The sequence below is a fragment of the Vipera berus genome (genome assembly GCF_964194415.1).
Source record: "Vipera berus genome assembly, chromosome: 6".
In the NCBI taxonomy this organism is placed as follows: domain Eukaryota; kingdom Metazoa; phylum Chordata; class Lepidosauria; order Squamata; family Viperidae; genus Vipera; species Vipera berus.
Window position 1 is genome coordinate 79,755,158 of NC_138208.1, and position 72,089 is coordinate 79,827,246.

Consider the following 72,089-nt stretch of genomic DNA (forward strand, 5'->3'; position numbering starts at 1 on the left):
CATTTTTCATCTGCTTCAGTCTTTTGGAAGGTAAAATTAGATAACAAAATAATTATTTCCTCTGTTAACATCTCTGCAATGAAATCAAACATTTTTCTCAATGTAATATGTCTAATTTAGCTGATGCTAGAAAAAAATATCTTTTGTACAGACTCTTGAAAACTATTTTGAATCTAACCTTCTATTACAACTAAACCACTTTAAATTAAACAATTCTTAAGAATCAAATGTTCTTAATTTGGACTTTACTTTTACTCTTTGGACTGTTGTGTGTTTTGAAAAATAGATTATTTAGAATCTAGTTATGTTGCACTTCAGTCTTTAAATAATTAATCTAGTATATACATAACAATATATGATGTTTTCCATGGTGAGGTTAACATCAATAACAACATTTATTAAAAAGGCTAAAATAATTTCTGGTGGTATTATCTGTACATTAAAATTTTGTTTAGTCACAATCTTTCACTTTTCACATTCTGGAAAAGCAGTGGTCATGTATCCTAGCAAAAGATGTTACATATGTGCATAAGTGTAGTCAGTAGCATATGCCATTTTAAAAATATCAGCCATGCAAAGAAAGAAAAATAAGTCCAAAATTTTTTTATTACATCCAGAAATGCCAACTTTGCAACCAATATTTCTCATCCATAACTATGGCACCCTAAGGATACCTGCATACATGCAAATGCTTCTCTGGGATCAGTAACACAGCAGGGGTTGCTTTTTCCTTCCAGTAATAGATTGCTGGGAAATACAAAACATGGCCTTAAGAATTCCAATGTTTGTTACAAAATTTTCTGGATGTGGTTGGAAAGAGGCCTAGAAATGCCAGCACAAATACATCACACTTGCTGAACCTGCACACGGAACTAATTATAATCTTCAATTATATGTGATATGCTATCAAGGAAAACGTATAGATATAGCCAGCACACGTTTAGGGAACCTTTATTTTTCATACACTGTTCAAATTTTGTTTTAATTCCATGGTAATACACAATCAAATGTAATGTCTTTTTTTTTAATCCCAAAGCATCTGTTCATTAAATACAGTATAACAAAGTTTTGGATGATGGAATTATTTTTTATCTAAGGATAACTAATGATAACATCTCTTAAATCTGTTATTTTGTTTTATTTTTGCACAAAAAATGTATAATTATCATTTGCATTCATTTACAAATGGAATATGTTGTTAAAATGTATTGGTGTTGAAATAATTAGTGCACACATATACCTAAAACCAGTTTATTGCATTTGGCAACTGTACTAAAAAAAAATCTCGTTGTCAACCAATATAATTCATTTAATTTGAAATCAAGTGAAAAATTGATTTAAATTATTTTATTAAAACAAATTAATGGCAATTCTTTTATAAGAAGTTGCCTCAAACAAAATGAGTTTGACATGCCTGCTCTAGATAGTTGAATGCTCCAAAATAAATTCTAGACCAGGCCTGTACATGCAGCCTACCAAGTACCCTTGGACAGAGCACAGACTTTTTTTTTTAAAAAAAAAGTAATAAAATCACCACCACTGCCCTGAAAGTCATGTTGCCTAGTGCCTCCATGGCTTACCATGACCACAAGCTCCAACACTGTAGATGCTCCTCTAGTCACCAAATCATTGATTAGCCCACCAGCATTCCTTTGCAGACCACAAAGGTTTTTAATTTATCAGTGTGGGCCTTTCCCTTCTACAAGTTACACAGACCTCTTCTAGATTTTCCTCTTGCCTTTCCGAGTTAACTCCTTGGTCTGTCATTGAGCAAGAATTGACTTTGTAGGGAAGCACATTATCATTTGATGTATATTTAACATATGTTCTACCTTTATTTACTGATTATATAATATTTGTATGCAATTTGTATGCACCTGGCGAAGTTTGGGGCAACTTACAATATTTTTAAAATCATAAGATTAAAACATAAAAGCAGGGCTTTTTTTCTCATAGAACGCTCAGAATGGAATTCCGGCACCCTTTTTTGCACAAAAAGAAAAAAGCTTTTGCACAAGCTATGCTACTCCCTCTATTGGCTTTCAAAAGCCTATTGGCTTTTGAAAGCCAATAGGAATTGCTGCCAAAAGACCTGGCAGGCAAATGTTGCACCGGCAAGTTGTCTGCAGCGAAGGCGATTTGGCAGGAACTTTGCATCCCAAGTACACTATCTCAACTAGGAAAGTAAAAGAGGACAAGGAGTGGGAAGTGGGTTCTGCGGAGTCCATGTGCACTCCTTCCTTGTGCTCCTCTGTGTCAGCCAGGCTGGTGGCCTACCTGGTGCTGGACCTGTGCCACCGTTGCCTTGCCCTGCGTGCCTAAGTGGCCGCCCTGCATCACCTGGCCCGCACCGCCTCCGCTGCCTGCCCCGCACAGCCCCGCCATATATTGCAGGCCCCGCTGCTCCCACAGCACCAGCCGCGCCATCTGCAGCCCTGGGGGGCAGCCCACCACCAACACCCCTTGCACCCGTGACCGCAGCAATGCTCCCCCCGCCCCCCCGCCTCCTGCGGCCACCAAGATGAGAGTTCCGGCACCTTTTTTTTTTAGAAAAAAAACACTGGTCATAGGTCACTTTTTCCGGTGCTGTTGTAACTTCGAATTGTCACTAAATGAACTTGTTGTTAAGTCGAGGACTCCCTGTATAAGACTGAATGCTATTTGCAATTATTGCTAAATCTGTGCTTCTAGCTCAGCATTTGTACGGCCCTTCCAAACAGGCCAGTTTTGTAGCAGCACACAGTGTTTCTTTCAAGGGGGAACAGAGTTAATATCCCTAGCGGCTACTAATATCTAGCACAGGCCCATAAAATCATTAGGAGCAATGCTACACAGCAGCAGAAAATCTTTGCCGAAAGAGTCAGCCTGGTAACTATTCGAGAAAGGACGACACATTCCTGCAAGCTAGCAGAAAAGTTCAGGGTGAAAAGAATCTACGGCGGGGTGGTGGGGGTGTGAGGGTGGAAAGACAGATACTTGCACTTTTAAGCTATCTCTGCCTTTGCTGGCTAAGCAGATTTTGATTATTATCATGACTCTCAATTGGCTACAGAGGTTGCTGGGCCCTGGAAGGAGGAGGAGGAGGAGACTAGGAGAGTACAGTGGATTAATATATTCCAGGTTAATAGCTGTCTGAGATAAATCTTCCAACCTTTCTGCCTTTTCTGTGTCTCCTGCTCTTTAGCCCTCTGTTTAGGGAGGAGCTGTTTTATGGTGTCTCTGAGTCTCCGGGTGTCTATAAGTAAGGCTGTATACGCAGATGTGGATGTGCACGCAAGTGTGTAATGAGAATCTATGAGATCAGTGAACCACCACGGGGTAGTGGCTGGTGAGCTGGGCTTGCAAGAGAGAAACTAAAGAGCTGGTTGCGTAAATGTGTCCAAGCAAGCCAAACAGTTGCAAAACTTAAGGCCGTTGGAGGAATGGTGGACACAAAACACCCGAGAGCACAAATTTGTTAAATTTTAGGATCGCAGGCTAAAAAGTATCCACTCTGACATCATCTGTTTGATTTTATAGTGGCTAGGAAATCAATAAGCATGGTAAAAATGAAGTGTTTGCTCTTTTTTTTAAAAAAACTGTAAAACTGTAATTTCACTCTTTGAAGAAATGGGATGTTAGAGAAACTTTAGGAAAGTTTCACCTGTTGGAAATGGCAGAGGGATACAGGTCGTCCTTGATGTACAATCAGAATGGAGCCTGCCCATCATGGTTGTAAGTTGTGACAGTCATAAACTGAGTCACTCACGTAACCGACTTATTTTTATTACCTTTTTTTTGCAATGGTCATTAAGCCAACACCGCAGTCATCAAGCTAACCAACAGTGCAATATGGAGCTCTTTTACCAAAACACTGATGTAAATACCAGTTTGGGGCAAAATCCACTGAAAATCAAGGTCAGGTGATGGCCAGTTGCTGAGCATCTGACTTGCGGTCATGTGACTACAGGGAGGGGCCAGCTGTCGGAGCTTCAGAATTGGATCATAAGTACCAGAGGGAGATCTGTTGCAACTTTAAACAGTCACTGGTCATAAGTTGAAAACTTCCTTTATTTATTTATGAATATGAAGGTAACCCCACAAAGCACAGCAATGTTATCTATTTCTGCTATAAGAACACTGATTCCCAGAATTCTCTGGGATGGCCAAATTTGTTTTGGATTTCTGGGAGTTGAAGTCCATATATCTGGAGAACATCGAAGCTGTCAAAGGCTGTATAACAGACTGACGAGCAACGTAGCTAAATTTCTGTAAGAAACCCCAGAGCTTAGGGTACTAACGCTGTAACAGCGCTACAACTAGCAATATGAGAATGATGTTTAATTAAGATTGCAGGTTGACAGGGTGACAGATAACACAGGAATCGCTTGATCACAGGCAAATTGTCTGAAATTCTTTGTTCTCACAAGCAGATGCGTGGCGATCTCGATAATGCTATCAGCAGAAAACAGGTTTTTTTTGCAAGGAGCAATGCCCATTAAAATCCAATTAGAAAGACCCAGTCATAATCTTTGATAAATGGTTTTGATTAGTCATGCTGATTGCTTAATTAATGGGTTTAGCTAGCCGTGGGTGGGTGGGGTGGTGGTGGTGGAAAATGGTGACAAAAGAGCAGAGGGCCCCTCCATTTTTATCTTTCAGCAAGATCTGCAAAGAGACAGCTGTAGCAATAGATTATGACTGAATGATGTTTTGCAGTGTGGAACATGACTTAAATCCAGGGAATTGTGGCTAGGCATGAAATTCACATGGGGCTACTGGGATATAACAGCCTTCCCAATCTGGTGCCTTTAAACTCCCGGAAGTTTCAGCCAGAATAAGCTGCAATGAATTTCTATTTAAACTGAATTTATAAATTAAATGAGAGTTTCTAAAATCAAACAGATGAAAGCTAATAGATGCATTTTTTTCCTGCAAAGCCACATCAGTTTCTGTTTTTCTTTTTGGAAATCATGAACTTGGAGGCAAGGTCGATTGATCTGCTGTAGGTGTGAACAGAGATGTCCTATGGAAAGCAGACAGCTAAGAAGAGGTGGTCCTTTTCACTATTTAACACTATTCCAAAGGCATCTTTACCTGTAGATGCCGCAGCCCTGCCTAACCTCATTGTAGTGTCCCCCAAATAGTGCAGGATATTGAAGTTTAAGTTTAAGTTTATTGAATTTATATACCGCCCTTTTCCCGTAGGACTCAGGGTGGTTTACAAGGTATTTAAAAACGTCAGTACAATACAAAAGTTAAAAACAATTAAAAATAATTAAATTTGATCCCTGAAAAATATAAAACCCCAATTAAAAACTCTCAGCCTGGGCCGGAAAGCTCAAAGAGCCAGGTCTTCAGGTCCCGGCAGAATGAACGAAGGTCGGGGGCAGTCCTAAGCTCCACGGGCAGCTGGTTCCAAAGGGCAGGCGCACCCACTGAGAAGGCCCTCCCCCTGGGTGTTATCCACCGGCAGTCTTTTACCGGCGGCACCCTGAGAAGGCCCTCCCTGTGGGAGCGCACAGGACGAAGGGAACTTGATGCTGGCAGCAGGTGTTCCCTCACATAACCCGGACCCAAGCCATTTAGGGCTTTATAGGTCATCACCAGCACCTTGAATCTCACCCGGAGGGCGACCGGAAGCCAATGCAGCTCGCAGAGTAGAGGTGTTACATGGGAGTATCGGGAAACCCCCATCACAACTCGCGCGGCCGCATTCTGCACCAGCTGAAGCCTCCGAGTGGTCCTCAAGGGCAGCCCCATGTAGAGAGCGTTGCAGTGGTCTAACCGGGAGGTCACGAGCGCATGGGTGACTGTGCGTAGGGCATCTCGGTCCAGATAGGGTCGCAACTGGCGCACCAGGCGAACCTGCGCAAAAGCCCCTCTGGTCACGGCTCCTATATGATTTTCAAAATTGAGCTGTGAATCCAGGAGGACGCCCAAGTTGCGAGCCCTATCAGCGGGGGGTAACACCTCACCCCCCCATCGTTAACGATGGAATAAATTGGTTAACCCAAGATGCCGGTATGCACAGCCACTCAGTCTTGGCGGGACTGAGATGAAGCCTGTTTCTCCCCATCCAGACCCGGACTGCCTCCAGGCAACGGGACATCACGGCGAGGGCATCACTGGGTTGGTTCGGGGTGGAGAAAAAAAGTTGGGTATCATCAGCGTACTGATGATACCCCACCCCGAAACCACGAATGATCTCGCCCAGCGGCTTCATGTAGATGTTGAACAGGAGGGGCAAGAGAACCGACCCCTGGGGAACTCCACAAACGAGAGGCCTCGGGGCGGATCTCTGCCCTCCTGTCAACACCGACTGCGAGCGGCCCAGGAGATAGGAGGAGAACCACCGCAAACAGTGCGTCCCACTCCCAACCCCCTGAGAAGTGGCTTTTGTTCCTTATTTGTCAGTTTCACACACATCTTTCCCAATAAAAAACTTATTTGTCCGTTAGTCACTTTTACTCTACAGGCCTCCCCTGCTCTTCTCTGGAGCCAACTATGCTGTCTTTTGGTATATTTCACATTATTTTAATTTGGGAGATGTCCAAATAGGGTGTTGGAGAACAGACACACAAACTAGGCTGGGGAATTCTGGGAGTTGAAGTCCACACATCTTCGAGTTGCCAAAGATGAGAACATTAATCTAGGACAGGGGTAGGCAACCTTGGCTCTTTTATGACTCGTGGACTTCAACTCCCAGAATTCCTGAGCCCGCGATTGCTGGCTCAGGAATTCTGGGAGTTGAAGTCCACGAGTCATAAAAGAGCCAAGGTTGCCTACCCCTGATCTAGGAGAACAACGTCTTAAAAACCTGTTTTGTGTCTTAACCGGGTTTATATAATGTAGCATTCTTTTTTCCCCATTAAAACCAAGAAGCTCTATTCTTGTCCAGCCTTCAGGAATGGGGTTCCTGAGAGATTCCATTCATTTAGCAATAATTAATTCCATTCCATTCATTTAGCAATAAGACCTTGGTGGAGCAGTGGGCTAATGCCTCCTTAAGTAACACCAGCTGCCTGCAATTAGTGCAGGTTCGAGTCCCACCAGGCTCAAGGTTGACTCAGCCTTCCATCCTTCCGAGGTAGGTAAAATGAGGACCCAGATTGTTGGGGGCAATTAAGCTGACTTTGTAATAATGCCGCTTGGGCCCCCCCCGAAAGCCCTAATAAACAGGCATATACATAGAATGAAGGCTACTGCTAAGCTTGTAAGCCGCCCTGAGTCTTCGGAGAAGGGCGGGATATAAATGGAATTAAAAAATAATAATAATTTGAAATTAACAGTGGCACTGAAAAAAGTGATTTACGACCTGCCCTCACAATTACGACCATAGGAGCATCCCTCCCCGATCACAACTGGCAACTGGCATGTAGTTATGATGGTTGCAGCATCCCAGGGTCACATGATTGCCATGTGTGACTTTTGCAGCACAGTTTCCGACAAGCAAAGTCAACGGGGTAAGCTGGGTTGGCTTAATGACCGTGTGACTCGTTTAGCAACAGTGGTGATCTGCAAACCTGGCAAAAAAGATTGTAAAATCAGGCATGACTTAATAATTTGTTGCTTAACAACAAAAATCCTGCTGGTTATGGTCGTAAGTCGAGGTTTGCCTGTGAATATACCTTAAATTGCCTTGTGCCTTGAATTTATGGCACAAAAGTTTCCGACTACAGGTAATCCTCAACTTACAACCACAACTGAGCCCAAAATTTCTGTGGCTAAGTGAGACATTTGTGAAGTGAATTTTGCCTCATTTTACGACCTTTCTTGCCACAGTGGTTAAGTGAATCACTGCAGTTGTTAGGAAGATGGTTGTTAAGTGAATCTGGCTTCTCCGCTGACTTTGCTTAAAGAAAGTTGCAAGAGCAGATCACATGATCCTGGGATGCTGCAACTGTCATAAATATGAGTCAGTTGCCCACCATCTGAATTTTGATCAACTGACCATGGGGTTGCTGCAATGGTCGTGTGAAAAACGGTCTTAAGCAGTGGTGGGATTCAAATATGTGAACAACCAGTTCTCTGTGTGGATGCTGCTTCCGGAAGTTAATTCTGGGCCTGAGCAATAAAAAACTGGCTACCGGTTCTGCCAAAGTGGTGCGAACTGGCTGAATCCCACCACTGGTCATAAGTCACTTTTTTCAGTGCCGTTGTAACTTTGAACAGTCACTAAATGAACTGTTGTAAGTCAAGGACTACCTGTACACAAATACCACAACTGAAGCCTTATAAGTAAACATATTCGTAAGGAAAACAAGATAGCAGGAATTTATGCATTTCCCTTGTAGCTGCACAGTGGATAGAGCTGAGCACAGATCCAAAGGGCAAAATATAATTTGAAGCACAGGTGGGAGTGATTGTTACACCTGCCAGGAGCATCTTAAACCAAATGGATCTTTTCCTGAAGTTATGAAGCCAAGGGATCCCAGAAGATTAAGCAATGGGGATAGAATGTGATCCACCCGAGATCTCACCAGATTGTTACACAGCTTCCTGGACAGTAAACTCTAAATTGTTTTTATATTTTGCACCAGGCCTTTCGGGCAGTTGATTTAAGAAGTTTTCATTGACATTTTTCCTTCCTGTAAACCTTCACCCATTAATGTGGTTCAAGTGGAAATATTGAAAAGGGAGTAGTAGTGCACTACAAAGGATATAAAACATTATTAATTTACAGGGTTTGAAAGTCATGTCACGGCCTGCTCTAAGAAAGTGAGCCAAAGTAGATTGAAGAATTTTAAAAGTGGGTGAGGCAAGAATACTATTACACATGGTGGGGTAAGTAATATGTAGGCAAACTAATCTCTGCTCTTATTTAAATAATCTGTCCTGTTATACCATGGTGTCATTGAGAGATAGTAGCATACAGGTAGGAGTTTAATATTTAGAAACTACCTGTTAAATGAACACAGTTGTTGTGTTTTATTAAAGTGGATTTAAAATTTAAATATCTGAACCCTGCTTTATATGAATCTCCCTTCTCTGAGATCTTGACTTAACCCATCCCTCGTTTAAAACTCGACAAACATAGGGGTCTTAAAAAATATAGAGCCTTGGTGGAGCAGTGGGCTAATGCCTCCTTAAGTAACACCAGCTGCCTGCAATTAGTGCAGGTTCGCATCCCACCAGGCTCAAGGTTGACTCAGCCTTCCATCCTTCCGAGGTAGGTAAAATGAGGACCCAGATTGTTGGGGGCAATTAAGCTGACTTTGTAATAATGCCGCTTGGGGTGTGTGTGAAAGCTCTAATAAGCAGGCATATACATAGAATGAAGGCTACTGCTAAGCTTGTAAACCGCCCTGAGTCTTCGGAGAAGGGTGGGATATAAATGGAATTAAAATAAAATAAAAAATAAAAAAATTATCATTATCCTTCCATTGTTTTCCAATGAACTGCTCACCTGGGGCACACGCATTTTATTTATTTGTCAAACAACAATTACAATTTCAAACGAACAAAAGCTAAAATGTGACAGGGATGATAGGCTGGTTAATGCACTTACCACTAACTCCAAGGTACTCTTTTCAAAAGGCAACTGGATATTCTTGGATTGTTTTCTTTGAAAACGTTTCACGAAACGTTTTTCAAATGAAAACAAGGTCCAGGTGCCTTTTGAAAAGAAAAAAAAACACCACCTTTGGGACAACCATGACCAGGATGATTGAGAATCTCCACAGGCACATAAACAACCGTGCCAGATGCCCTTTTGCAACATTGAAAACGACTAATTCACCACCAAGAAATTTACCTTCCAGCTCAATCAGAGCTCCTCACTCCTTGTTAGGCTTACAGAGGCTCTCTCTGCACACTAAGGTACACTTTCAGGGGTCTTCAAACTCGGCCCTTTTATGACTTGTGGACTTCAATTCCCAGAATTCCTCAGCCAGGCAGTCTGGCTGAGGAATTCTGGGAGTTGAAGTCCACAAGTCATAAAAGGGCCAAGTTTGAAGAGCCCTGCTTTAAGCCAGCATAACTGAAAATAAACCGAGTCACGACACGACAAGCTCCCCAGAGAGCTTTCAGAAGTTGCGGGCGCTCCGTCACTGAAGAGATTGGACAGCCACTTGTCTCAAAAATTGCACAGGGTCTCCCGCTTGAGCAGAGGGCTGGACTAGAAGGCCTCCCAAAGATCCACTTCCAGCTCTATTCTGCTTAAGGCAGGGGTCTTCAAACTCGGCCCTTTTATGACTTGTGGACTTCAATTCCCAGAATTCCTCAGCCAGGCAGTCTGGCTGAGGAATTCTGGGAGTTGAAGTCCACAAGTCATAAAAGGGCCAAGTTTGAAGAGCCCTGCTTTAAGCCAGCATAACTGAAAATAAACCGAGTCACGACACGACAAGCTCCCCAGAGAGCTTTCAGAAGTTGCGGGCGCTCCGTCACTGAAGAGATTGGACAGCCACTTGTCTCAAAAATTGCACAGGGTCTCCCGCTTGAGCAGAGGGCTGGACTAGAAGGCCTCCCAAAGATCCACTTCCAGCTCTATTCTGCTTAAGGCAGGGGTCTTCAAACTCGGCCCTTTTATGACTCATGGACTTCAACTCCCAGAATTCCTCAGCCAGCGTAGCTGGCTGAGGAATTCTGGGAGTTGAAGTCCATGAGTCATAAAAGGGCCGAGTTTGAAGACCCCTTGGAGCCTTAAGGACACAAGTTAGGTTGCAGGGCCTAGTGGGCGGCGGCAAAGCCCCAAGGCAACGCCTGTCTCAAACAGCGTTACGTGTTGCGTGCGAGTGGCTGAGAAAGCGCAAGTCAGTAAAGTTGCAACACAAAAGCCGAGAGGGAGGAGCGAACTTTCCCGCTGCCCCGGGCTGAGCAAAAAAGTGCGCTTGGCGGGCGGAACGGCTCTCGGCAACTCGCGGTCGGCAGAAGCAGAGAGGTGCAAAGAGCAGAAGCAGCCCGGCTTAGGTCGGTAGGCAGAACGTGTCTCTTTGGGCGCGGACTCGAGTGGATCAGTGGGTGGGTGGGTGGGTGAAGGGCGCGCGCGCGCGACTGGAAAACAGGCGCGCTTTTGCAGGCGCCAGGTTCCTTTTGCCCGCTACGCTCCGAAGGAGGAAAAGCGTTTTTGCAAAAGTTGCGCCCGCTTCTCAGCTTGTTTGGTGCGAAATCCTAGATGGGAGGGCGGTTGGTGTTTGTGTGTGTGCGCGCGCGCGCGAGTAAAAGAGAGAGTTGCGTGAAAGCCGGGCGGTGTTCTCCTTAGAGATCAGCGGAGAGTGCACCTCTCTCCACGCCTCCCATCTGGGACTGTGGGAAACCTGCTCACCTGCAGGTTTAGAGACGCGCACCCATCTGCAGGGCTTTTTGCAAATGCGGAAGGAGCTCTGTTTTCTATAGAAGAGGCTTCTCTGGAGCTCGCAGCTGAACTTGTGAAGGCCTCTGGTGCACTGCGAGCTTGCTTGCAGACGTTTCATTGTCCCGACTAGGTCGCATCATCCGGGCTAATGAGCTTGGGAGCAAAGCCCACACTCCCTCACACTGGTGATGTGACCTAGTCGGGGAATGAAACGTCTGCAACCAAGCAACCAAGCTGGGAGAGCACCAAGGACTCCAGGCCTCTACTTCACTGCCTGAATCCCTGATCTGTTGCCTCATTACGGGGGGAACGGGAATTCTCAGAAGGGCTGTTCAGAAGGGCTGTGCAGAAAGGCGTGGGGGTTGCACACCATTCATCTCACTGGTGGATTTCAGTACCCTGTTGCACAGCTTGGTCGTAGTTCAAAGTGTAACTCAATTGTTGTTAGTTGCGAAGTCGTTTCCGACCCATTGCAACCCCATGGACAACGTTCCTCCAGGCCTTCCTGTCCTGTACCATCTTCTGGAGTCCATTTAGGCTCACGCCTAGTGACTCCGTCCAGCCACCTCCTTCTCTGTCGTACCCTTCTTCTCTTGCCCTCAACCTTTCCCAGCATTAGGCTCTTCTCCAGTGAGTCCTTTCTTCTCATTAGGTGGCCAAAGTATTTGAGTTTCAACTTCAGGATCTGGCCTTCTAAAGAGCAGTCAGGGTTGATCTCCTCTAGGACTGACCGGTTTGATCGCTTTGCAGTCCAAGGGACTCGCAGGAGTCTTCTCCAGCACCATAGTTCAAAGGCCTCAATTCTTTGGCGCTCAGCCTTTCTTATAGTCCAACTTCACTCAATTACTAGATGGTAAATCTGGTATGATTGCAAAATGCAATGGCATTTGTACAGAGATTAAGCAACCAACTTACGTTAAAAGCCAAGTGTAGATTTCATTTAAAAAGAAAAATCTTCATCAGGGTCCAATCCAAGCCGGGAATAAACAAAATGGAGACTGCTTTAGGAAAGAAGGTTCTTGTTTATTGAGTTGCAGAACCAGACAGACATATGGCTCTGGGGCAGCTAATCACATGGAGCTGGGAGTGGTGGGTTTTTATACCCTTTTGGGCTTTTGTGTTGAGTTCCTGTGGCATGAACTTTGACCTGAGCTTTTGAGTGTGTCCTTTTGGTATTCTGATGGTAGTGGGTTAATCCTATTATGTTCTAAAGGTCATGTCCTGCTTTCCCTGAGGCTGGGGCTGATGGCTATGTCCTGTGTCAAATTTTTGGGTGAGAGGTTGCAGTTCTAATTCTGTCACTTTGCTATTTTTTAGCTATCAACTCTTTCTGCAAGGGATTTCAAAAAACCCTGTCTAGAATTGGCTTCTGCAGGTACTATTTGCTCATGAATGGGGCTGAATGGGATGATCAGATCTGTATTTCTACAGATCTGGCCTGCTTAGTTTCTGTTTGTGGCCATTAAGAAAACCTGGGCCTGCTTTCCTGCCTTAAGATCCTTTGGAGAAATGTAATATTCCGCCTTTTTAATACCCCCCAAAATATTTCCTTCTCTGGGGGGAGGGGGGGCGGTGCTGACTTCCCACACTAGACAGTAAATCTGGTATGATTGCAAAATGCAGTGGCATTTGTACAGAGATTAAGTAACCAACTTACTTTGATTTGAGGCCAAGCATCATTTAGTGCCGGTGGAAAGCAAGCCAAGTCCTCACCTGCCTGCCAAACTGGTTCAGTCTTAGCTGGTGGGTCACAGTTGCTCTGTCCTTGAGCATAGGGTGAGGGTCAAGGGAGTGGGAGTTCATATTTGCACAAGATGTTAATTAAGTTTTCCGCACAGAGTGAAGTTCATCTGCAAGATGCAACTGAGATACAGATTTCATCACCTGTGGGAATTCAGCTTCAGTGTTAGCTGAGCCAGGAAAAAGGCTGAGGAAGAGGCAAAAAGGATTTAAGATGTGTTACCAACTTTAGGGAGGAGAAAATGATTACAGGCTGCAGTAGCTATCTTAACATCACATACCGTAGTAGTTTTGTGCTAGATAGTTTTCCAGCCAAAAAGGGCAGGAGTATATTTCTGTTTGGACATTGGGTTGGTTCAGTTTTAAGTGTTTACATGCAAGTCATATTCTAAAGTTTAGGGACAAACTGAGATCAGTGGAAAATATTGGTTTCAACTACCAGAGGAGTGTAAATCCAGAAAAAAAAATACAGTGCTCATTTATTTATTTGATTTTCTCCCACCTGTATTATTTTTATAAATACAGATAGTCCTCAACTTATAACCATTCATTTAGTGACCACTTGAAGTTACAACGGCAGTGAGAAAAGTGAGTTATATTCGTTTTTCACACTTACCAGCCTTGCTGCATTCCCCTTGGTTACATGAGATCCCCTTTTGTGACCTTCTGACAAGCGAAATCAATGGGGAAGCCAGATTCACTTAACAACCGTGTTCCTAAACAGTTGCAGTGAGTCACTTAACTATGGCAAGAAAGTTCATAAAATGGGACAAAACTCGCTTAACAAATGTCTCATGTAGCAACAGAAAGTTTGGGCTCAATTGTGGTCCTAAGTTGAGGACTTCCTGTAGTTGGCCCCCATGGCACAACTTTGCTTTTCCAACCAAACTTTTTTAATTGCTGCAGCAACAATTTAGAAAAGCTGTACAGTGAGGCCTAGCTTATCAAAGGCCCCAAATCTACCACAGAGAAGAAGAAATTAACGCAGGAGTTTACAGCAAAGTAAAGATGAAAATAGTATCTTTAGCCAGGTCTGGTTGAAGTGAAGTTGATTTTCATAAGTGCTATTCAGTCAGCCCTGACTACAGGTATATTACAGATACTGTGTTTCCCCGTAAATAAGACGGGGTCTTATTTATTTATTTGCCTCCAAAAGAGGCACCAGGTATTTTTGGAGTAGGCCTTACCTTTGGCACCTACAGCCCCACCCAGCCAGTCCACTTCTTCTGGGGCCAAAGTTCTGCAGCTGCATTCAGGCCTCTATTTTGCAGTCAGGCCTTTCCAGAAGGCCTAAGGAGCCGAGTACTGATTTATGAATTCAATCCATAGCTTGGTGCTCAACTGCTGAGGTTTTGCAGAATTGAGCTATCTTGTCTGCACAGGCCTTCTGGAAAGCTCTGTGACTGAGAAATGCAGGCCTGGCTGCAGAAGAGGCCTCAGAAGAAGAGGTGGGCAGGCAAGGAGAGGACTGGCTGCAAGGTAAGTGGGAGCAGGGCGGATGGGGCACCTCCATACCCCCATCCTAGCTTGATTTTTAGGTGTGTGCCTCGCCCCAAAACTAGGGCTTATTTTTTGGGTAGGGCTTATATTAGGCCCACCCTCCAAAATCAAGCTAGGGTTATTGTTGGTGTAGGCCTTACTTTCGGGGAAACACGGTAGTTCTCGACTTATGACCACAATTGGGGCCAGAATTTCCATTGCTAAGCAAGGCGGTTGTTAAGCAAGTTGCACCATTTTGGAAGCCAGCTGGGAAGGTTGCAGATGGTGATCAAATGACTCTAGAGATGCTGCAGTTTTCATAAATACACGCCATTTGCGAAGCACCAAAAATTTGATCATGTGACCATGAGGATGCTGCAATGGTTGTAAAAGTGAGGACTGTTCAGAAGATACATTTTTCAATGCCATTTTAACTTCAAACAAAAGGTTGTAAGTCAAGGACTAATTGCATTTAGTCTCTCCCCTACCTCCACCAGGATATGCCAGATGAGAAAAAATATAGTTTTGCTCAGTTGCAATATTCAACCTTTAGCAAACAGGAAAAAATATTTAGAATGGGTCAGTCTGTAGTGGATGCAGTATTGCACGGTGTTGTTCTCCTACAGTGTCTTGTCTGCCTGTAGATGCAATTGCTTGTGACCCAGTGGAGGTTTGAATAGCGACATCTGAGCCAACAGTTAAAACTTGGCCTGCATAGAATACAAGTCCATGTATCTAGTCCTCTTGAGGCAAGAACTCCAGAATGCAAGCTTGAGTGCAAGAACTCCAGAATGCAAGCTCCCTCTGTGAGCTCCAGAAATTGACTGGGGGATGAGTGGGAGATGCTTCTTTCTCATTTGGAAAAAAAAATAGAATGACTAGAAACAAAGCAAAAAAAAACCCATCAAAGTCACCTTGTAGGGGAGATGGGAGGTGCAAAAAATTAGTAATAAAATAAGTAAATGAAATATTTTGATGTGGAAATTGGCTTGTTAAGTAATAGCATGCAAAGGGGTTGCACATCCTTTTGATTCAGCACAAATAATCGCTGCAAATGTATTTTTTGTTGTTTATTTGCATCTGTATGTTCAGGGTTGAGTGGTCTCTTCATTCATTTAGTCATGCCGCTTAATGTTGATCAAGCTTGTGCAAAATCTGCATTTTCTATGGTGGTGGGATTCAGGAGCTGGGTGAGAGACCGGTGTTTGAAGCAGGGCTCAACCATGCAAGCTGGCGGGATGACTTAGGCCAGGGGTGTCAAACTCAATTTCATTGAGGGCCGCATCAACATTGCGGTTGCCCTCAGGGGGCCGAGTGGGTATGGCCAGGGTGGGCGCGGCCTACTGGGTGGGCGTGGCTGGAGTGCGTATGGCCTACTGGGTGGGCATGGCCAGCTCTACATCATTTGCATCAAGGGTGCCTATGGGGGCCTGGGCAGGAGTGGGACAGATCTGAGGGTCTCTGGCAGGAGGAGGGTCTCTGGGCCAGGGCCAAGGCAGAGGGGGCCGTTCCCTCACTGTTTCCAGGATGGCTTCGCGGGCCACATGAAACCACTTCGCGGGCCGGATCTGGCCCCCGGGCCTTGTGTTTGACATGTCTGACTTAGGCCCAATCTTTTACTCTCCTTATAAGCACATCCTGATCATACTTTGAGCTGTTGGGAGAAAGGTGGGTTAATGTCAGACCCCAAGCCAAGAATGACGTGTGGTGATTTTTCCAAGCTGAGTTCTTTTTATTGTTTCACATCTACAGACCAAATGTTGTCAGAATAAGCTCTGAATAACAGAATAATAGAGTTGGTAGGGACTTTGGAGGTCTTCTAGCCCAGGCTCCTGTTCAGGAAGGGGACCCTAAGAATTTGAGCAATTGGCTATCCAGTCTCTTTTTAAAAGTGTTGGGGGGGGAATCAAATCATTCTCCAAAGCACCAGAGGGCAGGACAAGAAACAAGGGTTGGAAACTGACCAAAGAGGGAAGCAACCTGGAATTAAAGAGAAACTTCCTAACAGTGAGGACAATTAACCAGTGGAACAGCTTACCTCCAGAAATCGTGAGCGCTCCATCAACTGGAGTTTTTTTTTTATTTTTTTTATTGAAAAGTTTTAACATACATTTTATCTTTAACAATCCCCCCTCCCCCTCCCGTACCCATCCCTCCCTACCCCTCCCCCCCCCCCCCCCGACTTCCCAGAGCTAAGTACAGGGTATAAAAACAAAAAAACAATCATGAACATCCATATGCTAACAACCATAAACTCTAAAATCTGTCACTCTCTAGCTCATATAGGATAACTACAAACACTATTACTATTAAATATAAAAAAAAAGAAAAAAGAGAAAAAAAGGAAGACTTATTCAAATGCTACATGAAACTTTTTAGTCCCATATTTGTTCTGGATATACTCAATCCATTTTCTCCACTCCATAATATAACGTTCTTGCGAGTGATCTTTCAAATAAGCTGAGATCTTTGCCATCTCTGCCAGGTCAGAAACCTTTAAAGTCCATTCTTCTATAGTCGGCAGTTCCTCCTTCTTCCAATATTGACCTATTAAGAGTCTTGCTGCCGTAATTAAATTCAACATCAGCTTAGTGTCCACAACCGTAGCATCTGTAATTATACCTAACAAAAAAAGTTGCGGACAAAACTTTATCCTTTGCTTGAAAATCTTCTGCATATTCCACCAAATTTTTATCCAAAAGGCCTTAACCTTTTTACAAGTCCACCATATGTGAAAATATGTTGCATCTTCATTGCCACACCTCCAGCACTTGGGCTGATAATTCGGATACATACTTGCAAGGTTTTTAGGATCTAGATGCCATCTATAAAACATTTTATAAAAGTTCTCTCTTAAGTTTTGAGCTTGTGTAAATTTTACGTTCCTCACCCAAATCTTTTCCCACGTATCCATTGTGATAACTTCTTGGATGTTTTGGGCCCATTTTATCATACAATCTTTAACAAGCTCTGTTTCTGAATCAATTTCTATCAATGCAAGATATATCCGTTTGATATGTGCTGGACCCTGATTTCTAATTTGCTTTATCAGATTTTCATCAGTCATTGTAAAACCAGTTTTCTGATCTTCTTTCCACCTGGCCCGTAGCTGAATATATTGAAACCAAGTTTGAACAATCTTCTCATCTCGCAAGAGACTGTACGGTTTCAGACACCAGACATTTCTTTCCAGACTTAAAATCTCCTTATACGTAGTCACATCATGTTTAAAACCAACATTTATATTTTCTATTGCGTGTTTTGGGATTGCCCACAATGGTATCTTACAATCTAACTTATGTCTATACTTCTTCCAAACTCTCAACAATGCCTGTCTTAAAATATGCGCTTTAAACACATTATCTACCTTTTTATCATACAACAAATATGCATGCCAGCCAAACAACAAGTCGTGGCCCTCAAGATTTAATAATCTCTCTTGTGTCAAATTAATCCAATCACTTATTCCTGCTAGCGCAGCAGCTTCATAATATAATTTAAAATTGGGCATTTTAAGACCACCTCTTTCACGAGTATCCTGCATAATCTTAAGTTTAACTCGTGGCCTTTTCCCTGCCCAAACAAATTTGTTGATACCTCGCTGCCATTCCTCCAGATTAGAATCTTTCTTAAGAACCGGTATCATTTGAAATAAGAATAAAAATTTAGGCAGGACATTCATTTTCACTGCTGCGATTCGCCCCAACAAAGACAATTGCATTTTTTCCCAGCTCTCCATTTCTTTTTGCACATCCAGTGGGTTCAAAATCAAGGCCTTTTCTTTTTCCCTAATTTCGTTCTCCAATTCTTTCCTTCTAGCTTCCAAAGTACGTCTGTGTTTATTATTCATATATATCAACACCCCTCTCATATAGGCCTTGCTAGCATCCCAAACCATGTCCATAGAAGTATCCTTATTCATATTAATTTCAAAAAAATCCTTCATCCGCTGTTTACATTCTTCCACATTTCTCTTTCTAAACAAGTTCTCATTTATGCGCCACGAGCGCCTATCTCTATTGTCCTTATTGATCTCTAACCAAACTGGACTATGGTCAGAGATAGCTCTTGCACAGATCTTTACCTTCTTAATCCTAGAAAAAAAGTCATTAGTCAGCAAAATAAAATCAATCCTGGAAAAAGATTGATGTCTATCAGAAAAAAAAGTATAATCCTTTTCATGCAGGTGAGTGTCACGCCAAATATCTCGCAGTTCCAAATCATGCTTCATTTCAAAAAAAGATTTAGGCAATCTGGCATGACTCGGAGCACGCTTAAAAAAACCAGCCTTATCCATCTGTACATCCAAAACACCATTTCAGTCCCCCATAAAAATAAATGATTTGTAATCCAATTGAGTAAGCTTTGTATGAAGTGAACTAAAAAAATCAGCTTGCTGTTGATTAGGAGCATACAGTCCAACTAAAAGCGTTTTTTTGCCTTCTAGCAACAAATCTATCAAAACGTATCTTCCATGCTTATCTGCTTCAATTAATTCCGCTGTTAAAGCGCTTTTAACATAAACAACCACTCCATTTTTCTTATTCATCGCAGAGGCAACAAATTGCGTGCCCAACCTTGAGTTCGATAAATACTTTTGGTCCATAACCCTAATATGCGTTTCTTGCAAACATATAACATCAATCTTGAATTGTTTTAAATATTGAAAAACTTTCTTTCTCTTCTGTGGTGAATTAAGTCCATTAACATTCCAGGTTAGAAATTTAGTCGCCATGCGTGGCATCCCGAAGCTGTTGGAGCACATCTTTAATAGCCCCTCTGTCTCCTTTGGGCCGCGCTCCTCCCACTGCTTCACTGTAAGTACGCTTTGAAAGTTCCATAAACTTCTGCTGGTCTTGCTCTTTTATTTGTTTTGCCCGTTTTAAAGCGGCACGCGTCCCCCTCTGCTCTCCAGCAACATCCGACGAGGCTATAATTTGATCCCCTCCAGCACCATTCTCCTCTTTCTGTCCACCTTCGGCCTCTTGGGGTTTCCCTTCTCCAAATCCCTTTGCAGCTTCCAGAAGTGATAGTGGGGTCGCTTTTAAAACATTATTGTAGAAGTCACGCGCCTGTGTCACAGTAACCAGACGGTATCTTTTACCTTCATGCATCACCACCAATCCGACAGGAATCTCCCATCTAAACTTTATTTCACGTTGCTTAAGTTCTTGCACGAGAAATGCAAAATCCTTCCTTCTCCTTAAAATCTTTGGAGGAATTTCTTTTAAAACCAAAACTTCTTGGTCAGCAATCACAACTTTAGTATCATAAGCGGCTTGAATAACTTCATCTCTAGTTTCTCTCTTTATAAAATAAACCACCACATCTCTAGGTAGCTTTCTCTGTCTAGCAATCCATGAGTTAACACGAAAAACTTTATCCTTGCATCCCTTTATTTCAGATGCAGACTGAGCCAATACTTCTTCCAAAGCCTCAGAAATCAGCTGCTTTAGGTCTTCTTTAGGATTCTCTTTTAAGCCCCTGATTCTAATAGCATGCTGCATCTGATGATACTGGACAAGACTCAATTCTCCGTCCATTTTATCCCTTAAATCTTCATTCTCCAGTACCTTTACTTCTAATGTAGCATTCTTTTGACTCAGATCCTCCACTTTTTCGTCCAAACTTTGCACACATTCAGCCACGCTTTCCACTGTAGACAAAATGCCTACCCTCATCGCACTAAACTTCTCTTCTATCCTCTCCTCCAATTTCTCCTCCACCTTTGCCAACTTGTCACCCAGCATTTCTGATATTACCTGGGATTGTTTTTCCAAGGCATCTTGTAACTCCTTCGATGTCAATGCAGCAGGAGAAAGCAAAGCTTGCAACGATGTCTGTTGCACCGGGGAAGTTCCCGCACTCCGAAGAGTTTTTGAGGGAGGTTTAGCCGCCATCTTTTCACTTTCACTTGTTGCGCACTTTCACTTTAAGTTTATAAAGTCCATTAAGCTAGAGAATAAGAATAAAAGTCCTCTTCACCTTAACCTCCTGTACCGCTCTGCCTGCTCCTTTTTATTCCAAGGTCTTTCCTTCTGGCAGGGGTGGTCGCAAACGCCTGGCTCTGCTCCAAAAATCCTGGAGCAGAGACGCTGAACAGCTGGGAGCAACCCAGGCTACGGGGGAGTTCAATCCTTCAGCCGCCCAAGCTTTAAGCTCAGGTGGCCCCGGAGAACTCAACCCCTACCTGGGGCCTCACCCCCTCCTCTTCTCCCGAGGAGGGGGCTTCAAATCCACCCGAACAGCTGATCGGCGCTGTTTCGGGTGAAAACAACTCAGCTGAGCAGCGGGCAGCCCGAAACGGCTGTCTCCGGCGCCGCGCCGCCACCGGAAGTCCATCAACTGGAGTTTTTTAAGAACAGGCTAGAGACAGTCACTTGTCTGAAATGGTGTAGGACATAGGACATAGAAATTTCCTGACAGAACAATTGATCAGTGGAATGACTTGCCTCCAGAAGTTGTGGAGGCTCCAACCCTGGAGGTCTCTTAAGAAGAGATTGGACGAGCATTTGTCTGAATTGGGGCTGGACTAGAAGACCTCCAAGGTCCCTTCCAGCTCTGTTCTGTTCTGTTTTATTCGCCTCCAGTGATGGAGCACCCACAACGTCTAAAGGCAAACTGTTCCATTGGTTAACAGTTCTCCCTGGTTAGGAAGTTTCTCCTTAATTCCAGGTTGCTTGTCTCCTTGATTAGTTTCCACCCATTGCTTCTTGTCCTGCCCTCTGGTGCTTTGGAAAATAAGTTGACAACCCCCCCCCCCTATTCTCTTTGGGGCAACCCCTGAGATATTGGAACACTGCTATCATGTCACCCCTAGTCCTTCTTTTCATTAAACTAGACCAGGGGTAGGCAACCTCGGCTCTTTTATGACTCATGGACTTCAACTCCCAGAATTCCTAAGCTAGCTTGACTGGCTCAGGAATTCTGGGAGTTGAAGTCCATGAGTCATAAAAGAGCCGAGGTTGCCTACCCTTGAACTAGACCTACCCAATTCCTGCAACTGTTCTTCATATATTTTAGCCTCCAGCCTTCTAAATCATTTGTTGCTTACCGTTCTATTTGCATCTACATTAACTCCCTTTTTTTACAATATACGCTCTGTGTACTATTAGGGAGGGGCTGTCCCTCGCCCTCTTTCTCTCACACATCGTATCTGGGCTGAGCTGCCTCTTACTCCTCTGGAATGCACTCTCTCTGACCTGGGCGTCCATCTGCTTAACCACCTTCCCTCACTAATGTTGGGTTTGGAAAGATGGATCTTGCTGCAATGGTGTCTGGTTCACCTGTCATGCTAATCATTATGTTTGGTTTGGGTTTGGCTTAAGTGGGATGAGGATCAAAAAGTTATTAGGCCAGGACAAAGCTAAATGAGATGTGATTTAGTTTTAAATAAGCAAAATTCATAGGATTGGTGTCTTGAGTGTTCAACCATTTCCTGTTTTCCCCCCCTACACATAAAAGGCTGTGTATGTGTGTGTGTGTATGTTTTCGTAGATTTTCACGGATACAGGTATGTAGGTCTTGCCGTATTCGGATCTTTTCCCTAATCATTATGTTTGGTTTGGGTTTGGCTTAAGTGGGATGAGGATCAAAAAGTTATTAGGCCAGGACAAAGCTAAATGAGATGTGATTTAGTTTTAAATAAGCAAAATTCATAGGATTGGTGTCTTGAGTGTTCAACCATTTCCTGTTTTTTCCCCCTACACATAAAAGGCTGTGTATGTGTGTGTGTGTATGTTTTCGTAGATTTTCACGGATACAGGTATGTAGGTCTTGCCGTATTCGGATCTTTTCCCGTGTAAGATTGAGAGTGTCTTGGCGACGTTCCGATGAGGTCCCACTAAGCATCTTCAGGCTGGTGTCTTTGGCTTTGTGCTACAAAGCCGAAGACACCAGCCTGAAGATGACGAGTGGGACCTCGTCGAAACATCGCCAAGACACTCTCAATCTTACACGGGAAAAGACCCGAATACGCCAAGACCTACATATATATACTGTACATATACACATACATTTTATATATATATATATATATATATATATATATATATATATATATATATATATATATATATATATATATATATATATATATATATATATATATATATACACATACATATATATATATATATACACATACATTACATACATACATACATACATACATACATACATACATATATTTCTGGCCAGTTATACAAGATAAGTCCTCTTATATCTACCAGGTGGCAGAGGTTGTGATGCAAATAGTCCTAAACTTATGCAAATAGTCCTAAACTTACAATCGGTCGTTTTTATGGCTATTTGCAAAGTGTCCTGCAGTCACGATTTAGGATGCTTTTGCCAGAAAATGGTGTTTACTTCCTTTTTCCAGCAAAATCACCTTATAGTGAACAATGCTTAACTGCCACTTAATGATCATAAAATATAAAATCAGGCCTGGTTATATGATAACAGAATAACAGTGTTGGAAGGGACCTTGAAGTTCTTCTAGTCCAGGGGTGTCAAACTGCCGGCCCACGGGCCGGTTTCATCATACTGAAGCTGCGCAATGCAAAAAGAGTCGAGATACGTCGCGACATGTCACGTGATGTGGTGAGTTTGACAACCGTACTCTAGTCCCCACACCCTGCTCAAGCAGGAAACCCTATACAGGTAGTCCTCAACTTATAACAGTTATTTAGTGACCATTCAAAGTTACAGCGCCCCTGAAAAAAGTGACTTATGACCTATGACTGTTACAGCATCCTCACGGTCAGATGATCAAAATTCAGATGCTTGTCGACTGACTCATATTTATGACGGTTGCAGTTTCCCAGGGTCACGTGATCCCCTTTTGCGACCTTCTGACAAGCAAAGTCAATGGCAAAGCCAAATTTGAATTAACAGCCGTGTTGCTAACTAAGAACTGCAGTGACTCACTTAATAGCAGTGGAAAAAAGTCGTAAAATGAGACAAAACTCGCTTAACAACTGTCTCACTTAGCAACAGAAGTTTTGGGTTCAATTATGATTGTACAAATGACAAATGATTGTCCAATCTGTCCTTAAAAAACCTCCAGACTCTCCCAGTTTATGTCCGTAGTTGCGGGGTTGTAATTCGAGGACTGCCTGTATCATATCATATATAGCTTGAATGTTGTCCTATCTGCTTTTCTTCCTTTGTGTTTCAGGTCTTTGGTGGAAATTGGCCAAGATGCGAAACACGCATGAATTTTTGGATAATGAAATCACTCTGGCATTTCTTAGATATGGAGTCATTGTTATTGGAAAAATGATGCTCATGAGCACAATCACTGCTTTCTTCCGAATGAAGAAAAAGGTGAGAGATGAGGGCATGGAGTAAGACTTTTGGGCACAACCCTTTGCATGACCGTAATAAGACAGGATTGATGGTAGTTGGGCTTCTAAACCTATCTGAAAAGCTCCAGGTTAATCTATACAGGCTAACCCATCATATCTTTGGGTTTGTAATTTATTATGGACTAACATTATGTACAAACCAGGCCTCTGTGGGTTTTTCTTAATAAACCATAATTCGAAATAGCTTACACATAGTTTTCTTTATTCCATTTGTGTACCACCACAACTGAATCATGACTTGGGGAGTGTAATATAGGTGCAATGATATTAAAGTATCTAAAATAAATTAAGATAAATCAGGGCATCCATGGTAGATTCATTTCTATTGCCATCCATGGTAACTATGTTAATTACAGTAATAATAACCAAAGATTTGAAAAAGTTTGCAATAGTGGTGAATATCTGTAGCTCGGGTGTAGGATGAGGGCGAAGGTTCGTTCTCCGAGCTTGTGGGTTAGTTTCCGAACGTTTCGTTACCAGGCTAGGTAATATCTTCAGTGGGTCAGTGTTGACTTTGGTTGGCTGTGCGGTTGATCTGGATTCTGAGAGGTTTGTAGGCTGGTTGTAAGTCAATGTGTCTGTTGGAATTGCTTGTGGAATCAAAGCACGCCCCCCAAGCTGGACCAGCAGTTCATCTCACAATGATCTTGATCTGATGTAACCTACCTATCACAAGATCCTCGCTTGCCACACCCACACCTGCAGCCCTTTATAAACAGAAGAACACTGACCCTGACATCCCCTAAACTCCGCTGAAGATGTTACCTAACTAAACGTTTGGAAACCAACCCACAAGCTTGGAGAACAAACTTTCACCCTCATCTTAAAAGTAATAGGACACAATGGGAATGGGTAGGATTTCAGTTCATCAGTTACAAAAAATAGTGTTACTAAGGATAGTGCGTATGTTTACAATATTTATAGCTTTCCTAGATCTGGCCAAATGCAAATAAATCCTTGACTTACAATGGCCTTGGAAAAAGTGCTTTTTACAGCCCTTAAAGTAATTCTGGCCATCATAAAGTGTTGTAGCCCACCACTACCACCCAGCGCAGTCCCGTAACTACATTTTGGCCATTTGGCAACTGGCTCACCTTTACAACTGGTTGCCAAGTGCCTCACAACTTTGTGATCACCATTTGCAGTCTTCTTTGCCCACTTCCCCAGAAAGTAAATGGGGAAGCCGGCACGGGAGGTTGCAAGTGAAGGGGAGCTGAAATCCTCTTTGTGACAGAGAGAAAAATTCTTCAGCAGGATTTCTGCAGCCCTACAAAGGTGCAGGAAGGGGAACTGAAATCTTTTGGTGGCTGCAGGGATGTATGAGACCAAAAGGGCTGCCTTCTAGGAAGGCTTCACCTCCATGCGGAGCTGAAATCTGTTGGCAGGCAGCTTTTTCATTGTGTTTGCTTAAGAACATGGGAGATAGCTTAACAACTGCAACTGGAAAATGCCAGGTCGTTGAGCAAAGCAGTCATGTTGGTGTCTTAACGTCTGCTTCATTCATTGACTGAGATTCTGGTCTTAATTGAGGACTACCTTTAGTCAGCAGTACTAAATCCACTCAGAAGTACCCGCTAGACCAGTGATGGCGAACCTTTTAGAGACCGAGTGCCCAAACTGCAACCCCAAACCCACTTATGTCAGGTGCTGGGTGGGTGTGGCCCATTGAGTGGGTGTGGCCAATTGGGTGGACATGGCCAATTGGGTGGGCGTGGCTGCGGTGGTAACGGCGACTGGGTGGGACTAAAAAGTTCAATCAATCAATTCCAACTTTGCGAGATCTTTTTCCTTCCCGCGAGAAGTTGAAATTGATTGATTGATGGAACCTTTTTTTTTTTGCACACGGTGGCGGAGGCGTAAAACAAAAAGGTTTTATAAAACCCAGCTGAAGGCCTAGGGAGACGGCGCGCGTGCCCACAGAGAGGGCTCTGCATGCCACCAGTGGCACGCGTGCCATAGGCTCGCCACCATGGCGCTAGACCGTGTGAATAGCAGTAACAATAATATTAATAACCATAATAATAGGTGTAGTAGTAAGCCAGAGTGGCATATCATTTCTTTCAATGCTGCAAAACTGATTCTAACCACTGTGCCACCACAACTCTTTTATTCATCTTGTTGACTCTGGCATGGTACCTCATCGTCTATTCTTTTCTGTAAACCTTTCTCTTGAATAGGCGTTTGTTAATCCTGAAGATACAGCATCATTTGGAAAAGGAGAGAATGCGAAAAAGTACCTAAGAACTGATCCTGATGTGGAACGTGTACGGAGGTAATTCAGGAACTTCTTGCCAAGCACGCCCATAAAGAAAGAAAAAAAAATACACGGGGAGTGCAAAAGGCTCTCACCTATGTGTTCGCACTTTATTTTCAATCACTGGCTTAGAAAAAATATTGATAGCGCCTTCCCTCGGTCCATTAATAACCCTGTTGTTTCTTTGATGGTCCTCTGTAGGGGTGTGCAAAATGTTCCGTGACCGTTTGCTTGCACAGTCCCATCTCTCCACTCTCCTGGCCGTGTTTATGATAGCCTGTGCTGTTGCAGCGTCTCGAGTTTGCATATTTAATTCCCACAGTCAATATGCGATCTAATTCACACCAGAAATTGGTAGTAGCATGAATTGGCCATGCTGCTGTTCTGGTGCTGATTTCTTGAATACAATTTTGCTGCTTCCCCTTTTTGAAACAAACAAACACAAAGCAAATGAATCGGAGGGAAGGAGAATTTATCCCCAGGCTGGGATAACTGGGATTGCCTTTCCCCACCACCACCTCATAATAATAATAATAAAAAAGCTCAAGTTTTTATTTTCATATGTTTATGGTCTGATAAACAGATGGCCAAAAAAAACTAGCCATTTTTCTTTTGAAGATTAATGTGAGTTCAAGGACAGCTGTTAATGTGACTGGTAGAGAAATCCTATGATTATAGACATACGAATGTTTTTACAGGATCCAGTCTGGGTCTGTGTCCAGGACCAGAGGTTTAGTCTTCTGACCTTTGGATGTGAACATTCTGGGAGAGAGAAGTTCCTTTGAGGATGGAGTCCAGCAAACGTCCGAAAGCTCGGAAGACTAAATCTCCGGTCCCAAAGACTGGCCCAGATTGGAACTTTATCCTGGTACATGTGTATTGCCCTTCGTTCATAAGGACATTTTGTTGGCATCAAATATGAAGGAAGCCTCTAACACAGAATCTCCTTTGCTTCTTTCCCTTAGAATCCATCTCAACGACCTGGAGAACATCGTTCCATTTCTTTTCGCTGGCTTCTTCTATTCTTTTTGTGGTGTGTCCCTCTCTACCGCCTTGATGCACTACCGGATTTTTCTTGGCTCTAGGATCTTGCACACCTTTGCTTACCTGATACCTCTTCCCCAGCCCAGTAGAGCTTTGGCTTGGATGGCTGGTTACTTAGTTACCTTTTCAATGATGTACAAGATTGTAATGGTTGCTTTCACTATGTCTTAGAAAAGAAAGCTAGAGATGTTTTCAGCCTGTCGTACTTTGGAGAGTGCCTTGTCCAGCCAATAGAAGAGAATATATTTAGCTCTGGGTTGAATTGTGGACTCCCTGGTGCTCTCTAAACTTGTTTGTTTGTTTGCAATGTTAACATTACCCAAGTAGGTGACATTATCAGTACTAGTGAGTGTGGAGTTTTCTCCCTGTTTATATATAGTACCCTCACTGTGCCACTTTTGGTGGGAGTGTGGTTTTCTCCTTGATTCGAGGAATTATCAAAGCCATATAAATATGATAAATAACCCTTTCTGGATCAAGGAATTACTAAAGAGAAAAACCACAGCCCCATCAAAACTGGAAGGACAAGTTACTGTATATAAATGGAACAAACCCCACACTCACTAGCACTGATAATGTTACCTAATTGGGTAATGAAATGTCTGCAAACAACCAAGCTCAACAAGCACCAAGGACTCCACCATTAATTCTTCCTCAGAGAAACTCCTTCGTCTCTGCCTCCCAACTTTCCAGAACATAACTTGTGCCTCCAGGAATGTTGGACCTCTAGTTGTCTTCTAAGACCTGACAGTTCTAGAACTTTTTTTTTTTGGCCATTATTTGCTAAAACTGTTTTGTGTGGAGAATCTGTCTTCCAAGGAAATATGTCCCTTATGCTTCCTCAAATATGTCCCTTATGCTTCCTCTTAACGGAGCATCACTTAGTGATAGTGCAAATACTTTGCACCCTCAGCACAATCTCTGTTAGCATAGAAAGTCACATACGAGAGACAGTGGTTATATTCTTTGTCTCTCATTCCTTCCTCTCACTCTCAATATGTGAGAAATTCAGTGTGAGTGATTAAATCTGAAGCCGTTATATACGCAGAACATTGGCTCTGCCACTGAGGTGATTACTCTCCACAGTTTTGCCTTTTTCCCCCCACAGTAACCGAAGCTGGTTGCTTCTTTATCCTCTGTTGTCTTGTGTCTAATACCCATGTTTTCTACTTTTCAAACAAGATTCTGAGCCATGACAGCAGTTTTCTTCGAAGGTGTCAAATGTGGAAGACGTGACAGTAAGACCGTGTTCTCTAACTTAGGGCCATCCTGATATCTTATGGTCATTATCAGTGGTTCTGGTTGGAAATAACAAAAGTTGTAGACCACCACATTTGGAGACCCACAAGCTGGAGAAGACTATTGCAAAAAAATAGCCACCCTCTTTGACCTTCCAGTTACATCAGTTTGATGGCTGTTGGCAAAAACAAAACAAGGACGAGTTGGATTTCTGGTGTAATCCACTAAATCTTTCTTGGATTTGCTGGCAAAACGTCCTTGTTTCAGTGTTATGAGAGAAGGAAGAATTTTCCTCATAATAAGTGATGGTAGAATCCCTTTTTCTGGGATACTAATTTTTCTAGGATATTAATTCTTTAGTTTGTAATTTTTGAGGACATTGCATTATTTCTGCAATAAGTGCAGACCATATGAGAAGCAACTATGGCTTACTCTATGTTACATCTTGAGTGGTTGAGGTATAGTCTTCTAGATGACCTCAGAATACAACTCCTTTTATCCCTGGTGATTAGCTATGCTAACGTGGAAGTTCAACAGTATCTGGAAAGCTGTACATTTTGGTAGGTCCTAGGATTGTAGATCTGGGAAGTTAACAGTGTGTTTGAAGCTCACAAAGCATGTCTCAGTTCCAACTCTTTAGGCCGTTTAACTTCTCATCTTCATCCTGAGTTGAGTTCTTGTTTGGTTCCTGAATAGTAAATTTAAGCCAATGGTTCAGATTGATAGTTCCACAACATCTGGAGAGTCATAGGTTCCCCACCCCTGTTCTACATTTTGAATGCACAAGGCCAGAAGCTAGAAGTTATAAACCAATTAAGTGAATTTGTACTTTGAATGGTTGGGCTTTGAATGTTTCACCATGTTTGATGTTCCTCGTGTTCTATCAGCGTTCCAAATTTAAGTTGGTTTCTGTTTGTTAAGATTTGAACCTTGTGAACAACTTCCTTTATTCCTGCTTTCTCCTTCACATGTTGACTTAGCTCATGCAAGCTTTAAGATTTTTAATGTGCACCATCTCTTTTGAGGGCATATATGAATGGTAATTTTCTACATATGCTATTTTGGGATGTATCTTTTTGAAGCATAAATAATAAAGACAACAGGAAAAAAAGTGTGTTGGAATTTTTGTGGCTGTTTTTTCCCCCCCTCCTCCTTGACTACAGTCAGCAAATAAGATGTCACAAAGAATCAGGCACTCAGAGCATCAAGTTCTTTGAAGAATATTTACCTTCATAATAGGATACTGCAAGCAATGCCAGTCCTTGTTGTAAAAGAGACTTTGATACAAATAGGTGTTTTAACCAAGTGCTGGAATAAACACTGGGAATGAAATTTCTTTTTGTCTAATGTACCTATACAAAGGAGAATATTTTAAGTGGCCCTTACTATGTCTTCTCAGCTTTCTTGTAATTTTTATTTCATAGAAAACGAGGGGCAATTGGACCCTTCAAATCTTATCTCCTGAAAGAATAATATATGACCAGATGTTTATATATATGTACTAGGAAAGGGTAACCAAATTTAGTTTTGTGACACCACGAAACATCAAGGATAAAATCTGAGAAAAAGCCCATTCTTGGCATAGAAAGATGGACAAGGAGATGTTCTGTGCCTTTTTAGAAAATACAAGTTCTCCATCAGATCGCAGAACAGGAATTCTAAGAGTAAGCAGTAACACAATGAGCAACATAACAATCCATGGAGTAGATTAATTTCAAGAATAAGAGCATAATGATGTGACCAAATACTTAGAAGTCACGTGTAGTGTAATTATGGGATGCAGTGGCTCAGTGGGTTAGGACGCTGAGCTTGTTGATCAGAAGGTCGGCAGTTTGGCAGGTCGAATCCCGAGTGCCGCGTAACAGTGAGCGCCTGTTACTTGTCCCAGCTTCTGCCAACCTAGCAGTTCGAAAGCACGTAAAAATGCAAGTAGAAAAATAGGGACCACTACGGTGGGAAGGTAACAGCGTTCTGTGTGCCTTTGGCGTCTAGTCATGCCGGCCACATGACCACGGAGACGTCCTTGGACAAGTGCTGGCTCTTTGGCTTTGAAACGGAGATGAGCACCGGCCCCTAGAGTCGGAAATGACTAGCACGCATGTGCGGGGGAACCTTTACCTTTATAGTATAATTAGTCCTCCACTTTTGACCACAATGGACTGGAATTTCCATTGCTAAATGATACAGCTGTAAAGGGTGACATTGCATTACTGCATTGCTTAGTGACTGTAATCTCTGCAGTCCTTAATGCTGTCGTAACTCCAGATGCATGGGTTGTTAAGTGGGAAGTGGACGGTGTCCCAGATAAGAAGCATGGGGTGCCCTGAGGGTAGGGGAATTCCTGGCCAGGCTGCATGTGAGTTATATATAACTCAATTACTAAAGCAACACATTAATGCACTTTGACCAAATGGCAATTTGTATACTGCCTTATCTTACTATTCTGGCAATAAAAGAATCAGTTCAAAGGCTCCTTTGGTATCTGACATGTAAGCCTCTTTCCAAGATCACACTATTCTTTTTGACCTTAATCCAGACTTGACAGATCCCAATTCTTCATAAATCGAAGGATAGCAAAGAAATAAACACCAATACCAACATTTTTGAATACATACTGTACAGTTTTAAAGTTAACATCTGAAGTAATAACTTCCGTGAAGTTAACTTCAGTATATGTATGCACCAGTATCTGGGATTTATGTGAGTTGGGAGGAAACAAAGTTGGGTTCAGTCCCGTCAAGACCGTGTAGATTTGGGGCTTCTTGGATCTCAGTACTTTCCATCTTTACTTTTAGATGGGATTGAGCTCCTCACTCGAGACTGATCATAATCAATGGGTCATCTTGGACTCTGCAGCTTCGTATGGTGCTCCTGTTGCATCCATTCCTGGATCAGGCACTTTTCCAGGTGCTCACTAGTCACCTCACCACAACTGTACTATTGCAATGGGCTCTACATGGGCCTGCCTTTAAAGCTACAGCTGGCCACTGGGCATGTCTAGATGCTTATATAACATCTATGTTCCATTTGCTTCTATGTAAGTTCAAGGTGCTGGTTGTCACCTTTAAAACCCTGTATGGCAGAGGTCCCCAACCTTTTGGGCACCAGGGACCGATGCCGTGGAAAGAGGTTTTTCTGTGGACCGGAGGGTGTGTGGTTTTGTGTGCTGCCTGCATCCCACAGATGGGGCTTTGTTTGTGTGGACCGGTTGCTGGCATGCCAGGGACCAGTACTGGTCCACGAATCGGGGGTTGGGGACCCCTGCTGTCTGGCATAGGGCCTAGTCATTTAAGGGATTGTCTCCCATGGTGTCTTCCTGTCCTGTAAGATATGCCAGCCTTGGTTTTCTCCTGGTTCCATCAATTAATATCCTCTATTCTAATAGACTCAGGTCTTCTCTGATGTAAAGCTTGCCATCTGGACTATCAACCCCCCCAGATATTTACATACGGCACCCCAGTGGTCCATAACCTGCGCTGCGTGCCAAGTAGGCTTCTAGGTACAATTCAAAGTCCGCTGTCCCTGTTAAAGCCCTTCAAGGTGCAGGACATGATTATTTGAGGGTGCATCTATCTTCCATGGTCTTTGCCCTTGTGGCAAGATCAGCCAGATGAACACTTCAAGGGCAGCATCATATAGAATTGCATTGTCATAGTGCAGTTTTGAGAGAACTAGGGCATGAATAGACTGCAGAGCTCTTGGTCGGGTAAAGGGCACAAATAGTACACAAACTGGCCTTTAATGCCCTCCTGACCACAACTCCACTTGCTCCTTGAGTAGAAAGCTAAGAATTCAGGAAAACCCTCATGGTGCACACTAGTCTTGAATGCTGAAGTGCAACCCCCTGCAAGTAAAATAAAGGCATCCCTACAGATTTTACTCTACTTGCCCTTGCCAACTATAGGGGGCAGTGCTCACCTCCATTTCAAGACCATTGAGCCAGCTCTGTCCGAAGACATTTCCATGATCATGTGGCCAACATGACATCATGGAGCACTGTTACCGTCTCACCAAAATGGTACCTATTTATCTACTTGCATTTGTATGCTTTTGAACTCCTAGGTTGGCAGGAGCTGGGACGAGGACAGGAGCTCTCTCATCGCTTGGAGCTCAGGTCTCAAACCTGGGCTGCTGGCTTTCCAGTCAATAAGGCCAGCTTCTTAACCACTGACTCAGCATGCTGCCCCAACCTCCTGGAACATCAAGGTCAAAACCTTCCTGATCCAGGAGTCCAAACATCTACAGACAGACCTTGAGGTTCTCCTTCCCCATCCAGACTCAAATGGGCTCCAGATGCTGGGATAGCAACTTCACCTGCATAGCCCATTATTGAGATATAAAATTGGGTTCTGTCACAGAGCCAAGATGATGGATGTCCACACTCAGTGCTTGGTAGACATCAAACAGGAGGGGGAGAGAGAGAGTCAACCCCTCAAGTCAAAGAGAGATCCAGCCTAGATCTAAGGAGACATTTCCTGACAGTGAGAGCAATGAATCAGAGGAACGACTTGTCTCCAGGAGTTGTGGGTGCTCCATCACTGGAGGTTCTCAAGAAGAGACTGGACAGCCATTTGTCCAGAATGGTATAGGTTAAACTGAATGACCTCCAAGGTTTCTTCCAATTCTGTTATTCAAGTGAGGGGCTGCAGCATGATCTCTCCTCTCCTGTCACCACCGACTGGAACCAAGATGGAGGCGAGTCACTGCAACATTAGTGCCCCCCTACTGCTCTTCCCTCCCATCCCCCTTTCCAGTGGTGGGATTCAGCCAATTTGGACCACTTTGGCAGAGCCGGTAGCTGATTTTTTGTTGCCCAGGCCCAGAATGGCCTTTCGGAAGTGGCATCCACACAGAGAACCGGTTGTTCACATATCTGAATCCCACCACTGCCCCTTTCCTTAGGTGACCTGCATGTTAGAAGGGCAGCCTATGAGTAGGGACTGTCTGGCTCCTTATATTTGTTAGCCTCTCAGCATTTTGGGGTAACAAGCAGATTGAAAACATCCAAAGGACATACCTCCGTGCCAAATATGAAGGGTATCAAGCACAAAGCTCTTTTTCAAGCTAAAAGGTTTTTTATAACTGCCAACTTTTATTGGGCTGCTCCAAAATTGGTTTGTCGTTATTCCTAAACACGGGAGAATGTCTGCTGATGATTCTCCTTCGTTTGAGAAAACTCTGTAGCTACTTTTTGTTAAAAGATTGAAAACTGCCACTAGATGTCTCTCTTCGGCTTTTCATGTTTTGCAGACCCAGAAGCCGTCTACTCCGGTCTATCCAGATTGCAGAGTAAAATTGGTTTTGGTTTCCAGTCCTGCACCAAGAAAACTGAGGGTTTGGGACATTGTAGTAACATGGCTCAAATCGTTTCTAGAACAATTGCAATTCATAAAAGAAAACTGAAAGAAAGTAGAAATGCTTTGAGAAAATATAGAACTATTGCTGGTTGTGGCAGTAACACAGCACTATTTCTCCATTTTGGCATGTGAAGCCATCACAAAAGTCAAGCCACAGAACATTTTAGATGCTCCAAGTCCCCTACCGCTAGAAGGCATCAGGTCGGCTATACAAGTAGTCCTCAACTTACAACAATTTGTTTAATGCCCATTTGAAGTTTATTTATTTATTTATTTATTTATTTTAATTCCATTTATATCCCGCCCTTCTCCGAAGACTCAGGGCGGCTTACAAGCTTAGCAGTAGCCTTCATTCTATGTATATGCCTGCTTATTAGGGCTTTCACACACACCCCAAGCGACATTATTACAAAGTCAGCTTAATTGCCCCCAACAATCTGGGTCCTCATTTTACCTACCTCGGAAGGATGGAAGGCTGAGTCAACCTTGAGCCTGGTGGGATGCGAACCTGCACTAATTGCTGGCAGCTGGTGTTACTTAAGGAGGCATTAGTCCACTGCTCCACCAAGTTACAATGGTACTTTTAAAAATGACTTATGAGAAGTCCTTGCACCTATGACTGCCACATCCACATGGCCACATGATCAAAATTTGAGCGCTTGGCAACCAGTACTCATTTATGATGGTTGCCACATCCTGGGGTCGATGTGATTGCCATTTGGGACCAAGGCTCAATTAAAACTAAGATTAAATTAATCCCTGAACTTAACTAAAACCCCATTAATTAAAAATTAAAACCCCTCAGTCTGGGCCAGACAACTCAAAAAACCAAGTTTTCAAGTCCCTATGAAATGAGCGAAGGTCGGGGGCGGTCCTAAGCTCCGTGGGAAGCTGGTTCAAAAGGGCCGGCGCGCCCACAGAGAACTCCCTTCCCCTGGGGATAACCCACCAGCATTCCTTAACCGGCGGTACCCTAAGAAGGCCCTCCCTGTGGGAGCGCACAGGACGATGGGAAGTTGATGCCGGCAGCAGGTGTTCCCTTAGATAATCCAGACCCAAGACATTTAGAGCTTTATAGGTCATTACCAGCACCTTGAATCTCACCCGGAGGGCAACCGGAAGCCAATGAAGCTCACGGAGAAGAGGTGTTACATGGGAGTATCGGGAAACTCCCATAACAACTCGCGCAGCTGCATTCTGCACCAGCTGAAGCCTCCGAGTGGTCCTCAAGGGCAGCCCCATGTAGAGAGCGTTGCAGTAGTCTAGCCGGGAAGTCACAAGTGCATGGGTGACTGTGCGTAGGGCATCTTGGTCCAGATAGGGCCGCAACTGGCGCACCAGACGAAGCTGGGCAAAAGCCCCCCTGGTCACGGCTCCTATATGATCTTCAAAATTGAGCCGTGAATCCAAGAGGACGCCCAAGTTGCAAGCCCTATCGACGGGGGGTAACACCTCACCCCCCATCATTAGTGGTGGAACAACCTGGTTTATCCGAGATGCCTGTTTCTCCCCATCCAAACCCGGACCGCTTCCAGGCAACGAGACATCACGTCGAGTGCATCACTGGATTGGTTCGGGGTGGAAAGAAAAAGTTGGGTATCATCAGCGTACTGATGATACCCCACCCCGAAACCACGAATGAGCTCACCCAGCGGTTTCATGTAGATGTTGAACAGGAGGGGAGAGAGGACCGACCCCTGAGGGACTCCACAAACGAGAGACCTCGGGGCGGACCTCTGCCCTCCCATCAATACCGACTGCGAGTGGCCCAGGAGGTAGGAGGAGAACCACCGTAAAACGGTGCCTCCCACTCCCAACCCACTGAGACGTCGCAGCAGGATACCATGGTCGATGGTATCGAAAGCCGCTGAGAGATCTAATAGGACTAGGACAGAGGAACAACCCCTGTCCCGAGCCCGCCAGAGATCATTCACCAGTGCGACCAATGCCGTCTCCGTGCTGTACCCAGGCCTGAAACCCGATTGGTATGGGTCCAGATAATCAGTTAGCACTGACGATGTTACCTAGCTGGGTAATGAAACATCTGCAAGAAAACTACCAAGCTCAGAGAGCTCCAAGGACCCCACAGTTCAACCATGAACTACAAATATTCTCTTCTATTGATGTTTGTGTATGGAAACAATCAACTATAAACCCCACTGCCCCAAATATTCCACAAAGAACCTAGGGACACTCCATCACTTTAGTGATACCCTAACCAGTCATAAAACTGATGCAGTTTTGAAGAGCAATTATCCTGAGCAAAACACCTGGGCCTTTTTTTTTGTTATCTTTTGTGGAATGATTTGAGGGGAAGGGCGATTGCTGATAGCTCCTGGATCCCAAATTATGGACAAGTGGACTAAGCAATAGAGAGTCCATTTTGCACAACCCGGTGCTGAAATTATTAACGATGCAACTCCTTTTAAAGTCCTGTTTCTCATTTGGACACCACAGCACATCCTTATTTGTATTTCATCTCGTTTGCTTGCTACTTTATCTCTGTCCTCCCTCACCCAGTAGCAACCCAAGGGACAATGTTTTTAATCATTGGCGGTTCCTATCTGAACTTTTTCACATGTATTTAGTATTACTTTGCTTTGAGGCAGGGACATATGGAAAAGTTATTTTTAATTCTCACGGTGAGGATCAATTACTTAAAAGGCATTTTATTCCCATCTGCCTGGAAATAAAGTATTCAAAATCTCCTCTGTTTTCACAGCAGAGGAGAAAGAGTCTTCCTGTGTCTCTAATTTGTCTGGGGTTTCGAAAAACTTCCTTTCCGCCACTGATCCTCCCACCAAAACTTCTTGCTGCCTAAAGTGGGGAACGTGACGGGGTCTCCCCTTCCCCCAATTTCTCTTGCAGAGAACCCATCTGGACTGTGGACTTGAGGCAGTTTGGGGGAGGTCAATGTATGCCAGGTAACAAAGTCTGGGCCTTGGACTCCAAGTTTACGAACTGGACTATCAATGTCTTCCTTGGCTACTGTGTAGAGCTAGTCTTTGACTTACAACTATTTGTTTAGCGCCTGTTTGAAGTTACAACGGCACTGGAAAAAGTGACTGATGGCGGTTTTTCAGATTATGACCCTTGCAGCATCCCCGCGGTCAACCTGTTCAAAATTCAGATGCTTGGTAGCTGGCCTCTATTTATCACGGTCGCAGTGTCCCAGGGTCATGTGATCCCCTTTTGCGACCTTCTGACAAGCAAAGTCAATGGGGAAGGCAGATTCACTTAACAACCATGTTACTCCCTTAACAACTGCAGAGATTCACTTAACAACAGTGGGAAGAAAGGTTGTAAAATGGGGCAAAACTCACTTGGCTTGCTTAGCAATGGGAATTTGGGGGTCAATTTTGATCTACCTGTATCTGTGACTGGAATGGCTTTTAACTGGTCGTAAGAGGGTTTCACCACCCAGAGTCATTTGTTGGGATGTGTGGCTATGCAAATTGAATGAATGAATAAATAAATAAAATAATAAATAAATAAATATAAAGCTCTGCCTTCAAGAAATGTAACCATTTCCAGAACTAACCAAACAATAGGGCCAGCTCTAGATAAGGTCTAACTTGTACATGACTGGGGCAGTAGCTGTGTACCAATAAAATATGAATTATGTTTTAACCCAAAAGAATTTAGCTTAAATCTCTAACTGCTCTCTACTTCTTACCTTTACAACAACCCTGTGAAGTCATTTGGCTAAAAGAGGACTACTGGGTCTTTACCTGAATGAATGGTCACCATTACATTGTTTAGGGATGCTTATGTTTTATACTGGGTTTTATGGTCTTCTTGTTCTTTGATATTGCAGACTGTCAGAAGCTAATCAAACTAATCAAGGAGAGAAGCAACCTAGAACTAAGGAGAAGCTTCCTGACAGTTAGAACAATTAACCAGTGGAACAACCTGCCTCCAGAAGCTGTGAATGCTCCAACACTGGAAGTTTTTAAGAAGAGACTGGACAGCCATTTGTCTGAAATGGTATAGGGTTTCCTGCCTGAGCAGGGGGTTGGACTAGATAACCTCCAAGGTCCCTTCCAACTTTACTATTATGATTATGATTAAAATCTAAATGCTATGGCCATTGCTATTGAAAGAGTACTATCGTTACTTACACATCTGATTCCACCATGTGTCCTAGCACTTGGTATGGTCAACCAATACTTGGTAGATTTGGAATCTTATCATGTTTTTGCAGCAGTCATTAAGCAAATGTGGCAGTCATAAGTGTGAACCTATTGTTCACCATGGGCAAGGTGTTGCAAAAAACCGAAGCACCGGTTTTCTGCAAAACCTTGGGAAATGCAGTGGGACACTGCAAAGAGCCATAAATAAAGTGTGTCGCCAGGCACCAGAAGTGTGGCCATGTGAATGCAAGGGGCTGACCATTGGAATGTTGGGTCTGAGTCCTAAGTCCCATTTTTCAGGTAGATTGTAATTTCAATGGGTCACTAAGTGACCAGTCATAAGTTGAAGACTTCCCTGTACAGATCTCAATTTTGCATCTGCGTGGCCTGTCGGAGTTTTCAGAGCATTTTGCTGCTCAAAAACAACATTTATGCCCAACTAGTTAAAATATATTTACCTGCAGCATGCTATCCTACTTACGACCACAACTGAACTGAACATTTTCCTTGCTAAGCAAGACAGTTGTTAAGTGAGTTTGGCCCCATTTTACAACCTTCCTTGCTGCAGTTGTTCAGTGAATCTCTACAGTTTTTAAGCTAGTAGTACGATTGTTAAATGAACCTGGCTGCCCCATTGACTTGTCAGAAGGTCACAAAAGGTGATCACATGACCCCGAGACTCTGCAACCATCATTAAATACACGCCAGTTGCCAAATGTCCAAGTTTTGATCATGAGACCGTGTGGATGCTGCAATGGTCCTAAATGTGACAAACCGTCATAAGTCACTTTTCCCATGCCATTGTAACTTTGAACGATCACTAAACAAGTGGTTGTAAGTTGAGATCTATCTGTACTTATATATTCATGGTATTGCCTCTAATGTTTTTCAGGTGGATAGATAGATATAGATCAAGGCTTTTCAACCAGTGGTACGGGTACCACCTTCGGTACATTGGCACCTAGCAGGTGGTACGTGACCATCCTAGAAAAGTGGTAGCGGGGGAGGGGAATGAGCTGAACCGGTGGCAGCACCGCACAAGCCTGAGCGAGAGATGGCTAGAGCTGCAGGGATGTCAGGGCTCAGCAGAAGCGCCAGGATCAGCGCCAGGCTCCAGCTGGAGTCGGCACTGAACCTGGCGCTTCTGCTGAGCCCAGAAGAAGCGCCGATCAGCTGGAATGTTGCAGCATCTCCAGGGTCTTGTGATTTACATTCAGATGCTTGGAAATTGATGCATATTTATGACAGTCACAGTGTCCCAGGGTCATGTGAAGTGACCTAAACCTGCTGCAACCACCCAGCAGACGGGGGGAATAAAAACCAAACACACACACCACACCACCCCCACTGCCAGTCCTCAACAGAAATTTTCACAACAATAAAAACCTGGGACAGGAGAAAGAGTGCTGCTGGGCAGGCAGGCAGGTGTCTTGCTCGGCTGTGGCTTGGGGGGCACTTTTTTCAGTGCCATTGTAACTTTGAACAGTCACTAAGCGAACTGTTGTAAGTTGAGGACTACCTATACTTCATCACTTTTTTCCTTTTTTTTCTGGTCATCAAGTTTTTGACACCTTGCTAGGCAACTGGTAGTACTCGGATATTGCCATATCCTAAAAGTGGTACAATAGGTGAAAAAGTTGAAAAGCCCTGATATAGATGATATAAACAGACAGACAGACAGACAGACAGACAGACAGACAGACAGACAGACAGACAGACAGACAGACAATCTGCCTAGTATTCACTATCTTTCATTCTGACAAAGTGTTTTTAAATGATTCACGGACTTGTTTTAATCTCTAGTCTGCTTCAAACACACAGACAAAAGCTCACTGTTTATTTCAGCTACAGAATTGTCTCTATTTCTTCTTCATACAATTCTCCATCTTTGTTCTTAATTTGTTTTCAGAGCGCTTAATGTCCTTTGGGGAATATTCAACAGGACAGATTTCAAAGAACAATTACAGAAAAATAATTTGGCAGAATGATTTACACACTACACGCATGCGCACACACAAACCTTTTTTAATGTGGTGTAACAGAGACCATGTTAGACATCATCTACATGGACAATGTCACTATAGCATTCAGTCACCACTTGGCTGTGAGTTTAGAAGCATCTGGATGGAATCAAAATCTACTTTTTTTCTTTGCAGATAATGGCTTTTGGCACTGACATTTTAAAACTTTATTTGAGCATCTTCTATCAATGCCATTTTTTATTTTGGTTGGCAAAAGCAATCGCTTGATAATTAAGAATGTACGGGGAAAACCCAAGCCTTGGGAAGAATTCCTGAAATTATATAATCAATTATACTGCTTTGAATGGAAAAAGGTGATCCATGAGGCCAATGTTTCTCAGTCTTGGTCATTTTAACAGGTCTGGACTTCAGCATGCACTAGGCCAAGGGTATCCAACCTTGGCAACTTCAAGAATTATGGACTTCAACTCCCAGAATTCCCCAGCCCACATGGCTGGCAGGTAAATTCTGGGAGTTGAGACCCACAAGTCTTAAAGTTGCCAAGGTTGGTCACCCCTAGACTAGACCATTTCAAATAGTGGATCAGACTTCCATTGGTGTGACTCAGTAAAATTGCTCCCATGGCCCTTTCCCTAAAAACACACTTTGATGAAGGGACGGCATTACGTGCAAAAGGATGGGATGAAACGGAAGAATTCCAGAAACTGCAAATCTCTTCAGAATTGTACAGTGAATGTCACACTCCACCTGTGAGAAGTTGACAAATGTTTTTTTCTCCTTTGAAAGGAATTTCAAAAGCAAACATCTTGAAGAAGTAGAGCATGAGAATGGGGAACCTTGAAGAAACTCTCCTTCTTTCCAGCCATTCTGTTGGGATGGCTGTTTCTGGCCTGAAGCTTAACCAAGGTCCATGGTGGAAAGTCCCGGATTTTCCATGAGGTTGATACTTCCCATTTCCGTCTGCCATCTTGGCAATGGCTGCTCTTGCTGAAAATTAAGCATGTGCTTAAATGCTTTGATGAACAGCTACTGGAGTGCTTCAGCTTCTCTCTTTATTACTCACTTTGAGTATTGGTGACACATACGTTCCTTTACAAGCCTACCCTTGTAGTAATTTTCTTAATGAGAATGGCAATTGGAAGGAACATTCTCTACAAAAAAAAGAAAATGACACACAAGTGCTTCTCTTTACGTCCCCTCCTTCTTCTCCCGCTATTCATTATTCACAATCAAAAGGAAGAATTAGCTTTCAGAATGATCTCTCCAAAAAGGGGTTATCACTTTGAAAGAAGCACTTCTGGTGCTAAGGAAAAGGAATGCGGGCGGGGGGGGGGGAGGGTTAGAAATGAATTGAGTGGCTCACACCGGCTTACAGAGGGCGGACAGGAATTGCATTATGAAAAATTATGAGGAGACGACTCTCTGGGACAACGTATAATTTAATTAGAAAAGACAGGGAGAATTTGTGCTGGGAACAAAAATCTGCACTTTGTGTAAGTTATTGAAATTGGGCACTTTCAGGTGTGATGCTGCTGCAAAATGCTAGAACCTTCTTCCCCACCAGAAGTTGTATGTTTGCCTAGCACAGGGGTAGGCAACCTCGGCTCTTTTATGACTCATGGACTTCAACTCCCAGAATTCCTGAGTCAGCTATGCTGACTCAGGAATTCTGGGAGTTGAAGTCCATGAGTCATAAAAGAGCTGACGTTGCCTACCCCTGGCCTAGCACATGCTTCTAATTCAAAAACAAAACAAAACACAGGATGAAAAAGTCAGTAGGCAGGGGTTCCCTCTCCTTCTGTGTGCTGACACAGCCCATGAAGCCATAGTTTGTGAAGTAAACCCTAATTAAACAATATACCAAGTTGCTGTTACAGTTCAAAGTAAGGCTTAGGTATTTGGAGTGAGAACCCCACAGTGACCACTTCCATGTCACCACCATGCTACTCTGTGATCCCAGCTGGAAATGCTGAGAACCTGTTAAAGTAATATAAACCACCTCCTCTTCCTCTTCCTCTTCCTCCTCCTCCTCCTCCTCCTCCTCCTCCTCCTCCTCCTCCTCCTCCTCTTCTTCTTCTTCTTCTTCTTCTTCTTCTTCTTCTTCTTCTTCTTCTTCTTCTTCTTCTTCTCCTCCTCCTCCTCCTCCTCCTCCTCCTCCTCCTCCTCCATCACCCTTCTTTTTCTCCATTGTCACCTTCCCAATTTTATCTCAGAAGTCAACTTTCACTACAGATGGTCCTTGAGTCATGACATAATAAAGTTTCCCCATTATGGTCATAAATCATCTTGATTGTAAAGCGGGTTGGTCATGCGATTGACCCAATTTTATAATCTTTTTTACAGCAGTCATTAAGTGAACATCACAATTGTTAAGAGAACCCATGATTCGTTTGATGGGCAGGTTTTGATGAAAACCAGGAGGAAATGCCATTTGGGGGCAAAACGTTTGTAAAACATAATCATATGACTGTGGGATGCTGCAAACGGTTGTAAATGCGGCCGAGTTGCTAAGCCCCAAAGTGTGATCATGTGATTGTGGGGTGTGTGTGTCTCCTATTATTGGAACTTTGAATCGGGGTCATAAATATTTATTTATTTTATTTATTTATTTATTTGATTTATATACCGCCCTTCTCCCGAAGGACTCAGGGCGGTGTACAGGGCAATAAAAATAAGAATACAGGATACAAGATTTAAAGTTAAATGATTGTGCCCAATGTAGTAAGTTAGTTAAAAATAATGTTAAAACCCCAAACCCATCAGGCCAGGCCGGCTTGTTCGAATAGATAAGTTTTTAGATCACGCCGGAAGGAGCGAAGGTCGGGGGCCATCCGTAGTTCAGCCGGTAAGTGGTTCCAAAGGATTGGTGCGCCCACCGAGAATGCTCTCCCCCTGGGGGTCACCAGCCGACATTCTCTGACCGGTGGTACCCTGAGGAGGCCCTCTCTGTGGGAGCGTACAGGACGGAGGGAAGTTGACGCCGGCAGTAGGTGCTCCCGTAGGTAATCCGGTCCCATGCCATGTAGGGCTTTGTGTGTCATCACCAGCACCTTGAATTTCACCCGGAAGGCAACTGGAAGCCAATGCAGCTCACGGAGCAGAGGTGTAACATGGGAGTATCGGGAGACCCCCCAAAAGAACTCGCGCAGCTGCATTCTGTACCAGCTGAAGCTTCTGAGTGGTCCTCAAGGGCAGCCCCATGTAGAGAGCATTGCAGTAGTCTAAACGAGAAGTCACAAGTGCATGAGTGACTGTATGCAAGGCATCCAGGTCCAGATAGGGTCGCAACTGGCGCACCAGACGAACCTGGGCGAAGGTCCCTCTAGTCACAGCTCCTATATGATCTTCTAAGGAGAGCTGTGAGTCTAAGAGGACACCCAAATTGCGAGCCTTATCTATGGGGGGTAGTAACTCACCCCCAATAGTAAGAGATGGAATAATCTGAATTTCCTGAGATGCCGGTATGTACAGCCATTCAGTCTTGTCCGGGTTGAGTTGAAGCCTGTTCCTCCCCATCCAGACCCAGACCGCTTCCAGGCAACGGGACATCACGTCGAGGGCATCACTGGGGTGGTTTGGGGTCGAGATGAAAAGCTGGGTATCATCAGCATACTGATGATACCCCACTCCAAAACCACGGATGATCTCACCTAGTGGCTTCATATAGATGTTAAACAGGAGAGGTGAGAGGACCAACCCCTGAGGAACTCCATAAACGAGAGGTCTCGGGGTCGATCTCTGCCCACCCGCCAACACCGACTGTGAACGTTCCAGAAGGTAGGAGGAGAACCACTGAAAAACAGTGCCTCCCACTCCCAACCTCCTGAGACGCCGCAGTAAGATACCATGGTAGATGGTATCAAAAGCCGCTGAGAGGTCTAATAGGACTAGGACAGAGGAACAACCCCTGTCCCGAGCTCGCCAGAGATCATTCATCAGAGCGACCAATGCCGTCTCCGTGCTGTGTCCGGGCCTGAAACCCAATTGGTACAGGTCTAGATAATCAGCATCTTCCAGGAACAGAGGAAGTTGATGCACCACTACGCTCTCAACAACCTTCAGGTAGGTCCATTGTAACTTTGAATGGTTGCTAAGTGACTTGTCATAAGTTGAGGAGTACAATGTACAGTATCATCAACACAGGTAGTAATTAGTGGAATACTATTTCTGAAAAGAGTCATTCATTGGGTGACAGACTAATGGAATGGAATAGAATGGAATGGAATGGAATGGAAGGGAAGGGAAGGGAAGAGAAGAGAAGAGAAGAGAAGAGAAGAGAAGAGAAGAGAAGAGAAGAGAAGAGAAGAGAAGAGAAGAGAAGAGTTGGAAGGGACCTTAGAGGTCTTCTAGTCCAACCCCCTGCTCAGGCAGGAAACCCTGTACCATTTCAGATAAATGGTTGTCCAATCTCTTCTTTAAAACTTCCAGTGTTGGAGCATTCACAACTGTAAGAAGAAGATTGGGAAAGATGAGTTCATTTTACCGTATTTGAGGAGAGGCAAGCCAACCCAGATGGAAAGATGGTATTTAAAGAGATTTCAGCTTCATTGTTATCTTATAAGTCTATCTGGAAATTTACTCTTGCCTTTTTCAAGACATTTTCACCCACGACCAACGTTAATGACATCTTTGTGAAATCCATATGGTTCTCCCTACCTTGGTTGGCTGACTAGGTAGATCTTGACAATTTGTTCTCTACCTATTGCTATGGTATAGATCTGCCCCATGGAGTTATGGCGCTTCTCCTTGTTGAGTTTCTTCACTTCATAGAGGCAAAGTATAACTGATTGGCTACTGTGATTCTTGGGTCAAAAAAGTTTTAAAAGGAAGGGGTGACCTTGTGGCATTGCTTACTTCTTTGAAGATTTAACACCCCCCATTAATTGCAATTCATTTGCTCTGAAAGAGCATCATACACACTCAGGGCACACTCAATTTTCCAAGTTTGAATTCTTTGTAATCTTAATTGTCTTCTGTGGAAGGATGGCGTGTTGAAAATATGTGGAGGGGAATGGAGTGGCATCTTTGAGCATGGCCGGCAAGCTAGCGCCTGAATACTGATGAACTGTTCTGAAGGAGTGTATTGTTTTTGTAACAAGTCCCAGTTGTAACCTGTCGGTAAGTTACCTGACTCAAGGAAAATGCTGCTATTTCTAATTTAACACATTCTGAGAACTAAGTAAAAAATGCTGGCTTTTTCACAAAGGATTCAGGCCAGTGGCCCTGAGGCCAAAACATTGACCAAGCTGTTCCCACAACATCCCATTTCGTATCGATTAGCAACCCTACCTTAGTAGCAGTGGAAGGATAGCAGGGTTTATAATCGTCATTACCTGCATGAATGCCGTTACTGAAACCTAATTTCTGATCCAAACTGCAGCATTAAAGTTAAATCAAACATGGTTACATTGTGAGTCTTCTGAACTTTCCCCAACAATACTGAGATATTTTTTTTTCAGGCTGCCTTCTGCTATCAGCGTTTCAATCACACCTGAAGCAACTGATAACTTATGCACAGTTCTTTAAGAGCAGTCAAGTAAAGTTTGAATTTTATGGATAAATGGATTAGGGATTTGTCAGGCCAATTTTGCAGATTTCATTCAAGAACATCACAAATCCATAAATTGTCAGGTCGCTTTTCAACTCCAAAATGCCATAAATATTTATCTTGGGGAGAGGAGACAAGTTATTTGTAGCTTCACCTAATCGCTTAAGCGTTTGAAATATTCAGAGAGATTTTGTTATTCAAATAGGGACAACTGTAGGAGGGCAAATAAGGCAGGCCACGTCTACAACAATGTGCCACCAATTTGGTGCTATAACTCTGGCATTTGGGGAGTTGAAGTCCACAAGTCAGAAAAGGGCCAAGTTTGAAGACCCCTGGCTTAAAGGGACCAGTCTTAAACCCTCGTCTTCTTTCTCTGGGTGGATTCAGGTTTTCTGGCCAGGTTGACTTGAGTTTGTAGATAGGGATCTACAAGAAGCTCGCTATAGAATCTTCTGAAAACAAATTTATAATTTTCTCCCCAAAGGAATCCACTATGGTTACAAATAAAGTCTGGCTTCCATTAATTAGCTTACCTCCTGCCCTCCCCCAATAAAACCTATCAAGAAAGGAGTTAAGAGGTGGTCAGAAGAACTTTTCAAACATTGATCATACATTTTAAAACACAGCCTGCTAGCAGTAGCACAAATTTGCTTGCAGGTGGCTTTTTTCTAAGTTTCCCAGTGATTTCTGGACTGGGAAGTTTAAAGCTCTATCTTTAAACTTGAAAGACTGGAAATACACTCTTTTTTCCAGATGTTCTCACTAGTCTAGTCAACTTTGCCAGCTGAGAGCATGTATGGGCTGTAAGAATTATCTGGCCAGGAGCATTTAAACATACAGTGTATAAATTTCTAGGTGGCTATAGATTAATTCCTGTACAACTCCCAAGGAACAAGATACTTTATTGTTTCATTATTTGTTATTAATAAAACTGGCCAGGTTCTTTCCAATGATTCATGCAAGATTATTGCCCATCTGACTCTGGCACTTCCCCATTATACTATGTTAACATATTTCAATAAGTAATCAATTTAGCTTGCCGTATGCTATTGGAATGCAAGTTCCATTACTTGCACCATATTTATTTTGGGTGATAGGTTGTCCATCTTAGTCTCGAGCTCCCCTTTTTGCATTTGCCATTTTAGGATGAAATACTTAAAATATTTGCATTTAAAAAATGAACTCAGAAACTGGACCGCCTCCAGACAAAACCAAGTAATTATGTCATTTGTATTGCAAAGCAAGAATGGCTGTAAAGCATCAGTATAAATGGAAGGAGGGAGAATAGGGGAGAAGGGTACATGAAAGATTGATAGGCTTCACCAGTCTTACATTACACATAGAAAGACCAGCTGTGGGGAGGGAAAATCACCCTGGTAGCCTTTTGTGCAAGTGTGTATACACAAAAGGGGCAAAGCTTTGACTGGGATGCCATGCTGGGTAAATGTGGATGCCCCACCCTTGTGGAATCCCTACTGTAATCAAGAACTTTGATATTCACCAGTTGTCAGCGTCCTTACCAGTCCCTGGTCTCCTCATATGTGAAAGAAGAATAAGGAGACTGGCACACAGGAATGATCCAACAAGTGCTTTAATCCAAAATTGGCTCACAAACAAAGTCAGCAATGGGAGTGATCTGCTCCCAGTGCCTTAAATTCATTCCCTCCCTGCAGTTTCACCCCTCACACACAGCAAGCCAGTATCCGGTGTCTGTCCTTAAAGGCAGCATAGCAGGTCCCCGTTTCCCCTCTGGCCTTTCACCCAGTCTCTGCCAGTTGGTACCAACTCTGTGCCACGCAGCGGGGCATCAGAGCTGTTCTATGCTCCAGGTGAGCTTCCGCCTCCCTCTTGGGCACCGCCACGGTCCTTGCCTGCTTGGCGACGGCTCGCGGTCCTCAGCTGAGCGACGGCCTTGCCGGTAGCGCACGTGGCCATCCAGCTGCTCAGAGCCAGTTTGGTCTAGTGGTTAAGGCACTGGGCTAGAAAGCAAGAAACTGAGTTCAAGTCCTACCTTAGCCATGAAAGTCACCTGGGTGACTTTGGGCCAATCACCAGGAGATGATGAGTTCTAGTCCCCCCTTAGGCATGAAAAAAACAGCTGGGTGACTTTGGGCCAATCATCAGGAGGTGATGAATTCTAGTCCTGCCTTACGCATGAAAAAACCAGCTGGGTGACTTTGAGCCAATTACCAGGAGACAATGAGTTTGAGTCCTGCCCTAGGCATGAAAAAAACCAGCTGGGTGACTTTGGACCAGTCACATTCTCTCAGCCCAATTCACCTCACAGGGTTATTGTTATGGGGAAAATAGGAGGAAGGTGCCTTGAGTTATTTGTGAAAATAATAAAGGTGGGATATAAATAAATATATAAATAAAATACATAAATTCATCTGAAGTAAAGGAAGGGGAAAAAAACTAACTGAGACACTGGGGTCCCAGGTTGTGAAGGGCCCCATTTTTTGGTTATGCTGCCACTCACAAATTATATATCTCTGGGCTGTTGTTTGTATTTAATTTCTTTCCCATATGGAATTTTAATTGTTTTTATGTTTGTTCGCCGGTCAGAGTCATTGGCTTGAGATGGGTGGCTATAAAAATTGAATACATAAATAAATGCTGGTATGTTTTCTCGGTCCCCTTCTTTTCTTGATGAAATTAATCTAGAACCGGAGTGCCAAACTGCCGGCCTGCAGTCCGGATGCGTCATGCCGAAACTGCACCCACCCCATTGCCGGCAATGGGGAAAAAGTCATGATATGTCATGACACGTCACGTGACGTTGCAAGTTTGACACCCCTGATCTAGAAGTTTCATCGACTGGAATGTGAAGCCAAGAATCCAGACAGAGGAATCCAGAGTGGATTCAAAAGATGAGAGACAGGTTTGGAGAAGAAAGAATAAGTGAAAATGTTTTCAGTCCACCCACACAGCTTCTTCCAATTCAGAATTTTCAACATGACTTGATGTACAAATAGAAATGAATTCTAATATATCAAGTTTTAGAAATGAAGTTTAGAATTTGTTTTACTAGGACAGAAGACTTTGTCCTTTGCATTTTCCCTGTTTTCCCTCTTACCAAATATGGGGTTAGTTGCAAAAATAAGAATTTCAGTCATAACTTAACTTTCTCAGTATGGATACAGAAGCAAATCTTAGATTTTACACTTTTCAGAATTTCTTGATTAGATCTCATACTTTGCAGATTTTTTCTCTACAGTTCACTACAGAAAGCAAAATCTAAATTCCATGTTCATTTCACATATTGTTTATTATGGTCAGTGACCACTCAAGGTATCAAAAAAGTACAAGTGAAACATATAAAAGATAACACAATACAGTGAAAATACGGTCACCTGGCCAAAGCCTAAAATAAAATAAAGTTGTTTGGATATCATGAGAACATAGCAAGATGAAACGTTGCTTATTATTGAGAGCACATTTAAATCTACTTCTGTAATAAAAATAAATCAATTTATGCTCATTAATTTATTCAATTTCTATTGCAGCCCATCTCAGTAAATGACTCTGGGCAGCTTACGTGATTTACTCGATATCACAGAGTGAACAGAATGGGATAATTAATTTGAGGGCTAGATGGTGTATTATGAAAACATATTCATAATAAAATATGCGTTATAGAAAAACAAGGAAATGCATTAAGTTGCATCTCTCACTTGACCATCTACCTCATAATGGTTGTTTCATCAAGCCTTGGGAACAGGGCTGCTATGGGTATTACCTCTGGATGATAAATTAGTCTAGTGTTTTAAATGTTGATTGAGTGATTGATTAGGTGCCAGCAAATTGCTATTTACTCTTAGCAACTACATAGACCTTCTCCAGGATGAGCTAATCAAAATTTGGTCCTTCAGGTCTGCCAGAGGTGCATCCATCACTTCTTTAAATGAGCTCATTCCCTTTTATGCTGGTCATCCTCTTCTTTTTCCTTTTCTCTTGCCAGCTTTAATGACGTCACAAGAGAACATGATCTAAACATAACATTTTCAAAATATAACAATTTGATCCATACAGATTCTACTCTGCGTTGGATAATCCTAAACCCTTTCACTAGCACATGAAATTAAGCATAGGGTACAATAGTTTGGACTCTCTTGAAATTTCTTTTCTTTTTCTTTTTGACATTGATATGTAGGTTGATTTCTTCCAGTGTGTTGACTGACACTGTGTTCTCCTTCAGTTCTACTGGAATAATTTGGTTAAAACCTTTACAGATTCTTCTTCTGTTGCTTGCCATATTCCTGTGATCTTTCAACTTGGTAATACAGTAAGCAGAATGCAGATTTAATTCTGTCTTCTATTACTAGAGTTGTAAATAAGAACATCTTCTAAAGTATCTTAGATGTTGACTACTTCTTGAATGAGTTATTATTTTCCCATTTTTTAGCATATAAGTTCTAGGTTGGGCTCTTCTTCTGAGTTCACAGATCCTTTTGATAATTTTTTTTGTTTTGTTTTTCCATGTCTGTTTCCATCTTTGATGTCTTTCCATCTGCCACTTTAGCAAGGCTTCATGTCCCTTCAACCAGCTTCTGAAATTCTTTCCTAAATTCTTCCTTTGTCTTTATTGGATTTGGTTTCCCCCCACTTCTTGGCAATTTCTATAGTCTGTTCTGACATCTAGTTAGCTTTCTTCTGTTTATTAGTCTTGGTGTCAGAATCCATTTATATCGCATTCATAAATGTATGTTTAAAATACTGTGCCTTCCCTGGATTCTGCCATTTCTCCAAGGGGGAGAGGAGAAGGAGAAGGTGTTTATTCAGCCTGGCCGGAGACTGCATTCAAAGACCAGGGAAATTATTGGATTTGCAGAAAGTGGCGCTTAATTTCTGATTCCTATGCCCTACAGTCCAACTAGCATTTTCCTCATAACTATTTTCAACTTTGACATACCAGTCTCTGATCATAAACAATACATCTTGCCTGCATGCTCTGTCGATTTCAAATTAGTCTTCACCATAAAACCTGTCAACCTCTTCTTCTTCTGCATCAGTGATTGGAGCATAAACTCAGATAACCATCACATTAAGGATTATCCGTGATGTCTAATTAATGTTATTTAGTCAATAACTGCATTGTACCGATGTACTATTTTTGCTGCATCTTTTCAGACTCTGAAAGCAATGCTGTTCCTTCTTTATTTTTTGCATCCAGAGTAGTAAACTTTGATTGTCTGATTAAAAGTGTCACATTCCAATCCCTTTCAATTCACAAATGCTTATCTTTTGCTGTGTTCAGCTGTCCCATGTTCAGGCTTCTTCATCTTCCTATTATAATTCTATCTTTGCAGGTTCAGATTTTATTTACTAGCTACTGAATATCCAGAATCTAGGTTTAATGTACTCATGCCATAAGCACCATTAGTAAAGATCCTCAGCTACTGTGCAGTAACATGTTGAGTGTCATCAGACCCAAGGGATCCGTCATCCAGTACTAGATCATCAATCTTTGCATCTTGATCATCCATGTGATTTTCTTGGTAAAATACAGAGATGGTTCACCATTTCCTTCTCTTGCAGACATGATGTGATGCCATTAGCAAAGCCTCCTGCATCTTCCTGATTACTGCTGCTTGATACAGATTCCTACCTGCTTTAGAAGGGAAGCTGGGATGCTCTTCACATTTTGGTTGACCTTGCTGGGATTATACATTCTTAACACAATAAAAGAGTTGGAAGGAACCTTGGAGGTCTTCTATCTAGTCCAACCCCCTGCTCAGGCAGGAAACCCTATACCATTTCAGAGAAACACTTGTCCAATCTCTTCTTAGAGACCTCCAGGGTTGGAGCCTCCACAACTTCTGGAGGCAAGTCATTCCATTGATTAATTGTTCTATCAGGACATTTTTCCTTAGTTCTAGGTTGCTTCTCTCCTTGATTAGTTTCCATCCATTGCTTCTTGTTCTTCCTTCAAGTGCTTTGAACAATGGGATGACTCCCTCTTCTTTGTGGCAGCCCCTCAAATATTGGAACATTGCTATCATATCATCCCTAGTCCTTCTTTTCATTAAACTAGACATACCCAATTCCTGCAACTGTTCGCATGTTTTAGCTTCCAGTCCCCTAATCATCTTTGTGGCTCTTCTCTGCACTCTTTCTAGAGTCTCAGCTTCTTTTTTATATTGTGACAACCAAAATTGGACGTAATATTCCAAATGTGATCTTAGGAAGGCATTATGAAGTGGTATTAACAGGAAGGTAACAGTGTTGTTTGTTTCACCACACCTTCTGCCCTGTGGCGTGATGTCATGCTGACCACATGACCACGGAAACATCTTCAGGCATTGCTGGCTCCCTTGGCTAAGTAACAGAGATGAGCACCACTCCCACGAGTTGAACATGACTGGATAGGGGAAATCTTTACCTTTATTAAATGATCTTGATGAACACTTGTAGTGTTTTGCACTTATTCACTCAACCATAAAGAGTCAACATAGCAGAACATGGGGGAAGGATTAAATGTTGTTTCCTGGTTTTATATGGTTATTTTATGGTTATACATTTTAATTTTGATTATTTATCTGCCTTTAATCCCAAACTACAAATTCAGGGAGCCGTACTTTGCAGAGAGTTGGTAGATTGAAGCAGCCTGTAAATCCTGTAAGTGTGTAACTTATCTCTATGTCATCTCAGAGAACATGTGGGATATAAATAGAATAAACAGTATATGCAAGAATAGACATAAAGAGGAAGGTGACATACCTAAGAGATATGTGTGGGTTAGGGCATAAAAATATTTGCATGAACTTTCTCTGCTATGTTCACAGAGAAGTTGCAGCTGACAACATGAGAATTTCAGCAAAAGTTAAAGCCAGCCATCTTTCCTTAGGCATGTTTATGAAAGGTTATTGGTTCTGGGGCAGTGGTGGGATTCAGCTGGTTCGCACCAGTTTGGCAGAACCGGTAGCTAATTTTTTGTTGCCCAAGCCCAGAATGGACTTCTGGAAGCAGCATCCACCCAGAGAACCCATTGTTCACATATTTGAATCGCGCTGCTGTTCTGGGGTACTATGTGTCAAGGCATGACTGATGCAAAGAGGACCAGCTGAAGCTGGGGCAAGCAGATCAAACTTTGGAGCAGAAAGGAACCAATCTGTAATCCAAAGTAACATAGGGAGGACCAAGCCTGTTATTGTTAATGACAGACTAATTGTGAAATAGTGCAGCCCAAATAACTATATATCGTTATCCATGTATATAGGTAGTCCTTAATTTACAACAGATCACTTAATGACCTTTTGAAGTTATGATAGATTTGAAAAAAGTGACTTAGAACCTGTCCACAAAGTTACAACTGTTGCACTACTATGACGGTCACCTGGCTGCACTTCAGGGGCTTGACAACCAGCCTGCTTTTACAATCAGTTGCAGCATCCAGCGGTCACATAATCCCACCAATACTGGCAAAAAAAATACCCATTGGATGAGCTGGATTCAAACTTATGACCACATGATTTGCTTGATGACGGCAATGACTTGCTTAATCACCATTGTAAAAACGGTTGTAAAATTGAGTCTGGCCACATGGGGACTGAATTTAATGACCACAATGACTTATGACCAAAATTCTGGTCTCAGTTGTGGTTGTAAGTCAAGGACTACCTGTAATAGTGCTTTTCCCCCCTATCTTGTGTACCAACTTGCCTTCTTTTACTAAGTTAACCTTAACTTCCTGCTTTCCAGATATTGTGGACTACACTTTCCATCTAGGCAAAAGGTGTTGCTGCCTGGGCATGAGGGTGCATCAGTTTGGAAAAGTCTGCAAAAATAAACTGACGAAGATGTGGAACCATCACTTTAGGAAGCAGGGTAACTGAATGAATGAATGAATGAATGAATGAATGAATGAATGAATGAATGAACATACTCATCTGAATGCTGCTATAGAGTTTCTGGTCCAAACTATCTCTTTGGCAACTAACTGCTGGATAAATAAATAAAACCTTTCCATGTATTAGCCTTGATGGCAATGGGACTGCCTTTGAAGGCCATCTGCTGGAAAACCTTGTGCAGCTGGTTGGTGACTGAGCACAGACTGCTGCCTGCATAGGCAAGGGGTCCGATCCAGCAGGGCACTTCAGGCATGCTGGCTGAGGAATTCTGGGAATTGAAGTCCACAAGACATAAAAGGGCCACGTTTGAAGACCCCTGGTGTATGGGAAATTGAGGCCATGCAATCTTTATGTTAGGAAATTAAAGGCCTTCCTGGTCTCAGCAAACAGGAAGCACCAGTCTCCAAAGGTATACAGTATAATAACACCGTACTTGCCAATTGTCAGAGCCCTATAGAGACCCCATTGAACCTGAAGCCAGAACTGAGAAGTGGTAACCAGCAATCAACTGAGTCAAATTTAAAGTTACTGGTTCTTTAAATTTGGCACATCAAATGAGTCAAACGTTGGAAACATAAAGACTACCTTGCCCAGATGAAGTTTCAGCTCGAGAGATCTAATGCCAGCTGGATTCCTCATAAAGCTGATCCTTCCAGTTGTTTTAATAGCTGCAGCCACTTATGTGAGATAATTCACTGCAGATAACATCTGGAGATACCCACATTAGGGAAGGTGGCTTTAGGACCAGAACCTTTTTTTTTACTAATTATAAGAGTTTACCTACACGATATCCTTGACACCTGAAGTGTTAAAACAGAAGGAGGAGGAGGAGGAGGAGGAGAAGGAGGAGGTGGAGAAGAAGAAGAAGAAGAAGAAGAAGAAGAAGAAGAAGAAGAAGAAGAAGAAGAAGAAGAAGAAGAAGAAGAAGAAGAAGAAGAAGAAGAAGAGGAGGAGATCAAAGTGATGGTTCAACAATTAGTCAACAGCTGAATGGGTGCCCATTTCTAGAATATACAATTTTGCCATTAATGAATCCATTACACTCTTGTAAAAATAACTCTTGATTCAGAACTTGCTATTGCTCTTGAAATTATTTTTGTTTGCAAAAGTTGCATTGAATGTATTGATCATCCTGTTGCACATTGCCAGTAAAAGCAATCATGTTTAGTTTGCTGTGATTGTTTCTCTGGGGACAGTGACTCATCAAATGATAGCAACAACCTAACCGAGTTAATATTCTGGGAAATTAGGATGATAATTTTGTTTTGATGTTATCCAGGTGGCATTCAATGTATATTGCCAGCAGAATGATATTCAACACAGCTGGAGAATCAAAAAAAGGTTCATATCCAGGTGGAAATATATTTGATTGCTACTTGCTGGAAACATTTTAAACAGGACGAAATTGCATTAAATATACTGAGACTTTTGCACAAGGAAAGGTTGCATTTAGATTGTAATTCAAATTGGATTTGTGAATCTTTTAATGTAACATCCACAAGGAATCCAAATATGCATGAATAGCCATTATAGAAACTAAGGAGAAAACTAACTTGGTCCTTTTATTAATGAAAATATTCAGAAAATCAGTTTTTTAACAATTCAGCACCAGGTCTAATCTTGAATAAGGAGGACTTTAGAATTTAGCCAAGAGTTTTAAATTGCAGATGGGTCTTCTCTGTTTGCTAAAGGTCTTGTGTGAATATGAATAACTGTGATTCAATCCCATTTCTGCCTAACGATTTTATTGATATTTGTCTTGCCTCCATCTACTTTAAATTAAGGTTTTGGGCCCCTTTTCTTGGCAACAAAGTTTGCATTTGGGATAGACAGTCTGTTCTTTTATTGGCATAAAGAGATTTTCATTGATCATTTCCCTTAATATATTCCCTCGTCTTTTCTCCCTCCTCATTTCCCATGTAAAGCCTTGTGAAACATCAACGAAGATTTATTGTCAATGATTTATTAAAATGTAATCTCCAGGTTAGTACGTATGTATCATAAAATGAAATTTGCAGGCTATCTCGGTTTAAATGTGCAACCTACTTTGTCAAAGAAAACAAATGATTAAATTTTCATTAGTACGAGTAGAATTTGATAATGAAATAGGAAATGTCTTTATGAACCACCCAAGCTCCTGAAGTATTAGGATATGTATATTGTAAAGCAATATACTGCTTAATTGTCATTTGGTAAGGGTGCAATTTCTCCTTAATGGTCACATTTCTCCCCCCCCCCCTCCCATCCTACCCTATCCGTTAATTTGAATTACCCAATCTTGTTTAATTTTTCCCTAGGAAAGGTTTCCGCTTGCCCTAGCAATATTATAGTTGCTAATTCAATTACAATGAAATAGTTTAATAGAAAATATAATTGCTTATTCATACCAAATGCACATTAAGGAAGTGCAAAATCCCGTACCTGCCGGGTAAAATGCGTATTAGTACTTTTGGAAACTGGATTGGCAAAAGGCTGGCTAATCTTTAATTGTTCATCACCTGCCTTCCAAATAATATGAATGGATCCAAACTAAATGACCACTCATTACCCGTTTCAATTTAGGAGCTTAGCTGGGGTCAGCGGATTGCTTATGCTGATCGCAATGATTTGAAGTTGTGATTACCATAAGCAATTTAAATTTTATCGATCCCACCTTCTGAAAGTTGTAATTGAGCAGAGAAGTTGGGCCCGTGGCTCTCCAAATGAAATTGTACTCTGAAACCGTTGCTGGATTACTGGAAGAATCAATAAGCAGTCAGTCACGTTAACAATGAAATAGCTCCATTAACATACAGCACTATTGGTGAAACTGTATTTAGGAAGGGTGTTGCGTGCACTTCATTGTTTCGTCAATGAATCTCCATTGTGGAGGGCAAAAAGATTGCTTATGTTTGCCTAATAAAAATGTCTCCCCCTCCTCCTCCTCCTCCTCCTCCTCCTCCTCCCCTTGCTAATTATGATCTACAAATCTAGTTGATAGGTTAAGATCCATTTCTGGGATGATGAGATTTTTTTTAAAAAATGGGACCTAGTGGAACTGGGGTTTGCATCTCATATCACCTTGGAAATGATTCAGGACTTTCAATGTAATCCACACCATTCAAGTTGAGTCTAATTTGCCCTTCTCCTCTGTAGAACCATTGATTGCACCAAGGCTTCAATTTATGTGATTTTTTTCCCCCAGCAAGCTGATAGTAAACTGGTTGTTTGTATATCATTTTGTGGATGGTCGCCTACATCCATCCAAGGTTTCAATGAAGATGCTGTCTTGATCAGAAGATGAGGCTTCCTTGTCATTATCTGACATGAAGTGGGGAACCAGAAGAGGAATTTAGATCATTTGCCTATTTGATCATGCAACCTGACACTTCCCTAACTAACTTCTAGATCACACATCCTAGCTGACTTTCAACAATCTTCTAAAGTATCTTAGATGTTGACACTTCCACTGTTTCTTGAATGAGTTATTATTTTCCCATTTTTAGCATATCAGTCCTAGGTTGGACTCTTCTTCTGAGTTCACAGAACCTGTTGACAACTTTTTTGTTTTGTTTTTCCATGTCTGTTTTCATCTATCTGATCGTGCAACCTGGCACTTCCCCTAAGTAACTTCTAGATCATGCATCCTAGTTGACTTTCAACACTATAGAGTAGTACTTGTCTGTTCAAGAGGAGTTTTTTTGCATTGTACAGATTCCATGAATACCCAATCTATGATCTGCGCAGCTGCCATTAGTGACATACATGACTAACACTGGGACAGGCCAGCCTATACTTCCACCTATCTACAGAAACAAGTCTAGGCTTCCTTCTGTTACTGCCAGGCTTCGTGCTGTAAACAGAACAATCCTTTCAATACCACATTATATCAATCGTCCTTCATCAGCTCCAATCTATGCATGACTTTCATATCTATATTCTCAAGCTATGAATGGGCACACATTTTGTCCTTAGCTAGTCCAAATCTAAGGGACGCGGTGGCTCAGTGGGTTAGGATGCTAAGCTTGTTGATCAGAAGGTCGGCAGTTTGGCGGGTCGAATCCCAAGTGCCGCGTAACAGAGTGAGCGCCTGTCACTCATCCCAGCTTCTGCCAACCTAGCAGTTCGAAAGCACGTAAAAATGTAAGTAGAAAAATAGGGACCACTACAGTGGGAAGGTAACAGTGTTCTGTGCGCCTTTGGTGTCTAGTCATGCCAGCCACATGACCACGGAGACGTCCTCGGACAAGCGCTGGCTCCTCGGCTTTGAAACGGAGATAAGCACTGGCCCCTAGAGTTAGAAACAACTAGCACGCATGTGCGGGGGAACCTTTACCTTTACCTTAGTCCATATCTGCCCTTTAAGGTAGTTCAGACAGGAAATCAAAACCAGGAGTAGCAATGCTACCTTTATTGTAAAACTACAGCAATAGAATCTTGCACTTCTCTCCTTCCTTGCTTTCACTTTCTGGAGAATTTGGAAGGGTCCCTTCTGAGATGCTTTCACCACCCCCAATGCTAATGCGGGCTGAGATATCCCTTATCTGTCTTAGCTGCATGTCTTCTTCCTGTCATCCCCAAGGTTACTCTCACAGCCCATTACAGTGCAACACACCTAGAGGGCACCAAACAGGCAAGAGATTTTGTCATTTGGAACTGGACAATTTTTGATCTTTTGACTATTTCCACTTTGCTAACAAATATGACATAATAATATCAACAATATAACAATAGCAACATTAAGTTATAAAATTTGTTGATTTGTTCAGTGATTCATCATTATGTACTAATGTAGAAAATTTGTATGGAAAACATATATTCTGCTCCAAACCTACAATTTACTATTCCAGCCACATGGATTTTTTATATATATATATAAGACAGTTGATTAATGTACCTCTATGGATATGGTTTGGGATGCTAGCAAGGCCTATATGAGAGGGGTGTTGATATATATGAATAATAGACATAGACGTGCAGTGGAAACTAGAAGGAAAGAACTGGAGAATGAAATAAAGGAAAAAGAAAAGGCTTTGATTTTGAACCCAGAGGAGGTGAAGATCAAGGAGGCTATTAGACTGTTACGAGGACAATTTGATAAATTAATGGCTGATCAAGTGGCGACCAATCTGCGGTTTGCTAGGCATAATACTTTTTGCAATGCTAATAAGCCAGGCAGATGGTTGGCTTATAGACTGAGGAAAAAACAAAGGGCATCTAATATAGATAAGATTGAGCATAAAGGAAGGGTTGTGTATCAACAGAATCTTATTAAGGATGCCTTTGTGGATTTTTATTCGAAATTATATACTAAAGAGGACATTAATGCAAAAGATATTGATACGTATTTGGAGAAGGCTAGCATCCCGGTTCTTACGCAAGTACAAAAAGAGGGGATTAACCAACTGATTACAGAAGAAGAAATTTTTACAGCTATTAAGGAACTGAAGGTGGATAAAGCACCAGGCACTGATGGCTTGACTGCGGCCTATTATAAAAACTTACAATTAGAGATGATAAAACCGTTAAAGGAACTGTTCCAGACAATCCAGAGGGGGGGAAAGGTGCCCCCGTCTTGGAGAACAGCTTTTATCTCTTTGATTCCGAAGGAAGACCAGGATGCTACTTTAGTTAAAAATTACAGACCGATATCGCTTTTAAATACAGATTATAAGATATTTGCTAAGGTTTTGGCTAATAGACTGATGAGGGTTCTGCAACAGGTGATTCATGGGGACCAAACGGGGTTTATTAGTGGAAGACAAATGAAAACCAATGTGAGACATATAGTTGATGTGTTAGAGTTTTTGGAAAGGCACAACCAGATCTCTGCTGCGCTAATCTTTTTAGATGCTGAAAAGGCTTTTGATCAATTGAACTGGCAATTTTTGTTGAAAGTTTTAGACAAAATGGATTTTGGGGAAAAATTTTTACAACCGATTAGGGCATTATACCAAAAACAAACTGCCCGAATTATAGTTAACAATAGTTTGACAACAGTATGTAATATTGAGAAGGGCACAAGGCAAGGCTGTCCGCTATCGCCCTTGTTATTTATATTAACATTAGAGATACTATTGGTTAAGATTCGGAATTCGGAAAAAATTAAGGGGATACAAGTTGGAGATCAGGATTACAGATTGAGAGCATTTGCAGATGATCTGGTTGTTACAGTGACCCAGCCAGAGAACTCTGTTGTGGACCTGATGGAGATAATAACACAATATGGGAAGGTTTCTGGATTTAAAGTAAATATACAGAAAACTAAAATTTTGGCTAGAAATATGACAGTTTCGCAGAAGGCTCTCTTAGAAGGATTAACTGGATTTGAGATTGTTAAAAGGGTTAAATATTTGGGGGTGATTTTGTCGCCCTCTAATACAAAGCTATATAAAAATAATTATGAAAAGTTATGGGGGAAAATTCAAAAAGAACTGGAGAGTTGGGAAAAATTGCAATTGTCTTTGTTGGGACGGATCGCAGCAGTGAAAATGAATGTCCTGCCCAAATTTTTATTCTTATTTCAAATGATACCGATTCTTAAGAAAGACTCTAACTTGGAGGAATGGCAGCGTGGTATCAATAAATTTGTGTGGGCAGGGAAAAAGCCACGAGTTAAACTTAAGATTATGCAGGATACTCGTGAGAGAGGTGGCCTTAAAATGCCTAATTTTAAATTATATTATGAAGCTGCTGCACTAGTAGGAATAAGTGATTGGATTAATTTGACACAATCGAGGTTATTAAATCTTGAGGGCCATGATCTGTTGTTTGGCTGGCATGCATATTTGTTGTATGATAAGAAGGTAGATACTGTGTTTAGGATGCATATTTTAAGACAGGCATTGCTGAGAGTTTGGAAGAAGTATAGACATAAGTTAAGCAGCAAGATACCATTGTGGGCAATCCCAAAACACGCAATAGAAAATATACATGCTGGTTTCAAACATGATGAGACTACTTACAAGGAAATTTTAAGTTTGGAAAGGAATATTTGGTGCTTGAAATCATATAGTTTCTTGCGAGAAGAGAAGGTTGTTCAGACTTGGTTTCAATATATTCAGTTACAGGCCAGGTGGAAAGAAGACCAAAAAAATGGATTTGCAACGACTGATGAAAATTTGATAAAGCAAATTAGAAATCAAGGACCAGCACATATTAAACGGATATATCTTGCATTGATAGAGATCGATTCAGAAACAGAGCTTGTTAAGGATTGTATGATAAAATGGGCCCAAAACATTCAGGAAGTTATTACAATGGACACGTGGGAAAAGATCTGGGTGAGGAATGTAAAATTCACTCAAGCTCAAAGTTTAAGAGAGAACTTTTACAAAATGTTTTATAGATGGCATCTAGATCCTAAAAAGCTTGCAAGTATGTATCCGAATTATCAGCCTAAATGTTGGAGGTGTGGTGATGAAGAGGCAACATATTTTCACATATGGTGGACATGTAAAAAGGTCAAGGCTTTTTGGATAAAAGTCTGGTGGAATATGCAGAAGATTTTTAAACGGAGGATAAAGTTTTGTCCGCAATTTTTTTTGTTGGGAATAATTGTTGACGCTACAGTTGTGGACTCTAAGTTGATGCTGAATTTAGTTACGGCAGCAAGACTTTTGATAGGTCAATATTGGAAGAAAGAGGAACTGCCGACTATACAAGAGTGGATTTTAAAGGTTTCCGACTTGGCAGAGATGGCGAAGATTTCGGCCTATTTGAAAGATTACTCGCAAGAACATTATATTATGGAATGGAGAAAATGGATTGAGTTTATCCAGAATAAGTATAGGGTCAAGAAGTTTTATCTAGCATTTGAATAAGTCTTCTTTCGTTTTCTTTTTTCTTTTTTTATTTTGTCTTCTATATATATTTAATAATGCTAAGTTTTGTTTGATCCTATATAAGTTAGAGAGTGATGGATTTTAGAATTTATAGTTGTTAGTATATGGTTGTTTATGATTGCCTTTTTATATATATATACCTTGTATTTAGCTCTGGGAAGTCCGGGGGGGGGAGGGGGGTTAGGGGGAGGTGGGGGGGGAGGAGGGAGGGGGGGAGGGGGGGAAGGGGGGAGGTAGGGAGGGGAGGTAGGGAGGGGGAAGGGGGTTTTTTAAAGGAAAACTGTATTTTTAAAACTTTTCAATAAAAAAAAAAAAAAAAAAAAAAAAGACAGTTGATTAATGTAACCTCATATTGGTTCCACTGACTAGCAGTGGTTACTTCCAAGTTCTCAAGCTGAAATCTTGGCTAACTCCTATTAGGTAGGAAGACTATGTGCAGTCTTCCTCCAGATGAACATCTCTTTGTGCCTCATAGAGACTTACTTCTACTTACTTACCGGCAACAGTATAGAAGTGCTTTGCTTTCAACCTTTTTCAGAATCCTTTTCCTTCCTAATCTTCCCATTTGGCCTGTAACCCATTTTGGTTTTGGGGATCATCCAGAAACTTGTTTTGGCTTTGGGAGATCAGCCAAACTATTGACATTTGTTAGTTGGTCCTTTTAAGTGGACGTGTCAAGATGTAATATAGAACCTTTTGGATACAACATATGGGCACAGATAACACAGGCAGAGCATTAGATTGTCCTGGCCATCTTAATTGTTTTTATTCTACCCTGCAGACACCCCAAGATATAGAAGTTGTCCTTAAGATTCCAAGGCGTTTATCCACAGAAGGAAATAGTTAAAAAGAATCTCAAAAGAAGGCAATGTCTCTCTATATTTGTGAAACTTTATGGCTGCAGTCACCAGGAACTGAGTTTATTTCAAGTCTATATATGAAATTAGCAACTTTATATATGGATGAGATCATGGATCAGCATCCATGTTGATTTTATGATCTTTTTCACATATAAAATTGCTAATTTTATCAATGTACCCATCCTTTCTCTCCCCACATGATCATGGGGGGAACTATATTCTCTTAAAATAGTTAACTAATTTGGAATTTTTGCAAAATAGAATGTGAAATATTAGATGACTATCAGGTTTAGAGCCAGAATTAAAAATCTGTTTTTCATATTTCACATTTGCAGACTACCAACAATGAAGCATGGAGATCTTGCTTAAATGCACTGCTAGTTCATGGACAGTGTGTCCTCTGATTATCTTTTTTCTATGTAGGTACACTTCCTTCTAACTACAATCAGTGTTGCTCATGCCCTGGCATTCCTCCTCCTCCTCCTTTTTTTTTGGGGGGGGGGTACAGCCTAGACCACTATACATATATTTATATTTATTAAACTTATATACCGCCCTTCTCCCGTAGGACTCAGGGTGGTTCACAAGGTTTTTTAAAAACAATACAACAAATTACAAAAATTAAAAACAATTAAAATATTACATTAACCTTGAATAAATAAAAAAATCCCAATTAAAATCCAATTAAAAGCCCAATTAACACTCTCAGTCCAGGCCCGAAAGCTCAAAGAGCCAGGTCTTCAGGTCCCGGCGGAATGAGCGAAGGTCAGGGGCAGGTGAACAAAAGCCTTTTCTTCCTCCTTTAAGCTATTGTGTGTATCCCAACTGCGGTACATCATGCTAAAAACAAATATATAAATAAATAAACTTTGTGTCCTGAAAATGAAAACCGATGTCAAGACAAGCCGAAAATTCTTGATCTGCACATCCTCCAAATGGAAGAAATTCTGATAATTTATCCTTTTTTGAGGGGGGGACCAGTTTCTGTACAGTACGTGTTTATGCACAATGTCAGAACTGCCATCCTTCGCTCGCTACGCTTTGCTAGATGCTGGTTTGCCACGAGTCATGGGGGAGGGGGGGAGGGAGCTGTGGGAAGATGAGGAAAGTGAAAGTGATCTTCGTGCCATCCTGAGAAATCTCAAGGATTTGGGAATGGAATGCATATGCTTATCTATCTGCCCAACCTTTGCAGGGACAGTCACCAAGACATCTTTGAATGTGACCGGACAATTGGGAGATAACGGGTGGTGGTTGTGGTGTGTGGAACAGAGAAGGGAAACTTAAGTAGGGAATATTCACATGCAAACTCTTAGATTTGCTTTGTTCCTGTAACCAACCTGGCTATTATTAAAGTAGCCTTTTCACTACAAATGGAGTCGAGAGTGTTTCTTTCCTGTCTGACCAAGTTGGGTCAGGCCTGACATTTGTTTTTCTTTACATTCTGCTTTTAGAAAATATCTCTGTGTGCATATGTAGGAAGTCAGCACCCTCCCCAGAGGATGAAATATTTTGGGGAATATTAAAAAAGGCAATAGTTTATTTCCCCTATAGGAGAAAGGGAGAAAAATCTTAACATCAGCAGAAAGCAGTCCCAGCCTCAAGCAAAAACATGAAGAGGCCAGTCTTTAGGAGATCCATTCAGAAAGACTGAGGCCACACTATTCATAAACAAAATGCCTTCAGCCACAGCCCCCACAGAAGGCTTGAGCTGATAGGATTAGAAAAACAAAGACTCCAAAAATCTACATTCCCCAGCTCCAAGGACAGGACATGACCACCCAGCCACAATGGGAATCAGGAAACGATAATTAGAATACCAAAAGGGCACACACAAGCACAGGTCAACTCCTTACATTTCACAAGCAACAGGCATCTCAGATACAAAGCCCAAAGAAGGTATAAAAACCCACCCACTCTCAACTCCATTTTGTCAGCTGTCACAGAACTGCATGCTGTCTCCGGTTCTGCTCATCAATAAACAGAAACCTCCTTTCTTAAGCAGCCTCCATTTTATTCCTGGATTGAAACTGGACTTGATTTTTCTTCCAACACATATATATGCAATTGTTTCAGCAAGTGGTAGGGCCCTAGCTGGCCTTGGTGAATTTGTGAAGACAAGGATGATCCTCCTTGGGTTGGAATCACAGGACACGGATAAACCCCAGGATACTGGGGTAATCCTTAAAATTCCAAGGCTTTTATCCACAGAAAGAAATAGTTGAAAAGAATCTCAGAAGAAGATAATGTCAGCCTAGTTTGGTGAAACTTTATGGCTGCAGTCACCAGGAGTTGAGCTTGTTTCAAGTCTACATATACATCTATATGTCTATAACTATTTTAAAAGTGGTTATTAGATTCTTGCAAATCATAGAGAAAGGCAAATACTTACATAGCACACTGACATCCAGCTCAAGGTGTTATTTATTTTAAGTCATGTAACTGTTCTTCCTTATAAGATCTGAACAGACATCAAGAGTCACTTGTTGAGATGAGTAGCCATCTGAATGGAATAAATCAATAAATCACCTGCTAAAACATTTTCACACTCAAAAGTATTAAAAACCTTTCCCTCAAATACAGAATTTCTCTGCATATTCTGTTCTTGGGTTTTCTGCATTTTGTGGCATTGTGAGCGACTTAAGGTCCTCATTCTACACACACACACACACACACACACACACACACACACACACACAAAAGGAAAAAAAAACTTTTGTGTTCTTGAAGCTTCTTTTTTTTCCTTTATAGCTAAATTATAATTTTGGAGGTGTGGGTATCATATCTAAATAGACCCATAGCCAAACTGAATGAGGTGTGTGCAGAAAATACACCTCAAAGCTTCTTTAGGGTGCCCTTTTAGACTTCAAACAAGTAAGTTTTGAGATTCATTTAATTTTTTTACTTGTTTTAAGCACCATCATAAACACCTGCCATCTGGTATGAAAATTGCTTCATATGGCAGGTTGAGATTTATTTAAAAGTTCTTTGTCTTTGATTTCTCCCCCTGCTGCATTTTCCAGCTGAGTAATTTAAACTTGCAGGTATTTAAATAGCCATTTATCAGTATAATGGCAAAGCATAGTTAAAAGGAAACACTGTGTATAACTTCTGTCATTTCACCATAGGAACATGCTACTCTTGGTAATGGCGCAAACCAGCTGGCTGTGGTTTCTTGGCGTCTTCCTTTCCAATGAGATCAGCATTTTGATCTTTGGAAAGAAACACAGATTGGCCAACTGGAATCATGAAGTCCTCCGATTATTATGTGCCCCAAAAAGACAATGGAATGATCTACACATCAGGGATTGTGCCATAAAATAGGTCACATTTTTATTGCCCATATTGACAGGGTATGTTTATTAACAAGCTACAACCAGGGTCCGGATTACCTACGTCAACAACTGCGGCCGGCGTCAACTTCCCTCCGTCCAGTGCGCTCCCACAGAGAGGGTCTCCTCAGGGTGCCTCCGATCAGAGAATGTCGATTGGTGGCCCCCAGGGGGAGGGCGTTCTCTGTGGGCGCGCCAGACCTATGGAACCGCTTGCCGGTTGAGCTCCGGACGGCCCCCGACCTTCGCTCCTTCCCGCGCGATCTAAAAATGTATCTATTTGAGCAGTCTGACCTGGTCTAATGGGTTAGGGTTGGAGTTTTAAATACATCTTAATTATTGTTTTAACCTTGGGCATTTATTTAATCGCTTTTAACTTTTGTATCCTGTTTTTGTATTTATTGCCCTGTACACCGCCCTGAGTCCTTCAGGAGAAGGGCGGTATAAAAATATAATTAATTAATTAATTAACTAATTAACTAATTAAATAAATAAATAAATAAATAAATAAATAAATGGGGCAGATATATAAATCCTTTTGTTCTTGGCACATTAAAGAAATAAATGGCAACAATTCACTGGAGAAAACAATTATGTCTGGAAGAGCTGTAGTGGTAAAAGGAAACCAGACAGCTGCAGCCAAAAAAGCCAATGCAACCCCGGGCTGCATTAATAGAGGGATAGGATCAGGATCATGTGAAGTATTAGTACTTTACAAAGTGTTGATAAGACCACACTTGGAATACTGCATCCAATTTAGATCACCATATAAAAAGTTGTTGAGGCTCTGTAAGGCCTACAGAGAAGAGCAACAAGGGTGATTAGGGGGCTGAATGGGATATGTCTAGTCTAGTGAAAAGAAGGACTAGGGGTGACATGAAGACTAACGGTCTTCCAATATTTGAGTGGCTGCTAGAAAGAAGAGGTGGTCAACCTATTTTCCAAAGCACCAGATGGCAAGACAGGAAACAATGGATGGAAACTAATCAAGGAGAGAAGTAACCTAGAACTAAGGAGGACTTTTCTGACAGTTAGAACAATCAACCAGTGGAATGGCTTGCCTTCACAAATTGTTGGTGCCCCATCACTGGAAGCATTCAAGAAGAGACTGGACAGCCATATGTCTAAAATCGTATAGGGTCTCCTGCTCAAGCAGAGAGTTAGATTGGAAGATCATCAAGGTCTCTTCTAATTCTGTTATTCTATGCGATTCCATTTGATTCTGGCTGTCAAAGAATATGGTGGCTAGACACCATCAAAGCTGACACAAGCCAGGGCATAGAAAATCTCAAAGTAGTAGTGCAAGACTGGAAGATGTGGAGAGGCTGGCCCATCAAATTGCTAAGAGTTGAACACAACTGAATGGATATCATCATCATCATCATCATCATAGAAGGTAACTCCCATTTCTTCTACTTTTTTCCTACCACCTCTCATGATGTGAAAGAAAATTTGCTGCTGAAATTTCAAATTAGAAGAAAACGTTGATGAAATTCTCATTTGTGGAACGTTTCTGAACAAGTTGGCCAAGAATTTCTGTCTTTTACTGAACAATCATCTCTTCAATGATGCTCAGACTCGCTGTTGCCTAATCTTCAACCAGGGGCTTCTAACCTCTTCCCCCAAATTGGGGAAGGGGGCATCAGGGAGATTTCAGAGTGATGCAAAGAAGTGTCACTTTCAGCTTCCCTATCTAGCTAAGGGTTTGCAGTATCAGATGAGCTAATGAAATTATAATTCAACAGCATTAATAAGGCAATGTGTCTCAAACCATTGTCAGAACTTGCATTCTTGAATAGGTAAATTGGTCCAGTGAGATGAACCATCAATGACGTCAGTGAACCTGTCAATCAATGCTAAGAAACAAGCTACTTTTTAAAATTTCCCATGGAAAGGTAGGGCGCCAGCCTTTTAAATGTCCCACAACATTCTCAAATAACAATACTGTATACATATAGATATATTGAAAATGAACATGGCAAGAGTAGCAGCACACTGTATAGGAATCTCAGTGAGAGGGGTGGCATATACATTTAATCAATAAATAAACCTTCATTTCCCTATTGTTGAATAGGGCACTGCTAAAGATCCCACTGATGCAGCAAGAGACCCAACAGAAGACCATTTATAGAAGGGCTTTCTCAAACCAAGATTGGGTGTGTTGGCTTACAAGAGATGCAGGTTACTTATCTTAAAGGTCTCTTAGCTGCAATTAGTGTGAATTAAAAAATGCTTTAGCCTTGGCTAACCTGTTATTCTTCAGGTGCACAAGAAAAATTGTTACCTCTAAAGCAGGGGTCCCCAACTCCCAACCCCTGGGCCGTGGACCAGTACTGGTCAATGGCCTGTTAGGAAATGGTTGCATAGCTGGAGGTGACAGGCAGATGAACGAATGAAGCTTCATCTGCATTTGCAACCACTCCCCAGTGCTAATAGTATCATTGCCTCAGCTCTTCCTCCCCAGATTTTCATAGAAACATGAACCCTACTGTAAATTGTGTGTGCGAAGGATCTAGGTTGTGCACTCCTCCCCCAATCCGTGGAAAAATGGTCTTCCATGAAACTGGTCCTTGGTGCCAAAAAGATTGGAGACTGCTGCTTTAAAGAGTTTGTGTATTTGGATCAATGGCAAATGAAAAGGATCCAAACATTTGCCCCTTTGGAGTCCTTGGTGTTCTCTGAGTTTGGTTGTTTTCTTGTAGATATTTCATTACTCAACTAGCAAGCACTGCTGGCAGTGATAGAGTTACCAAGCTGGGTGTTACCTAGTTGAGTAAAGAAATGTCTGCAAGGAAACAACTAAGTTTAGAAAGCATGAAGGACGCCACAGTTCAACCATGAACTACAAACATTCCCTTCTATCGGTACCACATCGATGTCAAATGCTTCAGAAAGCATGCAAATGGGACCTAGCACTGATAATGTTGCCTAGTTAGGTAATGAAACATCTGCAAAAAAAACAAACAAACACCCCACAACCAAGCTCAGAGAGCACCGAGGACACCACAGTTCAACTCTGGGCTACAAATATTCTCGTCTACTTGTCACGTAACTTTTTTTTTTTAAGTTGTACGTCGCCCTCCAAAAATTGAGTTTTCCAATCAATGTGTATCTTATATTGAGGACATCCAAATCTGTAGAATGAAATAACGAACAGATCTTCTCCTTCTTCCTCTCCTCCTCTTTCTATTGTTGACATTTATTGAAAACCTGCTTTGAACAACAACAACAAAAAGACCATTGGCATATATTGTTACACACAAAGAATACAGAATGATTAGATCAACTTGCTGACTGGCAGCAGTTGATTTTTGTTCATGATGTCCATGATGTTCACTTCCTCAGCAGAACTTCACCAAACTGGGGGGGGGGGGGGAAAGCATAAGTTCAAAATTCATACACGATTCAGTTTTTGAATCCAGGAATGCCATCACAACCTGACTTTATTTTATCAAGTCCCCTTTTTTCTAGCAGGCTTTCTCTTGCTTGCAGATTCAGCACCGAGCCAAAAGAACAGGAGGAGATGTCAATCAAAAAATCTGAAAGAAAGATTTTTAGTCCATTTTTAATAACTATATTCAGAAAATCAGCTAGATTCCACCAGCCCTTTTCAATCAAGCCAATGCACTCAACTGGATAATATCTCATGCATGTGAATTTGTTTGGTTAAGTAGCAGAAAGAAGCAACTCTAATTTGTTCTGTTGTTATTGCCCTTTCATTTGGAGTGACCAAAACTTCAAAACGCGAAAGTCAGAGGAAGAAGGTGGAAGGGGGTAGATGTGAGTTAAAAAGAATGGCTGATTAGTTTTCACGGAGTCTTTTTATGCATTTGAATACCTTAATCAAGTCCCTTCTAACTTTTCTTCAGTTGGGTTTTGCTGTCTCTCAACATGCTTTATGTGACATGAATAAAGTACAAATTGCAACACAATCTCAAGCACATATTCAGTTTTTTTAAAAGAAATAAAATAAAATCAACCCCTTTGCCTTGACTTGCATTCCTTTTGTGTTTGTTTTCAGCAATCATTCCTCTGATTGTGTTTACTGGCATTGAATGCTCAAGGAGAAGCGAAGGAATGTTTCCAGAAAGCAAATAGGAATTTGCTAATGTAAGTATTTGTGTGTGGGGGGTGGGTGGGTGGAATCCTAACCTAGCAACAACCTTGACTCTCAGATTTCCATCTGCTCATCAAGTCGTGGACTAGAAACATCTAGGTAACCTTTGGGGCCCATCACGAATGACAAAAACAGCTTGAGTTTCTTCAATCAAACCTGTTGAGTAAATTAGCTGCAGATCTAAAAGGTATCATCTTTTGATTAAAAGAAAAATCCCATCCCATTTCTTTAAGTTAAGGAACATCTCTGTTCTAAGAGGCCCCACCATGACCATCCTTGCTTTCAAGGGGCTTTGGAATGTGGTGTTATTTTGCATTGTGTATGCTACGTATCTGCAAGAGTACAAGAAGGTGGAGGGTGCAGTATGGGGATAGCCCTCGACTTCTAACCACAATTAGGACTGCACTTGTTGAGTGAATCGCATGCTCTTTAAGCAAATTTGGGTTGCTCCACTGGTTTTGTCAGAAATCACTTAGAAGAACTTGGAACACTGCAACCCAATGTGCAGGTAGTCCTTGACTTACGAATGTAATTAAGCCCAGAATTACAGTCGCAAATTGTAGAAATTGTCATGTGACCCACCCAATTTTACAACACTTTCTACAGTAGTCATTAAGTGAACGTGATAGTCATAAAATGAATGCCACAGTCATTACGCAAATGGTGCAGTCATTAAGCCAACCCTTTGTTCTCAATGCACATTTTTGCTAAAAATCGGAAATCAAAACCAGTTTTCTGGCAAAATAAGTCGTAAACCACGGTTATATGACTGGGAGATGTTGCAAATGAAAGAAAATGTTTGGCTGGTTGCTGAGCACCCAAAATGTAATCATATGACCATGGAAAGGGGGGGGCTGGCCCTCCGATCTTTGAATCTGGATTGTAGGTATATTTTTTAAGGGGGAATTCTGCCTTAACTTCAGATGGTCTCTAAGCAAATGGGGGTTAAGTGAAAACTACCTATATGTGCCAGTTGCCAACAGTCCAAATTTTGAACATGTCACCATGGGAATGCTGCAACAATCATGAGTGCAAGGCCCAGTCATAAATAACTTTTTTCAACGATGTTGGTTATTTGAACAATCTTTAAACAAATTGCTATAAGTTGAGAACTACCCGTGTGGATAACCTTGGTTTATCTTACTTACAATAAAGTAGAATATTTGTAGCTCAGGGCTGAAATGACGAGGTCCTTAGTGCTCTCTGAGCTTGGTTGTTTTCTTGCAGATGTTTCATTACCGAACTAGGCAACATCATCAGTGCTAGAAACTGGGTAATGAAACGTCTGCAAGAAAACAAGCTCAGAGAGCACCAATGACCCCATCATTGTCTTACTTCCCCCCCCCCCCAAATACTTTTTAAGCAGAAAGGAATAAATGGAACAGTACTCGGGACAAATCAGGCCTCTCTACAGAGTACTTACTTACTGAAAGGATGAGTAGACTGTAATGCATCTGATCTTCTGTTGGACAGACCATAGAATCTAGAAATGGAGCTAGATTACATCTTCGTTAAGTTTCCATCAAACCTCATGTAAGTGTGTTGGGAGAGTAACTGCCAGCATGGGAATTCTGGTAGTTGGTATCATAATATACCTAGACAGCACCAAGTTGGGGACAAATCCAATCATGCAGTGGTAATATTTAAATGGGCTAAAATGTTCCATCAGGTATAAGGTGACTTCAAGTCACCTGTCAAGTTCTATCAAGGTTTGGGAGATATTTCATCCCATTAGGAGAGGAGAAGGGAAAAAAGGAGGGGATAAGAGAAAGGGACGCGGTGGCTCAGTGGGTTAGGACGCTGAGCTTGTCGATCAGAAGGTCGGCAGTTTGGCGGGTCGAATCCCGAGTGCCGCGTAGCAGAGTGAGCGCCTGTTACTCGTCCCAGCTTCTGCCAACTTAGCAGTTCGAAAGCACGTAAAAATGCAAGTAGAAAAATAGGGACCGCTACGGTGGGAAGGTAACAGCGTTCTGTGTGCCTTTGGCGTCTAGTCATGCCAGCCACATGACCACGGAGACGTCCTCGGACAAGCGCTGGCTCTTTGGCTTTGAAACGGAGATGAGCACCGGCCCCTAGAGTCGGAAACGACTAGCATGCATGTGCGGGGGAACCTTTACCTTTACCTTTAAGAGAAATATATATATATATATTTAGAAACTTGATAGTCCTGAATATTGAATACCATTGCCCAGAGTGTCCATTATTATCTTTCTGGATAGGTTTGACAGGTGATTAAAAGGATGCCATAGAGACCCCCTGCCATAGGACACTGAATAGAGTTGCTGACAGACCTATTGCAAGTTGGAAATTGAAAGCTGTTTAATGGGGTGTGCTGACAGAAGACAAATATTTGTAGCTCAGGATTGAACTGTGGGGTCCTTGGTGCTCCCTTACTAGCACTGATCGTGCTGCCTAGTTTGGTAATGAAAGATCTGCAGGAAAACAACCAAGCTTGGAGAATACCAAGAACCCCACAAGGGGCTCTGCATTTTGCAAACCCTCTTCTATTTCTAGGTGAGCATGAAGGAGACCCAGTTGTGAACCAGCGCCACCCCATCCTGTGACAAAACACAAGCAATATTTGATGCACAAACAGTAGTTGTGTCTTGCCAGGATCTAGTTTAAGCTTGTCCTCCAGTTCCGGCACTGTCTCCAAGCACGAGAGCGAAGACTTGAACAGCATTTCTG

General features: G+C 42.2%; 1 protein-coding gene across 2 annotated transcripts; it reads left to right on the top strand.

Moving 5' to 3' along the window:
- The first annotated feature begins 10,729 nt into the window (after positions 1–10,729).
- MGST1 (microsomal glutathione S-transferase 1) lies at positions 10,730–29,537 on the top strand. 2 transcript variants are annotated; one of them, XM_081331277.1, is made up of 4 exons: positions 10,730–10,890; positions 23,673–23,821; positions 26,040–26,134; positions 27,082–29,537. In XM_081331277.1, the coding sequence occupies exons 2-4, from the start codon at positions 23,696–23,698 to the stop codon at positions 27,329–27,331; spliced, it is 471 nt and encodes a 156-aa protein (XP_081187403.1). In that variant the 5' UTR covers positions 10,730–10,890; positions 23,673–23,695; the 3' UTR covers positions 27,332–29,537. The 2 variants fall into 2 exon arrangements, with proteins under 2 accessions (XP_081187403.1, XP_081187404.1); XM_081331278.1 differs by lacking the exon at positions 10,730–10,890 and adding an exon at positions 22,812–23,095.
- Positions 29,538–72,089: the final 42,552 nt, after the last annotated feature.

Bases quoted from the DNA above. Each gene is read 5' to 3' on its own strand.
- MGST1 (XM_081331277.1), top strand. From the start codon at position 23,696: ATGCGAAACACGCATGAATTTTTGGATAATGAAATCACTCTGGCATTT. The intron at 23,822-26,039 runs GTGAGAGATGAG...TCTCTTGAATAG, and splicing joins TCTTCCGAATGAAGAAAAAG to GCGTTTGTTAATCCTGAAGA. The intron at 26,135-27,081 runs GTAATTCAGGAA...TCTTTCCCTTAG, and splicing joins GATGTGGAACGTGTACGGAG to AATCCATCTCAACGACCTGG.